Source organism: Opisthorchis viverrini, assembly GCF_000715545.1.
Source record: "Opisthorchis viverrini unplaced genomic scaffold opera_v5_196, whole genome shotgun sequence".
Lineage (NCBI taxonomy): Eukaryota > Metazoa > Platyhelminthes > Trematoda > Opisthorchiida > Opisthorchiidae > Opisthorchis > Opisthorchis viverrini.
In genome coordinates, this window is record NW_008751851.1 from 452,436 (window position 1) to 524,524 (window position 72,089).

At 43.9% G+C, this 72,089-nt stretch overlaps 1 protein-coding gene across 1 annotated transcript; it reads right to left on the reverse strand.

Moving 5' to 3' along the window:
• Positions 1-13,994: 13,994 nt before the first annotated feature.
• T265_14439 (hypothetical protein) lies at positions 13,995-45,034 on the reverse strand (the record flags this gene model as incomplete). The annotated part of the gene is made up of 9 exons (XM_009173637.1): positions 13,995-14,148; positions 20,579-20,862; positions 23,889-24,024; positions 34,359-34,498; positions 38,523-38,650; positions 40,903-41,063; positions 44,366-44,509; positions 44,562-44,767; positions 44,803-45,034. Coding segments are annotated over 9 exons (1,485 nt in total), but the record flags the coding sequence as incomplete, so codon positions are not given.
• Between the last annotated feature and the right edge of the window lie 27,055 nt (positions 45,035-72,089).

Genomic DNA, 72,089 nt, shown 5'->3' on the forward strand with positions numbered 1-72,089 from the left:
TCCAGTCGACTAGTGAAGCCTTGGCTCGAGAACTAACTGCTTATGTGGGCTAAAATGCACACCTCTCCCCGAGAGCTTACACAACGAGCTCCGATTTTCCGTATGAGAATTTTGTGCGAAATTCTGAGAGTAAACACTGATACTCGTAGAAGTTAGTTATCTGGGAGGAGCGATCAGCCAAAGATATTCTGTAGGGCTTCATCAGTATGGAGGCAGAGTCTGGTATGCACACTAAACCAACTTCAAAATGCATACAATCCCGAAGGACCAACATTCAGCGTTTGTCCGTGGTTTTTTATAGAATCCAGGACTGCTTACACTCCTTCGTTGTGAATACACGGCCCATGTTGGTTACTATCATTTTAGCCTTCCCAATCCTGCGAACGAGTTAAATTAATTTGTGACAGCCACTACCCGCGCCTTGACCTTTTTTAATCTAGGAATCTAGTATCTTACCAAAACGAACAATATTGTGGATATGCAGCCGAAGCACCGCATCAGGACTGTTGTACCATCGATTTTTCGGCGCGACAGGTTGCAGTGCACATAAATTGTAAATCCTTATCTACTGCCATAAGGTTCTAGCAATCGAACCCAATCGGTTCTTGTGTTAATCAGCTATCCGACTCATCAGGATGAATACTAGATTCTGTGAACTTTAGCGGCGATAGCTTCCTACCCAGTCTTCGATCCACTTTGAAACATTCGGTCAAGGACTCATCACTCTAAGACATTATCCAGGTGGTCGATAATTCCCCTTGAAAATGTTGGGGACGCAGAATCGAAGTGTTGAATAAAGCCTTCATTCAGTACAGTCAACCCGAGTGGATTTAAAGCATTTGTAAATTGGTCCACATATGAAAGAGAGCTCAAAACGGCAGGAGCATACTGACCGAGAGGTCCATGGTTCTGACCCAACGCCGGCATCTCGATTGCTCCTGCCCAGGCTTGAGCACCATGGAAGTATTTCAACCCTCGTACTTTCTTTTTGGGAAGCACAGCAGGTGTACGGCTGAAGATTTATTCATATATTACACGTATGATGAATTGTCCGAATAAGGGTAGGTGGGAGTCTTCATCGTAAATGATTCAGAAAGCTTATGCTGCAGTTATTACCAGTGAGACCTATTGTTGGTCTCAGCAGTTCAGCCGCTATCACATGAGTCAACTGTTGTGGTCCATCAGCTTCACATGTTATTGCTTTTGGGGCTGCCTCTTGTCCACTCTGCGGTCTTATTTTCTGGAGACTAAGCCAAGCTATAAACATCCAGCTGGTTGCGCAAGCCTCCATAGTCCAACTTGTCCCTTGCAGTGTTCAACTAGCATATTTCGATCCATGGGAAATCCAAAAGCGTTACTAGTACACCATGCTGGTTAGTGTACTGATAAGAATTTAAAAGACGCAGGAGGGTTTCCAATCAATTAGAAAAAGTTTGGAACCGATTGTGAAATCATTGTCTCAAAAGAACTTGGTAAACAGTCAGTAGTTTTTATTTGTTTACCAAGTTCTTTTGAAACAGAAACGGCGCAGGAGGGTATTTGGAGGCAGAACAATTATCTACTTTCCTGCAAGCCCAGTCTATCACCAGTGAGGTCAATGGATCAAGACGAACAGCAGATTAGAGGCCCAATGACACTGCGGTAACAAATTGTAAAAGTTTGGAGTGTTTAAATGTGGCTTGGTCTGACGAACCGAAGTCGATATTCTTCATAAAGCATTTCTTTGATGTGTTTGTGGCTGTGACACGGGCTGAGACATTGTAGGGTAACCTCATACGGAAGAGAATGAACTCGGTCGTTATTGAACGGAGAAAGTCCATTTACGATTAGTCTGAAAATCTTGGGGTTTTGCGGGATAGGTATATCGTTCATAGTCACGCCACTCTCTTTTTAACGGTCCTGTTCCCGTTCTGGCGTAATTACTCCGGTGGGTCCACACCAAATGGAAGCACTGGACTCGAGTTTCGCTCTTATTAGAGCTCATCAGCAGTGCATCTCCAATGGCCGTGCCGGGATTTGAACCCCGGACATCTGACATGCGAGGCGAGCGTGTAACCACTACCTCCAGCAACCACGTTGGACGCATTTGAATTTTCACGTCTGAAAATGGTATGACTGGATCAGATTTTTAATCGTGATCGGTCTCATTTAACTGCAGCAATGGACCAGCGGTGTTGGTGTTCGAACCAACTTATTGGGTTACCTGGTTGTTTATTGACTTCAGGTGCAATGGCTTTTGCCATTTCCGTTTCCGGGATCATCCCTTCTTCATAACAAGCCTTTATCTGATGATCCGTCTGGTTTTGTTGTGATCGTCTTCCTAACGTGCTTGCCATCGATAATCTGAGGGTAATCAGCTCTTTCCTTGAGCGTTAGTGTGCTATAAATTTCGTCACACGCTCCCAATGTGTTTTGCTTAGTTCGCTACTACAAATCAACCCTCTCGCAAATCCGCGAACCCGGTTCACTTGGATAATGCGCCCATGGACCCGTTGCTTGCTCACAGTGGGCTCTTCCGTTTTGCCGTTGAACTCACCTACTAACATCTGATGAGTAGTAGAATGAAATTGTCAAGAAAAGCAAGCTGGATCGTCCCGGGCGTCCGAAGCGCTTTCCCTCAGAACATTCTTTTTATGGAGCCGAACTGACTGTCGCGTCAGACAAGACGGCACCTGTTTTCGCCTTGATTCACACAGACAACTGAGGATTTGTACTACATCACGAGGATAAAGTTTTCCTTGGAAATATAGAAATCTGACTGCAACAACGAAAAGTTTGACGTTTCAATTCTTACTCAGGTGACATCGCTGTCTCGGGTCACTTGCATGATCTTGTTAATAATGAAGTGGCGAGGGATTTACGTCTTCAGTTTTATATATCTCACTTGGTCTGTGCATCCGGCTTGTTATTATTCAGGTCGAAGATAGTAATGAAAAAAAAGGAAAAAATAGTAGCGCTGCCTTTGGGAACGCGTCGGGTTCAGTGAGCATCAGCTGTTAATGCAGTACAGATTTTGCCAGATGTTTGAATTTAGTAAGATAGAAATATAACTATCTCAAGTAGGTCGGTGTGAAGCAGAACTTTGCGCATTTGTATAGGTAGTGTTAACGGGTGTTTGCTCAGTGGACGTACATGTCGTTACGATAGCGAAAAATCATACGGAAGTAGAGTTACATTATTGGCCAAATGCTCATTAATCAACGCTGTAAAAAGTGTGCTATGTGAGGAGGATATACCGCGTTTTTTCGAATATTGTTGAAGCGTCAGGCGGCCCTTGTGCGGCGCATTCGGTTCAAGGATATCATGGATGAGGGTTCGGCTGAGTCTGTTATCCAACAGCAATGTAATTTACAAATATGTGTTTGGACAGTTGAATACAATTTGACGTTCAGGTAGAACAAGTTTGGTGAAAACGAATTCTACGCCTACTTAATGATCCCCGAGAAGGGCAAAGCCGTTGGGGGGTATCAAAGGGTCTCCAGCCAACCAACCGCTATCACGTTTTATCTAGGCGATATGCAGAATATTGCGGAGTGTCGTCGCGATTCACTTCACTCTGTCCTAATATGCTATCTATTGATGCTAGTCTACAGCTCTCATGTTTTCAAGCGAAATTTATCGAAGTAACGCAGGTGAGGCCATCGTGAAATTTTACGGATTTGAAACTTCACCGTCAGATCATTAGTTTTACTCGCGAGCAGTGTTGTTTTCCTCAACATACAAGGCAGATCATATCAATCTTTTCATCGAAGAACGTTGGCCCTATTGCTCCACGACTTCTGGATTCCACGTCTTGGTGGCTCACTGTACCAGAAGACAAAAATGACTTCCGTTTCATCTAACCTTATGTTTGAGGAATAGCATTTCATGGAGATACACCATAAAAGCAATAATGCCTAATGCCTGTAGTGCAGCGAGTCTGACAAATATGCATTGGTCGCAACCATAGTCACTGAAATATTGCCACAGAGCTTGCATGTTTTGCAAAGACAGTATGACATCACAAATTGCCGGGGATCGCGAGGTTCAGTTGAGGTGAAGAACATTGGGTGTTATAGGTTTAAGTAGTTAGTTTTCTGCTGTTCGACTAATAAGTAGTAAATTGATGAAATACGTGTTTCCACCTAATCTAGGCGGTTCCGCGTTTCCTTTCAGGGATGGAGCTTCTATTGTGTTGTCCATATCAGTTAAATTGGAATGAAATCTTCGAATCGATACTAAGAACTGCTCTCTCGGCGGATATGTTTGGACTCCGCGTTTCTCTGCCTTTGCGATTCATGGACCAGGGTTACTGATAACGCTTTGCTCCGGAAGTCCTTCATATTTTTTGCTAGTCGTTTTCATGCAATTTGTAAGAGTTTAAATGCGGAAGCAATAGGCCTCACTATCTGCCGTGCGGTGGTGGGGAACCGCCCCTACACTGCACAGGGTTGTTCTAGTGGAGGGCAAACGACCTATCCTTAGTCATTGTGCGCCAAAAAGCACGATTTTCGCACAACAGTTTTGTTGTTCCCTGTCATCCCAATTTCAAAGTATCTGCTTATAAAGTAAGATAACCGGATGTGTGAAGTGGAAAGCGATAATAACGGGAGAACATCATTGGGAACGGTGTGACTTTGGTCCCATTTTCCGGTTTTAATACATCGACTATTGCATTGTTTTCATGGTGAGCCTGTGCATACGGTTTTCCTCAAGACAGAATTTCCTGAGTTTCAATGATAGACTGTTCCGGATTCCATCCAACACGGTAGTAATCGTTCATTTGTAGTATTTTTCCTGTGTCCAGCTGACATGCAGTCCGAAGACTCAAGATGACTGAGGTGTTGCTTGGCCGGCTAGGCTCACGTATGTGCGTGCGTTCGTGAGGCAGGCTGACACTATGCTTGTACAGGATTCGTTAGCTTAAGTCGACAATGTCCAAACGTGAAATGTGTTCATTTACACACCAATTTTGTTTTAACGGGAGACAGCTGAATCCAAGTTGAGTTCTTTGTTTATGATATTCCTCGGCCAAATGTGCTGCACAAGGACCGACTCATGTTTCAGTCAGGACGATTTTCGAGAAATCGCAGTGCTTGGTCTGGATGGAACGCAATATGCATAGGGTCCGTGAAAACTCGTCAATAGCCCATGACTTTCTCACCCTCCTTGGGACTCGTCAGACAGGCAAATGAGTGTATTTTGTGAATCGTATGCAACTTGGGTTTAAATAGATCATGAGATTGATGGGGACTCGGGGGCTGCTCGTACCTACTTAACCCCAAGAATAAGGTAACCAGTTGTTGGATATGGAACAGTTTTCAACATGCTTAAGATTAGTATGTTCCGTTTAGTTATTGTACGGTTGTTTTGTGTTGAGCTCAACTCTGGGAGATATGATATGCTCGGGGAGCAGAATTACCTGTCCACAAAGATACAACGTGGAACGTTTCGAAGGTTCTGGCCAGCAATTCATCGCTCAAATGTTTTTGGGTGCAAAACAGACTTCAGCTGATTTCAATAACCTCTTAATTTATTTCCATACCTTCCACCGCAAACTACTGCCTACCTTTTGCTGAGTCCCTGCAGTAAGCTTATGGCACTGAGGGACTGCTTATGTGTGAAGCTGTTAGATTTTGGTGTCATCATACATTCAATCTAATTATCAACCACATAAAAAAAAACAAATTATAGCTAACAACAGGATATGTATTATGGACTGGAAGCTTACATATATGGGAAGATAAATACTGGGAGAATCGGATGCAAATTTTTCCGACGTCACTTGAAGCTAGTAAACCATAAATTTGTATTCTATCTCGTGTTGACATTTTGGTAATTTGGATGGCATAAATACGTAAATGGAGACCGAAGCGATCCTGCGCATATTTCATGCGAAACTGGTGACTTCTCTGTTAATATATTCTCATATTTGGTGGGCGCTTGATGGAGTTTTCCTGATTTTCCCAAAAGGTCACTTCATTTCAATTTATTGGAATCATCACCAAAGACAGACGGACAGACTTCATGCTCTGTGGTGACCTGAGCACACGAATACAAACAAATCCGATAGCAGAAAAAGACGAGGTGTATACATCCTGAGATAGTTATATTCGTGTTGTCTATCTTGCGTCCGTCTGAGTTGGTCATTACATCTGATAACTTGGAAACTCACTTCAAAACCAGGAATGTGCGACCGCAGTTGCACGTAAGACCATCTGCTAGTGAAAGGAAGAAGACCTTCGCTACGGAGTTATTCACTAGAAAACGCCGATAGGAGAGAAAAACTCTCATATGCATCTTGTTAACAGAACTGAATATCCCTATTCTGCTTGAACGCGCCTTCCTGAACTTTCCTGGATATTGATTGACTGTTACTCAAATGCAAGCAAATGCTACAAAGCGATTCCACAAACTCCGTAATAGATCTCACTCTTCAAGAGGCATGAAGCGGATTTACGAGAAAACATACTACTCGCCCACATCAGTAGTACCCACCGTTGCACTAGGATGTCCGAAAGAGTGCTGTGCTAGGTGAACTACGCAAGTTTTCATTCACGGAGCTGTACTTAAGGGCCTATGTTAACCTATCGAGTTGGGCTACTTTTCAGGACCTGTAAGTATCAAAAGTTGTCCAATCTCACCCATGGCTATTACAAACCGAAAATCTCTAAACAACCAGAAAACTTACGTTTGTGAACGCCTCATGATCCTTTCCACTTTCTAATTCCTCCAGGATTCTGGTTTTAACAGGAGATTTGGTTGCTTGCGTGGGACGACCGAGTGGACTGTTCGAATTTGGCCAGGGTGTATCAAATGAACCTTGTTATGTCAGGTTTTGGGGATGCAAACGTTCGTCATTCGGTACTGCCAATGTGCATACGATATGAAAAAGTAGTTACACCTGGCCTGGCTGATGATTCATCTGTACCCAATTCCGACCTAAACGTCTCACTCATTTTTGAGAGTACAACACAGACAGGCTTCAAATGCGTTTTGGCCAATAGAATAGGTCTACAGTTACCTTGGTGGAGAAGGCACACTGAGGCATGCAACGGGCTTGTCTTGTTACACTCTGCCTACTTTCATTTAAATGGTGTTACAGGGTCGAATTAGGCTCCCTAGGTTGCTTATTGATGGCTCTTCTGAAAGGTACGGCAGTGAAGCGAGGCTTCGCAGCCGTTATCGGCACACTGTTTTAACCATTCGTTAAAAATCGCTTATGCAATCGAAAGCGCCGTGTCATGAAGTGAGAGAGCCGGACGAGTGTGCCAAACTTCTGTGTTGATGGATTGTCCGCTAAGAGATGTGCCTGAATTTCCTGACTGTACGCAAACAGGCAACACCGGGCAGTCCGTACATATTCACAATAGGCTCGCATCCACCGGTAATATGCTTTGACCCCATGTCCTTGCTAAATTAGCTTGTCGCTTGAGACTGTACGGTACACACTGTTAAAATATAGGGTAAAACAGGATACGCTGCACATTAGAGGAAGCATATTATATGGTACGTACTCTCATATTTGCCAAACTATGTGCAGTAGTCGGAATTTCACACTGACGATGTGTGCAATTTCACATCAGACAACACCACTATCGATTGTCCTGATCGTTATATGCGTCTCAAATCTTTTTCCCGCACCGGCGGAATAACGACCTCAAACACACGGTCGTACCATTCCAGCAGGCAGAAAAACCAACCCTCAATCCACTGTGCACTTTTTGCATAATATAAGCTCACCAACACCATCCCCAGCAATCCACATTCCTGTCAGTTCTAGTACAATTTCGCAATTATACCCGCTTTCTCAGTACCTAGTGTGGCAGTTTAATGGAAATCTCCAATCTAGTAAAACAGTCAGCTGATTTCTGACCAAGTCCTCACGCTGGTTGACAGAAGTCCAGTCTGCGAAATCCATGTACTGTAAAATGACAGTAGCACTGAACTATGTAGGCCTATGGTTGGAAATGAGGTGTGGTATATTGAGTCGGTCGTCGGTCAGTTCCTTGTGATGACTTCACTGGCCTTCGATGCATCAAGTTTCCACGTGATAAACACTGGTGGAGAAAATTGGAATGGTATCCTGATCTACTAGAGTTCTGGCACGGAACTTCCTTTGTCTTATGGGAATTCCAACCTTGAGGATAATTCGAGAAAGTGAAGTCCAAATATCTGGGATGTTTCGCATTGCTTGATTTACGGATAAGCAACCGCAACTGGTGACCATCATCACGGTCACTTAAGACTCTTCGAACAACACTTGTGAAACGGTAAGTGGGGAATGAAGTCAGTCGTGAGATCAAACTTAACTCATGTGGTTGGTACAAAACGTTGCGCATTAGGTAGTCCGAGGGATTTTAGCTTACATCTGCCAAGGAAAATGCATGCACTGAGAAATATAATCATATCAGGTGAATTCAGAAAGCAAAGACGAATCAGACGTCGAATTTTGTAACACCAAAACGGACAATAAATATGAATCCTAGGTCACGTTTCTTGGAGTAAGTGACCTTCACATGGAACTCTTGGGAAACACCACCTGCCTAATCTTTAGCCTGGGCTTCCAAGGGTATCGATCAGCCACGCTGGCCAGACGTACAGTTAAAAGTGGCCAACCCTAGCTACGCTGCAGGTTTAATGAAGCTCAGTTCACTGACCATCAGTTTATTAGGTTTTTAGCTAAATGAACCCCGAACCTAGACCGGAGCAGTCGAGATGCATAGGTTGGGTTCGAACTACGGACCTTCCGGTCAGCAACTTTGCGCTTTAATCGCCGAGACAACTCAAGTTCCGGGAGACATTCGGAACAAATCAGTGTTGTTTTTTTGGATAAAACAAAGAACAACATTGGTTTTTCTGAATGGGACAAAAAGTATATTTATTTACTGTGCCGAAAGGTCAGCAAAATTGGGACAAATCTGATGCATCATCCACGACAGAGATCCCAGAGTGTGTGCGCAACAACATCCATGAAAAACGGTCCGGACGAATGCTCTGTGAAGACATATTAATTTATTGTTGTGAACGCGAGGAATCGATCGAATGATTAGCACACAGCAGAAAGGTCGAATTGCTTCGCTCTTCAATCCATCTATCTTTGGTTTATCAACCGTCATCATCAATCCATTTTTAAGAACTGGATATGATCTTTGAAGCATTAATTTTCCAAAGCTCTCAAACTTATTGCAGTAAAACTTCGGGCTGCAGTAAATTCACTATGTGCAATATGTGAGGATTGTAGATACCCAAAAAAGTTTAATTAGTTGATAAACCACGGAAATGGTCGTTAACAAACTGAAAGTTCGATGAACTGGAGTTTATTGAAAAAATGGTCCGTTGAATGGAACGCAAGTGAATTGAACCCAATAACTTAATTAGGGATAATTGAATAGGGCCAGTAGAAGTACATAGTTCCATTGAAGTGGAAGGGTAAAATACACATGGGCACACAATTTCCTAGCTGAACTCGCGTCACAACCATTCACCAACTTCCGGTATTTCAACACCTAGGTCACCGGTTTCTACACGTATATCACAACTTTTGACGCCTGCTGCCATTGGGGAAGACGAAGTAAAAACCAATTGAGCTAACAGAGCCGAACCTCGTTGAACCAGAACGTGTGAACTTCTGAATGGATCTAAGGAATTGGCTCTAATTATCTTTTGTCTACATAATTTTCTGTCTATCCAGATTAGGCATATGCTAGTACTGCTTAAAATCGATGGCCGCTTAGGTCAGTTTGTGGTCACCGATTTCGAATAGAAAAATTCCTTCTGAGGAATAACCTTGAGGAACACAAGGTGTCGTATTTTGAGGTTAATCTTTACTGTTAATGCTCGCCGGTTCTTCAGAGTAAGCTTCAAAAGTTGCAGACACTCGTGTAGTCCTGTAGACGGGTGTGCAAAAGATTGGTCCGTCTGGGTGTGTGTGCCCGTCTCACACCGTTGGAACTGTTATAAGCTAAGATAATCGGATGCCACTTCAGTATTTCTGTGGTAGCAACGTGGTGCACCGTTGTGGTGACAGTATGTACATATGCGTCCGTCTTTGAAAGTGAAAAGATGTACGGGTGGAACACTCACCAGCTCTGGTTCGAATTCAAGCCACGGATACCTTTTTTATTGCGATACTATTATCCCTTCTGAATAAAAGGGATGATTGAGGTGGAGGTCTTGAAGCAGTCCAACTGCATCGGCTTTATTTTTGTTTAGTTAGGGATAAGTGATGTTCGTTTCCCCAACTGCATAGAATTTCCAACAATAAAAGTTATATATTCTCCGTTCTATACTTATGCCTTGGACCCACCCAGAACGAATCGAGTATGTATGACTGAGGTTCTCAAGAATTGGTCACATATGTCCTAATAACACTCGATTGCCAAATTCTTTCACAAGTTTGTTCATGAATTCTTTGGGGATCTGACTTTCTGAGATCAGAAAAACAGTTGCTTCCGAAATTTCAGCAGTGACGTGGCGCCACAAGGGTGTTGGTCACAAGATTACGAGTGGTAACCATGATGAAGATAAGGCCTATTACAAATTTTCACCCTGGCACCCGAATGTGTAAGTCACTCACACTGCTGACCAACTGTCCTCACCGGTTCAACTACTAACCAAAACGTCGCGGTTTCGAATCTCCGTTATATATCATTATCTCCACAAGCCTATCCTACGGTGACTTCGTAAACAACCAGTTGGTGCTTTCCTTACCCAAGTGCGACCATCTGACAGGTAATTTGAGCACCAACGTCACTAGCAATGTGGTAAGTGGTTCGGAGGTGATACGTACCTCACTCTGCTGTCCGGCAAATCTAGCTTCCCAACCGGTGGGAACCTTACATGTCTCACAACTCACACTCCTTGTTCGGGAACGCTGCTCCTCCACCTACCAAACAAACTCGAATGAACACAAAACACTGAAATACTACCACCGTCCTCTTAACATCCTTCCCCCACTGAAGCGCAGGTTTTCAGCATTAATAGCCGCATAAATCTATTTCCAGGTGATCCCTATAATATTGCCACCATGTGGTTTGACTACGCTTCCTCAAATGGTTCTCATTCGTTTCGACTCCATATTGTCATCTTTTAACTTAAAACCTATTTTCTCGGTCACTTAATTGCAACGAAACCGCTCATCTCTTGTCCTTATTTAGTAACAATCAACCCATCCTGCAGTCCGACCTCATTACTGAATCTTGTATCCCTAGGGATTCCGACCGCCACAAACCGGACTAGCCAGTTTCCGTCTAACATGCAGACACCAACCATCATGAGGAAGAACGCTTTGCAACTATGAAATGTTTATTCCAAATCGCTTCCTCTTGTACCCAATTCAGCGTTTCGACGATGGGGAACCACAAACACAGGATTGTTTCTCGTCAATTTCTGTCAAATAGTTCGCCCTCATTGAATTTTCTCAACACACACGTCCCCATAAACACATCCGCGTTTTCCGCGCCAATCATTTGTTAATATGGATGAAATGCGACGAATTTCAACAACCATCTGGAGGAAGTTGACAATTCCAATGACCCCACGACTTCCCTGTGTCCTCAGTGATCCCATGATCTGACGTGTCTAATTCCTAGAATAATTTGATTGTTGTACATCCTCTGGTTATTGGACTCAAGCGGTATTCAAGAACAACAAAATTTCTTACCCCGTCCTTTCTTCTTGTCCACATCATGCTGTTCTGCTCAACTCCTCTACTACCATCAACTGGGCCAAAAATAAGTTTGTCTATTGCAAGTTTGGCTTGCTGTCCACTTCGCCTATCTGAAGCAGCTTATTTTCCAGTTGTGTAAAAGCAGGTAGTCAGAAGTTTCTCTTCTTCTGTTCTCCTTTTTCAAGCGGAAAACGAGTTGTTTGTCCAGCTGTTTGATGTAACTTTTTCCACTTACCACTAAACTAGGGCTTGCGACCCCAAGCTTTTTCCAATACACATCATATCAACTAGTGTTTTTCGTCAATGTCTGCTGCCGTTAAACGTTTTTACACGTTGTGAATGGTATTCTGCCCTGTATCTGTGCTCTAGAACCAAACTTAGGCATCTTGCATGCTATTTATACGCTTGGAACACCACTAATCCTTACTTTTCATCCGAATCAAAACGTCATATCAAAGTTCTGTCGTAAATTTTAGTCGGACATCTTTCGAGTGATACGAAAAACAATCTTCCCAAAGGACATCAGTATGTATTTAAATGACGTCACTCATATAAACTAAGAAAACACCTCAGAGTTGCTGTAACTCCGTCCCGTCTTGTGACATCAGGTCTGTTGTGGCCTTCTCAGAGCAGTCCACAGGACGCGTTATTTGTGCAGGCCGAATTCCGATTCAGCGTTCTTGCGCGCAAAGTGTTCGCTCCATTCGCAATCACCCAACTACAAACCGGTCTGTACACAGCCAAGCTTATCTTACGTGTGTCTTATATTCTTATATTGGACGAGCTACAGAGGTCAGAGTAGCGTATCTAATCCCGTGACCCACTGTGGTCAGTGGTTTATGGAGTCAAGTGGCGCAATGCGCAGATGAACAATGCTGACGTCAGATGTCCAACAAACACATTAGGTCTCAGTGAATTAGGTTATTTGCCCCCTACCAGTAACAGAGTACAATGTAATTTCCGAGTGGAAAACACTAACTCAACAGTTATGGGTGCTGGTGGTGTTCACGGAGAAAAAGCGACGACAGGCTCTATAGGTTGTTTGTACAGCACTGCGCGTCGTCCTTATCAGCCCGATAGTAGTAGATAACATATCTATTACCAATACTCCTGGTGTCTGCATATACAGCCTACGAATTCGGATTGGCGTGCTGACAGGCATTAACTGTAAGCCTGGGCAGAATAAGCTAGCTATCGTCTTTCGTAGACGCGTTCGACCCGTTTGTACCGAAATGACTCGAAAGACCTAACAAGCCAGGTCACGTATCAGATACATTTCAAATAACGAGGTCCGTTCATGCAGATTCTAAATGAGTCACAGAGATGGCTCACACTTGGTTTTTCTCAACTGATATGGGACCCAAAGAAGGATAAATGCATGGACACTATCAACAGACAAGTCTAAAGTGCCATGATTGTTTCCCTGTGAATTTTCTTGTAGAAAAGTTGGGGTTACAAGCTCCACTTGGATTTTTTTGCAATCTTCAGTAAGTCGTCGTCCTATTGAAAATAGTGCGTTTTCATCGATAACCAAACTGTACTTTTAGTGTAGCATCGAGTTGACAGACGTTGCGTTTTCATCTAAGAAGGTATCGACTAAACGGGTGAAAGCATCTTTCGAGGATGAAAAAGAGTAGATCGCGGTAACAGCATACGTAACCAACAGACCAATTGGAATACGACGAGTTTGGTTTGATCACTCGGGAAATAGATGAAATTCCAGTTGGCCTTTACGTTAAGTAGTTGGTCCTCCGAGTGGTGTAGTTCTCTTGTACTCAGTGCTATTCGAAGTCCCCTTAAATTATATTTCAACCGAGAAATCTCATTTGTCCTGGGAATAATTGTTTCGCTTCAGTAAAGAGACTCATAATTCGACTGAAGCTCCACTAAGCCACATTCAAGTACGTACTCCTCTTTTGATGTTGTAGCGGTCACCCATAGATGTCATTATTGGGGAGAATATCTGGGTGAAATATGCCCCAATCAAGCTGTGTTCTTCCCTTGTCACGCACGTTTGGGTATACAGGCCGTTGTCGGATGATACTCCACCACTCAGTCATATGGAATCGCGGAGAATCAATAGGCTAGTCACTTATCGTAGGACACAAACTGTGCGAATGGCCATGTACCTCTTGTTATTCTGCCTTTTGAGTGATGACAGCGCTGCAATTCAGTCCAACCAAACCACCAAACTAGGCAGGCTAACTCCATTTTTAACTAAGCTAACTGCTAGGTATGCACACATACTGGATGATATCAGCAGGGCATTTCATTATTTGCTCCCTCTATGCTGCTCAGCCTTATAGGTTTGGTGAGGGGAAAGATATCACATCGATTTCGGTGGCTGGTATATATTGCAAATTTTGCAATTGCACGATTTCAGATAAGACAGCAATGTTATAAGGAAAAACATTATAGGTGGATCTGTGGCGCATCTGTGCTTCTCACTTTCCTCCCTCCAGCTCGTCATCATGGTCGGCTTCCATGTCGTCTAGAGCCTGTTGAAAAATGAAAGCGGATATTAATGTGGAATAGTTTAGCTCAGCTCCTCGATTGATGTACTTTAAGCAGAACAGATATACATGTTCACATCATCATCATTGTCAGCTGAAATTACCGCGTACTCGTCGTACAGTGGTTGTAGCTGCGGCAGTTTCGTTCATCGATGATTTGGGAGGGGGGTAGGTAGCTGCACATTGCAGGCGGGAGATGATAACTTGGTGCATAAATCCAGGACTATCAGTGGGTTGTCAAGTGGTTAGCTACAAATGGTTTTAGATAACTGTGATCCTAATAATTTCATCCACAGGCTTCTCAAGCACAACAAACAAGTCACATGTATCATGTGACTTCACAATGCCACGTCGCCAAGCGACCGGATCGCAAGGGCATGATTTTACAGCCCCAGTTCATTGCTAGCAGTCCAACTCAGACCACAAAGTGGGATGCATACAGCACTACAGGCAGAAAACCCAAACTGATTTAGACACTAGTGTTAACTCAGTCGGCGATTCGATGGTCTCGTATAACTTTATGGCTTGTGATTGATTCACGCTATTTACCTGTTCGAGTCCAACTGATTCTGCTCGGTGCTCAGAAGCTTGACAGCGTAACTAGAGCACCTAAGTAATGTTTGGACCACAATTCTTTCATCTGTCTTATTCGCCTCCGTTATCTAGTTCGAAAAGTAAAGCGAGCAGTGTGCTCAAGGCTGGTGAAGCCATCGAGACTGTGTATACCTTGGTGATCGTACATCATTTCAAGGGAGAATCACACTTTCAGTCCTGGCGAGTCTTTTACTTAGTATATTTACTGTTTTAACTCCGCAGACGATCGTCCATCATGCGAACAAACGGAACTTCTAAGGGATCCTCAATACGACATTTTAAAATATGGCATTTACTGTCGGATTTGAATCAACTCAGAACAACCAACTACTGTTATTGGACGTGTCATTTGGCAGTACTAGGAATGGGTTACCTGTCGGAAAATGAAATACACCGACCCAAAAATCACCAAAAGAGTTGTAACAAAGTTGTATCAAATAGAGGAGAGACATCCTCTGGTGCAGAACGAGTGAGAACCAAAGAAAAACTGTTTATATCGAGTATCTTAGAACGATAAGACCAATTTGTCTCATAAACAGCTGGAAAAAGAAGGCACTTCAACGGCAACAAACACCCAATGACACAGATTAACTTATACCAATACTAACAAAACCAAAACCTCTCCAAACCAAAGCTCTAAAACCAACTACTACACTGAGGAAAGTGGTTTCAATACCAATGGTGGCCTATTTCCTAAAAAAATCTTGAGAGACGGGCGTCCCACGCGCGTGTCACAAACAAATACGCTGAACAGGGAGCTAATCAGCAAACACCGATATCTATCTAGCTGCAGTTCAAGAAAAAACTATACATTAACCGTATCATCAATTTCCATGTCTGTAAACCGAGCACATAGTGTACAAGGCTGCCAAAGTTTTGTTCGCTGAAAAAAATAGCCGATATCGTTAACGCGCGAATCCAGTAGTGAGAGTTGCTCTTTTTGTTGGGGAAATTTGATGGAAAGCTTATGCGCTGAGGGCAATAGCTTCGATGCACTCACGCCATTGAGCGTGTGACTTGGCCGTGTCCGCCAGCGGCTTTAACCATTGATGTGTCCCGTGTCGGGGTCACCATCCAGAGAAACAGCAATCACTAGAGCATCTGAATGTGCTGTCACAAATTATGCACGTTGGTAAGAGGTCCGTTTTGCACGACAATCAATGAGCCAAGGACGACTTTCATTTCAAGAAAGATGACCGTTGTTGATTAACGGAGGCGGTGCGGTTGTTCCAAAATCTGTCGTAAGTTACGTGACCGATGCACCCTCTTGCACAAAGGAACCCAGCTTGGATGTCACGGTTCTGCTTCTCTGTATATGAAGAATTAGATCGGAAAGCATTATCGATACAACAGCTGTCACGCTAGTAGCCGATGGTTTATACACAGTTTTCACGCAACCTTTTGAAGACAGGGATGATTGTTGGTGTGTCACATTCCGCATTTTCTCTTTCGTCACTTGTAAGTTTTTTTCAGGTAAATAGAGATTTTCCGCCTTCGTTGAATGTTGGATACAGACCGTCAGGTCCTGGTCCTTCCTCGCACCTTAGAAAGGATGTCATAATTTATTTATTCTCCTGGCGAACAATCAAGAACTAACTTCCATTTACCCGCATACAGTCTGCAGAGGATGCAGGAAGCTAACTAAAATGTTCCATGAAATGCAGGACCGAACCGTCCGATTGGCACTTTTTGCAAATGAATTACAGAAATCTTTTCACTTATCGTTTCACTTGAGGCTGCTTTCCTTTGGCCAGTCGATCACCTTGAGTTGTATAGGGCTTGGCTATATTCAAGATGCAAAGACATCAACCTCCTGAGCTTTCAAAGTTCACTGGAGTCTTCTCAGATTCTTAACTGTTCGATGTTTGAGGGATTTTCGTGTGGTCTCGTGCTCGCTATCTGTTGGTGTGGAATTCAGCGCATGAGTCAGGACACTGTGCCTCGGAGAAACCCAGTAGTCAGTTGATCTAATCAGAGAGGTCAAACAGAGTTTCGAAAGCCGTCTGCAGTCCACTGTTCATAGTGCGCCGTGTTTCATTAACGTGATTCTTGCAAATACTATGCTGGTTCATTGAGCCAGATCAGATAGATGCTGCCAACTTATGGTATTTCCTCAAAGATGACGGATTTGTTAGACCCTAAAGGAAAGTGAAGTATCAAAGGCGTTTGCACCATGCGATGATCGGAATCAGTCTGTAATTCACGGAAGGGCAGCATTCCTGGCTCTCTATCGATGACTGATTGCTACGTTATCTAACTGTTTTGCACCAAGTGGTTGCCAGGGTACACGATGTAAGTGTTTGAATTGAAAATGCGTACTGGCTAGAAATATTTGACGGCCAGTGCACAGCTATCCGTTGTCCGTGACGGCGAGCATTCACTGGTGGTTCCAAAGGTTTCAGACTACCAGTCTGGGCGATAATGTGATCTACAAGGATGAATGTCAGTTTTTTGCCTGAAAGATGAACCCGGACAAATTTCAATAGAACTTTAGAACTGCAGGTCACTGGGGCATAAGCGGGCACCACAAACAAGTATTAGTGTTTGTACCAACTGGAATTTATCTTGATTGAGCCGGGTGCAAAGGGAACTTTTCACTAGAATCCAATCCGGTAAAGCGCGTTTAGTTCCCGGACTGAGACTTAACCCCACGCTACATATTCCATGGGCTGTCGTTTCAGGAACACTAGACACGTGGATAGTAAAACTGTGAAAAAGTTGGGTTCGTCCTGGACGTTTTAAGGTGTATGAACACGGTTGACTCTTGTATGTATCGACTTTAAGGGAGCATAGGCCCTGTTGAATGAACTGACCACAGTCACACTATCCTTCTATATCTGCTTTCCATCTTCAAAATGCAAAGTTAGGCTTCAGAACATGCAGTCTCTGGACATGTCCTCAGTCATTCAAGGATAAACAATGAAGCTTTAGAAGCATTTTACCTATCCTGGCAGTTGTATTAGCTCCGACGGAAGTGTGCTTGATGAAGTCAGTGCGCGGGTATCAAAGGCCAGGATCACATTTGCTATTTGGTTCACTTGTGGCTGCGGGTATCAAAGGCCAGAATCACATTTGCTATTTGGTTCACTTGTGGCACCAAAACAATACATCCCTTGATCTCATGTATCAGGCTATATAAGGCTATATTGTTGTGACTGCGAGACATGGCCTCTGCGCACAAATGATGTAAAGTGACTCCGATGTCTCAGAAGTGTTGCTGATTACGGATGGCCTCAAAGAATTCTTAACGAGGAAATTAGCAAGTGGGCATCTGGTTGTGCTTCATACGCGGAAAACATCTGGGACCATCAAATGCGGTTTTTCGGTCATGTGCTACGCACTCGGTAACACCATCAACCGAGACAAGTGTTGTTCTCCATTCCTCCTTCAGAATGGCGCAAACTGCGAGGTGAACAATGTATTTATGTGTGAAAGAGATGATCAAGAGTTTGGGTATTGTTAGTGTGCACTCCAGGATTGGATCCTTCTTGTGCTTGGCTAGAGACACTGCATGAAATGGCAGCTGATCGATGTCACTAGCGTTCATGTTGTCAGTTTCTTTCCGGATTGTCTGATTGGGCGCTTAGAGGTGTAGGCTTGCGATCTGCTAGCACCGGGTCACTCTCTCACCCGCGTTCTTCTTTTCACTCCAAGACTTTCAAACTTTGTTGCTGTACGGCGGTGATGAATCAAGGTCAACACTGGCGCTGCTGTCTTTGATAATGCTGATGTACACGACGTTCGATAGGTTGATCGATAACACTTGCAAACCATTTTAAAAATGCATCGTCAGGCTCTACCTGTTGGACACACGCTAGATTGCTAACAAACTCAGCTGTCATAAAAACCAGTGCATTTTTATCTATACCTGGATTCTCTCAGTGTCGCCATGTGTGATAGCAACACTGTGTCGCACTCAGCACTCCAGCTGTGTGATTGAACCCCACAGTTTGGGACACGACCGAATGGGGCAACAACTGCGCAAAACTAATCCGACCTCCGTAAACACAGAGCTTGTATATAGTCCTGTCCTTTTATAGTCGGGTAGCCTAACCTGTACTAGAGTTACTAGCTGGGGGGTTATTATTCGGAAGGGGAATATTGATGTTTCCAACTGGTGTTATAACGCTTCGTCAGTTTTCGAAAAATCCACCAGCCAACAGAGATATCGGTTAAAGAATTTTGCATACTTACAAACTTCCCTTCCAAACCATGGACAAAGTTCTAACATAAGAAACCACTAATAAATGTTCCATAATTGGATATAATGCGATGAGGCGGGACTAAACTTAAAAAATAGGGACCATATTTGACTGAATCCGGTCAGAACACCTTGTCACTGCGTAGCTCTGAAAATGAAGTCGACTCCTTTCGGCAACCTAGTGAAGTATTCTGCCGAGATTCTGGTCGCTTTTCTTGGCCTGATTTCCATTGCAGAGTGATGAGAAACACTCAAAGGTTGCCCTCGTCCGAACTATCCATGCTGATTACGATCTCCTCGATCAACATACTGAGTTAGTCTCGAATCGCCACGTCAATAAGTCGGGTTTCATAAGGCCAAAACTCCTATAATAATCATGCCCGAAGTCAACCGTTGAGAACATCCATTGGGGAGAATTTGCTGTCCCTTCTAGTCTCAAAGTAATCTGATCTATCCAAACATATTTGTTGTCAGCAGTTGATACTTGTCATGAACGATAATTGTCTGGTACCTTATGTTATCCTAGCAAACCAGCGCCTGAATTGTTTGAATATTGCGGCTGGTAACGGTTCTTTGGAGACAGTAATTGGTGGCGTGATCGCATCCAATACACAGGTGGCATATTTATGCATACTGAGAAAGGTTTTCACATCTTCCAGCAATCCCCAGCTGGTACTACGTGATTGGATGAAAGGATTAAGTCCTGCAGAATCTGTATAGTTTATTGCTCAAATAGATTTGGAAGTTTGGTGACACAACGCTTTCAGGATTGGTACATTTCATGGTTCTGTCTGTTTCCACAACATAAAATCAACCGATTAACTGTTTACTCACTGACGGGTGAGCAATTATCAGTGGGAAACGCTGAAGAGGTTAAGGCGTATTCTGAAGACCTTCCCAACTGAAGTGTTGATGAGATAATAGGCCGATTTCTGCACAACGGAGACATCAATTAAGTCCATAACTACACTTGACATTTCGTGGTGCATAGGTAAGCATTAATCACGTATGTGATATTGCAGTGTCCCAAAGAGATACGCGCAGAGTACCGCTGAACTTCAGCTTCGTTTCAGCTTCACACCCATGCGCCAGGTAGAGGCGCACGCCAGGTTGAGTCACCTCGGCCTGTGGCGCCAGAAGACTTCATACGAAAGATGAAAGCGAAGTGTAAAGGAAAATAGAACTCGATAGGAAACCTCACGGATTAATCAGAATGTAGTTGAAGGCTGCAAAATCAAACAGCACGTGAAGACACTGGCCAATAAGACGTGATTTTTGTCGGTGAGCCAGTGCTCTCATCTGGTTTATCACGAAGGGTCATAATACGGAATTTAAAACATGAGATACTCCTTAACGTCGCAGCCGCTTTGGGCGTTTTGTTACCGTTGTTCCTCACAGAATGGTGAGAGAAGGCATTCATCTGGCTATTTGATTAGCAATGGACCTAAGGGCCAAGTAGCCACCGACCGTGCTTGTGCATGCGTTGTAGTTGTCACGATCTTTTCCTACCATCCCCAAAGAAGAGAGGAAGGTTCTAAGGCTGTTATCTTGGTGGGCAAAAACAGTACCATTCATGTCATAATTACATTGAAGGTAAATTTTGAGTGAAACCACACTTACGTCAGTTAGTTGTCCGTTAAACCCGGTGCACCCGGTGGCCGCGCGTGAGACAGCATCGAATTTTATGCCACTTTCTGTTACCAAATCGTGAAGTCGCTCGTTCGAACTGACGTTCCCTTTCAAAAGCAATGCGTTCAGGACCATGGCTGGGCGATGCCTTGTATCGCCCCATTCAGGCAGATCATTGATTTCGAAGCATGTAGCCGCCGAGTCAAACCCAGGTGCTTCAAAGCGTATCCAGTAGCGTCCTGGAGTCAGGAGGCGATAGAAATCGCCTTGGGGCCCTTCATGGGGGAAAATTGGAACAAATAAGAACATGATAAGATGGAGCACTGGTAACCATAAGCACCATAACCATCGACAGCAGTGAACCAGTTATAAACGCCGGTATCTAAATTCCATGCAACCATTGGGGAGGATACCTAATGAAGAGTGGGAAAAACGGAGAAGGATGGGATCTAATGCGAAGTCTTATTTTGATCGAAGATAACATATAAGAACAATGTATCTACTCTTTGGAACAGAAACGAGAAAAAATCATCTGCGCAACCAGACGGATAAAGACACCAAAAATTGGATCGGCCCAACTTACTGGGTATGGACCAACCACACAACGAAACGCTGTCTTTAGATAGGTAGTCCACCTAGGACGTCACAGCAGGCACCCCCCGGGAGACCAGCTACGCGCCACACAAAGTAGGCTTTTCAACCACATGCGACCAGAATCGAGCGGACCCCCACTGGTAAGGTGCCGTGATCCCACAGCACCCATTTAGAAGGTGGTCACCTTTGTTTCACGATACCAGATGATAGCATGTCTCCTCAGAAGGCTTTGGAATGGAAAACGATGTTTTCTTCGGCGGGTTTTCTTCATTTAAAACACGCGGCAGCCACATAAAAGCTCCCATAGAGCAAAGGTACCGGGGATCAAACGTTTGAATCGGTCTAATGACTTCGGATCGAAGAGAACAAGTTTCACAACCACAGAGTAAGGCTACTCCGACGGGTGATGCTCGAGAAAAATCGTTCAGCTGTAGCACCCTTCCGATATCTAGCTACCATGCCACCCAAAGGAAGCACGAGGGTTGGGATACTGCCAGGATGCCCACGCCTAGATAGGGGAATTCGAGAGGCAGAGGTTGGGTTCGAACCACGGAACTCCCGGTCAGTAAAAACACGCCCTAACCACTTGAGCCATCTTGCACCACGGGTGATATTCACAAACTGAAGAAGCATTCTCAGTGAGCAATAAAACCAAAGTAATAAATGGATACTGAATAATTTCCTTCTATCACAAACAGCCACATCAGGACGACCATGGATAAATTATTACACACGTATACAGAAAAAGCAGCATATGATTCAGTTCGCTGTGTTCAACCGGTAAATTACCAACTATGCGGAGTGGGGTGATACGCTTTTGCTCTTCGAATGTTTTGTCAGCACAATAGACACATTCGTTAACGGTAAATATTCCCGTACCTAGGGATGGATTAGGGTCTAGTAGCCATTACTCACTAGTGAACAACACCCATCCGAGAAAACTCGAACGTTGACTGACCCCAATAAGCAGTTGCTTTGCAGTAAAAAAAAAACTGAGCATCTCACTACAAATAGGAATGGATATGTCGGAAACTGACCCGTTCGAACAGTTCTCCATTCTCTAAATAAAGATATATGGCCGGTGAGAAAATCTTGTTCAACACCTTCGCAACGGTGTCTGGGTGGATGTGCCCAGCTGAACCGATCTGGATAATATTGAAATCTTGACTTTGAGCTATACACAAGCAGATTACGATGCATTTGACATCAGCCTTCACTTATTGCGGCAATGCTAATGCGGTAATTAGTCTATTCACCGGAAGACCACCGATGACTTGGCGGAGGAGATGTGGATTGCTGGTCTCGATCTCAATAGTTCATACGCTGGAAAGGCAGTCGCCGGTCGTTGAGGTTTACATGTGTTGCTCCGACAGCCTGCTGGTCAGGAGAGTCAGTTGATAAATAACTGGGCAAGGCTGCGCGATCCATGAGTAATGGTCATGTGATTAAGAAAAACACGTGCGTGAGGACCCATGGGAATGTCACAGATATGCGCAAGTGAACGCAAAAAGGTATGGAAGACATAAGAACTATCAAGTGGTGTCTAGTATCATTTATTGCTCCAAACCGCTTAGGGGTTGCATACTCAAAATGACAGGTTTTGTCCATAGCCTCACTTAGCGAATGGACAAGCTTGAACGAAAGTTTAAGTGAGTGCCGTTTCAGCGTTTAACTGAATTAAATCTCTTACCTTTGATGTCGGCAGCAGTCATCAGGGAATAATTATCAGATAGATATTGTTTTACGGAACTTCAAGGCCGAATTCAAAATGGAGACTAGAAATACACCAGTTTCATAGCACAGAACCAAGAAGGAAGCAAGCACTTTCTTATGAAAAGTATATGAAGACCAGCTGGTGGTGGATACAGGGGATGTTAGATATGCTCTCGCGAACTCAAGACGGGGAAGTCGATAAGATCAACACTGTTGGGTAAGATAAAGATTGAAGAGAACTAGATAAAACCCATCAGTAGAATAGAGTAAAGCCTTGACAGACTTGTCTGGTAAAGAGCACCAAAAGGGATCATTGCACCAGATTTTCAGGGTAGTCCCTGATGGGTTTATTATTCCACGTATGACTTAACAACTTCCGCATTCAAGTCCCCGACCAGTCAGTTGCGACGAGTTACGAAGGATCTTCAAGGTGTTAACAAATGACAACCTCTGCTTGATGGCACTCCCATGCACCTTATAACTGTATTTAATCTCTACCTGATATCCAGGCCCCACTTGTGGTTCCAAGTAGACGTTCATATGTGATAATAGCCATGTGCAAGCGTCCCGCCTCTGTTGGTAGAGAGAATCTTATCAGGATAGCCCAAATATCAAGTTTGGTGCATCTAGCGGATGTAAACAGCTGGGTCCGGAAGACTGAGCTATCAGGTTATATTGATGGTCTAGCCACACAGTCTAGCCTCCTACCTTGCAGAAACTAGTAACTGAAGCTTGACTAACAGACACGTGACACAAAGGAATTACTCGTAAACTATGTTAGAGGAATATCCATTTCATCTGGCTTGAAATCTGCACAAATATCGTCACCTGATAACAAGCGTGTGCAACTGCAGTCCATGATATCCACCTTGCTCATTTAAATCTTCGCGAAAGTTAGTCACAAAAAGGTAATTATGCAGTTAACAAAGGCGTATGGGAAAGCTTCAAGACATATTCTTATTTCGACTCCGATACAAGGATTTTCCCGACTCACCTGACCAAATGTTGTGTGTAATAACCTGGAAATTGTATGGATCGGTGACATTCACCACACGGACGACTGCTTGCGAGACTGGCAGAAGATTCTTACCATCGTAACCGTAGACCAATCCTTTCACTCCCCTATGTACCTGTAAAATCCACGAGCATCATATGATTAGACTAATACAACCATGAGTCTGTAACAAACTTCTAAGTTACGCTGAGAATTACAACATAGTCAGCACACACAAAGAGTACAGAGTTATGGTGGTGAATGATGTACCAAAATTCAGACTGGATGAATTCATTCAATAGTGCAAATATCGTGGGATAGGATATTCGCACTCCAATAAAACGGACGTTCATAGTGAGGCCACGAGAATCCACGCTTGCCATTTCGAACGAAATTTCACAACACTACCGGTGAAAGGAAGAAGGTCTCTGCTGCGGAGTTATTTATTAGAAAATACCAACTGACCAGTTACAGACTATCGGAGAGGGAAGCAAAACTCTCATATGCATCCTACTCACAAAAAACGGAACATCAAAATTCTCTTGAACGCGTCTTCCTGAACTTTCCTGGATATTCATTGACTGTTGCGCAAATCCAAGCAAATGCTACAAAGCGACTCCACAAATTCCGCAGCAGAGCTTCCTTTTCAAGAGACGCAAAGCAAACTTACAAGAATACATACTACTCGCACGTCTCCCCCAGCAGTAGTATCACTGTTACACCGGTAGATCATCTGTGATCCAAAAGACCAACGAAGCAATACGAGTATTCCTATGTTTGCGTACAAAAATTTGGTGGGGTTCGATCCTACAGTTTCCAGTTTTACATATGTCTAACTATGTCACACACGCATGATTTTGTCCCGGTTGTTTCTTCACCTTCCAACCCTCATGTCGTTCTGTTTTCTTGAACGAAACTGGCGCACACTAGTGGTAATCACCCCCAAAATCAAGTTAATCTGTGATGATAAACAAATCACCATACAGCTGTTTCATCCCCGTTACGAAGCATGAACTTATGAGAAAACTCGAATCCTCTAACTTCTGGCTGGTAGGGGAAAACTACACTAATCGAAACCGAGTCGTCAATCATCCCTGTAAATGACTTACAATTGGATGGTAAGTAATATGTGATAACACTGTTCCCATCGCCAAATACACCTGTAATTTTGCAGAGTCTAACTTACTTTCTTTGCCTCCCAATTCGAGAGGAACATGGATGAAATCAATCATCCAATGACTTACAAATGAATGGTAAGTAATATGTGATAACACTGTTCCCATCGCCAAATACACCTGTAATTTTGCAGAGTCTAGTCTACTTTCTTTGCCTCCCAATTCGAGAGGAACATGGATGAAAAAAGATACGGAAGAAAAAGCCAAAATTCAGTACTTTTCAAATGTACTACTTGGAGTCCGTTTGTACGTGTGATAGTATATCCCCGCTAGATTCACGAGAACTGAGCTGTGTGACAGATATTAAGGCCTGTCTGCTCACGTGCAATCCCATTAATCTTTAGCACATGTTGGCTCGGTAGCAGATTTTCTAAGCTTTTATCCACAAACCTGCAAATGAGCATTTCTTTTAAGAGTCGTGAGAGAAGGCAACGAATTCCTACACTGCTTTGCGGTGTTTTCACGCCTGGTTTTATGGGACCGGCTGACCACCCCAGTTATACCCGAAGAATAAGGAAATGTTCTAAAACCTGATTTCGGTGGCTGCAGATGTTTCTTTTAAAGCCCACTATCACGAAACGCTACATTCGACGATGAGTGGACTGAATCCGAGACAACGAATAAGACCTTATCACATAACGCTAAACATTAGTTAGGCTACTTGCCATAAAAACACGGGAAGCGGTGAAGAGTGGTCGTCGAAATAGCATTTTGCATCTGTTTCCAAAAGAATTGTACAAAGGTCCGTCAAAGTCATATCACGGCCAATGTGAACGACGATACCAAATAAAATGTGAAAAAAAGTGAAAATCATCCAACTGTGACATCTTTCCGGTGCCTAGTTGCCATGCCACCCGAAGGAAGCACGATGGCTAGGTTGCCCAAGCCTAGACAGGAGAAGTCGAGAGGCAGAGGTCGGGTTCGAAACACGCACCTTACGGTCAGTAGTTTCGCGATCCCACCAAATGAGCCATAAAAAATGCTCTATCCCCTCCAAACTTCCGATCCTAGTATCACTAATTTTGTACCACTTGCTGTTTTCTAGATATTATTAATAGCATAGTTGTGCTTAATTGGGATGTTGCACAACGTATGGACAACGCAAGGAACATATTACTGCGAAAAGGTTGCCAGAACGAACAAAAAACCTGTGATCTTCTAGTAAAGATCTGAAGTTTCAATTTACGACAACAAATGGCCAAAATGTCAAGGTCTATTCAGAGTCAGTGGGCGAAAAATATTTTCAAAAAGAATTTCAATATTTTCTGATTTGAGTTAACTTCCGAATGAGAAAACTGCTACTCAAAATTAATCGCGATAGATGTTTTACAATGTTTGTTGCAGAAAAGTTCCCTTTTTCTCTCATTATGTGGTATCTGTAACATTTGGGAGACGGAAATTCAGGCGTGTATAAATCTACTCGAAACCGTCATTTTCAAAAATGATACAACGGAGTTTGTGATTTGAAAAAACCTCATACAATTACTTCCCAAAGTGTTTGGTTACAAATATGGAACTGGTGAGGAACTGGTGAAATAAGTTCGTCGTAGTATTTGGCACTTTCAGACCTTTGGCTCGAAATTTTTGTCTCGTTCACGAACTTGCGAACTGTTTATAACTACGGGTCTCATGAGTGAAGGTTCAAGTTCGTCCAGTGCATATCTACAATGTCTGGCACACTAACCGAAAAGTTCCCCAGAGTAGGTAGGCTTGATATTCCACAGCTGAAGGTGGTTTGTAGAAGGAAGCGACTTGACTGAAACAAGTTTTTGTGGTCACACGTTCTTTGCACAAGGAAAACAACTTCGTACAGTCACTTGGATGAAGAGGATTCCTTGTTAAAAAGCCGTTTTACTGAAAAATTAGCCATCAGGTGGAGAATTTTCTTCCATAAGAGGACAAACTCATGGAGCAATTCACATAAGGAAATCTCCCAAAATTAGCATAAACACCTGGTCGAAATCGAGGGACAAGACAAAACCCTCAATCCTCTTTCACAGCGTAGAAGTTTGAAGGTATGTGCTGGTCTTCGTTAGTATACGTCAGATTATCCCTAAAGTATTTTAGTGTGACCACTCACTTGACAGAAAAGTAACATTCTGTGTACAAATTAGATCCGGCTGAACTGTATTGATGCCTTTAGCAACTCTCGATTAACTGGTATTCGGGTTTCATATTGTCACTCCATTGCTGAAACCCCATCCAGTAGGGCCGAAGGCAAATAGGTCTCAGGAATGGACCCTACAGGAAGGAACCACTTGTACAAAGCGTTGGGAACTTGCGCTGAAGGGTTCCATGATGCACCAGCGGGTATCGGGGCTCAGCTATACAGTCTTTTTATTCCTGAGATGACAGTACAACATATAGTATACAGATAGCGAGTCAAGGCGACCGATCACGGAGATTTATTAACCCCATTATTCGCAATCCCAAATGCATTGAATGGTAGTCATTTCGCAAAAGCCCCAATCAGTTCAAACAATAACCATCACATTCTTGAGTAGTATGGTTGTGCCAAGACGGTGGACGATTTGAAAAATGATCTCCCAACTAGTTTTTGAAATCATGTAAACTGAATCAATCGCTTAATTTAATTCAGCTGTATTTCTGTAGTGCCACAGTCTTCTCCAACTTCATAGCACAAGAAATCAACAGCATACCTGCTTAAACAAATATTCACTCATTCGATTTTGTTTGCATTGATTTTCCATCCACCCGCCACATTCATAGTCGATGGTGCAAATGAATGTTCATAGGGTAAAAACCACGACCTCATAGACAGATAGTTTGGAGAGTGAAGAAGCGACTGGTTCAAGGAAATGCACACGCATATTTGCTCAGGTATGTGGTGGACACATCACAATTTTCCTAGACGATAACCCAATGTTGCCATCGCCCTTATTGTCGGCATCTTCGCAAATTACAAGCGTGACATTATGCATCAGCCAACTTTTTAAACAGCCAAGGTTTCCTACACTGACGATGAAGTGGTCCACACGAATGCTCAAGGTGTAAGCATACCAGTTGAACTAGGGCAGATATTTCAACATGCTATTGTGTCCCCACATAATCGGAATGGGTAGTCAACCCACCTACTTGCTTGTAGCGAAGTATTCATGTTTCTTTTCAAACTTAGGCAAGATAGTTCAGTGTTTAGAGCGTGTTTGTACTGACCGGAAGGTCCGTGGTTCGAATCCGACCCCTCCCTCTCGACTTCTCCTATCTAGTCTTGGGTGACCTGGCAGTATCCCAACCCTCATATTTCCTTCCGGTGGCATGGCAGCTAGGCACTGAAAGGGTGCTACAACTGAACGGTTAACTTTTTATTTATTTCTGGGAAATGTCTATTCCATCAAAGGTGGACTGCTACATGAACGAGCTTTTCGGGTTGTTTAGACAAAGCAAATCGGACGAAGTATCTGATCTATTTCAAATTTAGTATTCCCGAACCTAATGAATTAGCTGTTAAGCAGAATGAACTATTGCAAGGAGCGTTTCATATTGATCTGATTTTTAAAACCACTTATGGTTGTATTAAGGTTTATCTCTAAATACATGAAAAATTATGCAGCACAGGGGCATCATGTACAGAGCGTACTCGCGTAGCACACTGAAGTGTCCATAATCTATGTTAGGGGGTTAACTAAAGGGTGCGTTTGAACGAATCAAGCTGAGTCGCGTACAAGCTAGTGGATACAGAACTCCATGAATTAGATCCACCCAGCTAAATACGCTGGAAATTGTGGCTTAAACAAGATACGGTACTGAAACGCGCATGATAGTATTTCCAAGTGCACCTGAATTTTAAGTAAACTTGCGAAGATTGTGTTGGCATGATTACTGGTTTCCTCCGTGATCATGTTGGTGAAAAACCACACTGTACACTCGCCTATGGATTTTAGACCATTTTACGATCAAGGCGTATTACCAGTTGCTTAGATGTAGATCAGTTAATGGCACTTTAACCGTTGGGTTAATTCTTTTGTACATTTAAGTTTACATTTCTACACGAAAAGGAAATATCAGATGTTGCCATTGGAGTAGGCTGTTTGGTACACGATCTAATCAACAACATAATCCAAGAAAGAGATATGAATATGGTGTACTGCGGTATAATTAGAGCTAAGGTTCAAAACATAACGATACATAAGTTCGATAATGCGGTGTGCAGTGGAGTGAACAAATTACTTACAAATTATCAATTAGGCTACATCTAATTAGGATCGGCTTGTCCTATACTCAACAAAGTAACTACTGTCTTGCCTTTGTTCTATTAGTGCATTTTGTTTTAAGTAACACGATGTCTTTGGGTGAACAGACAAAATCATAAAACCCCATCCATCAAGGCTTTTGCAAGGGTCTTCCGAATACCCAGACGGTCCCTCCGAAACTACGTGCAAACGTGACTACAGAACAAGAATCCTTACTCACTAGTTCTGAACAAACAAAATCAGTCAACTGGGAATTTTATTAGTATTTGATTGAAGAACCATAAACTTCTATTTGAGGTGCATCCGAGCTCCGATACTTGGCCTACCACATATTCGGAGTGATGATACAATTAGTGTTTGTAAGAACGTTCCCCAAAGTTTGCTTACTTCATATTTACACGACAATATTTAGAACCACGTTCAAATACATAAAGATCCTGATAGAAAGAAAAAGCGTGCAGTACGTGTAAATTCTAACCTGATTTCATTTATGAAAAACACTCCAATCCTTTCCATTGTGCTATGATAAATAATGCCCTGACAAAGGCTAGGCACTTTAAATCCAGACACCAATCGCTAAACCATCATCAACATCTTCAGAAGTAAATATTGTACATGTACAATAGCTTGAGCTGTCACAATTTCGGTTACTGATAATCGGGATGAGATGACTGAGTAGTTTGAGCGCGAATTTACTGACCGCAAGGCCTGTGGTTTGAATACGACCTCTGCTGCCCGACTTCCCCCTTCTAGGTGTTGAATCGTGGGTGGCCATCTATTGGTTATGCCTGAAGTGAGCCTGCCAGAGTACGTCATAAGGAGAGGACAGAGCACCCGGGACACTGTTGTATTGTCAGAACAAACATACAGACCTCCTGAGTAAATAGATAGGATGACTAAAGGGCTAAATATAGTCGTTCACTTGTTCATCCCGTACAGCCATGATCAGCTTCATACCCACTCCGTTGGACACATGCTGCTAAGCTGCGTTTGGCAATCAAAGGTGTCCCTTCCAAATTTCTCTCCCTTATGAAGGCACTGTATGCGAACTCCCGTGGGCGTGTACGAGTTTACGGGAAGCTCTCGCCTCAGTTCACCACGTTCAGTGGTGTACTAACAAAGTTGTCCTCTTTCCGTTTTTTCTTTAACCTTGTTAATGATATGTTGCTTGAATTTCCTCTGCCTGTCTCTGAAACCTCGGGAGTCGAAATGCTCTCAGGACATTCCCTCACAGATTTTGAGTACTCAACGATATTACTCTTCTTGTTTCAGATCCTTCCCAAACAAAAATGATTTTCAGTAAACTAGATGACTGCCTCACGGTTTGACATGCGCTTCACACCTGCAAGGTATAAAGTGCTGCTACAAGACTGGGTGGAATCAAACACACACCTCATGCTTGCAGGTGAGCCAGTCGACGTGGTAGATAAACTTCTTGACCTGGAAAGCTGCATATGTTCCGGAAGACTGGCTGGAGATGAGATTATTTCTCGAATCTCATCTCGAAAATCAGGGTAGCTTTTGCCAACCTCCGGCGCTTATGGCGCCAACGTGACGTGAGCTTGTCCGTCAAGGTAAGAGTTTACACTGCGGTGGTGCGATCCATACTACTTTATTGATCAGAGGACATACGGTAGATGTCAGTATGTGATCATCGGTGTCTCCGCAGCATTGTTCAGGTCTGATGGAAATATCGGGTTAGTAATTTTGAGGTACACCAGATGGTCCTAGGAAGAAGGAACTCTCCCATGCTAGATGAATTACTCACGCTTCCCTGGTTGCGCTGGTTGGAACATGTACTCCACATGCCAGTAGACCGTCTGCCGCACAGCGCTCTTTTTTCCCAGCCCTGTGCTCAGTGGAAGCAACCGAGAGGTAAACAGTGTATGACCTGGCAACGAAGAATGAAGACGCTAACCAGTAAACTGAGTCGGGTGGGCAACTGGATGGCGAACCCGAGACTCAAATCACCAGTGGATAATGACATTGGCGAAAATGGTCGTGCAGTCAGTGACGCTCGTGCATTAAAGCCATTGTCTTCAATGCGTAGCCGATCAATTTCCGAACAAACTGAACATACCTTCGCCTCCAAGGCTTGGTTCTGTGTTCCACTTTCCCGTTTCCCGGAGATCGAGACTGTAGCACCTGGAACCAATGTGTCTATGGCACACGGTTTATAGCTCCGCCAACGCATCTGCCATCTCGTGCGTGTGGAACCGGTGATGACCCTGGGGACGCGTCGTTCTCTGTACATGTACTTTTCTCATGTCTGGGCGCGACCCGACACTAGGTTTGGGCAACCTGGCGGTATCCCATGCTTCATGCTTCACTTCTGATGCAAGAAAAGTAGTCACCGAAAGGGTGCTACAGCTGAACGCTGTTTATCGATGGTCTGGGAAGGTAAGGACGGATAACTGCACATTGAAGACAGTAGCTGATCCCATTGACTTCTGCATCCAGAAGTGACAGTGCACGTACGTAATACCAACTGAGTCAGTCAAGTAACGATGGTTTGCAAGAAGAGGATAGGCTTGGTGTGTTATGTGTTAGAAGGTGAAAGACATGTAAGGTGGACAAACGTCAGTGGATAAATTTGGCTTGCGGCTTCTCCTTAGATGTTTAACTGAGAGGATGTATTCAGCCCCTGAGCGTTGGGTTGGTGCTAGTTTCTTCAGAACGTACAACGAAATAAGGGCGAAGTGGACCGCGGAATAGAGAATTTTTAGAATTGTGTATGTGCGATCTTGGAAAAACGTCAAATAATCGGATTGAAAGCGGTTCAGGAAAACCGAAAATGCGGTAGTTGTAAATCTTTTACAAATGGATTTTTCAGCTTGTGCGATCTGCGCGAATTTACCGATCAGAAATTCTATGGTTCGAGGCCAATCTCCAGATCTCGATTGCTTCTCTTTAGGCTTAGGCAACCCGGCGGTATCTACGCCCTCGTGCTTCCTCCGGTGGCAGCTGCGCACCGAAAGGTTGCTACAGGTGAACGATTGTTTATCTTTCATTTATTACAAGAAAACTCAAATTTCTTATAGAATAGCACACTCACTAAGTAATTCAATAATGGTTTCCCTTGAACCCAGTTTGTTTAATGAACCATTTGCATTTTTTCCTAATCTCCACGTATAGCGGTGATGGAATATAGTCACCGGAATACGTCAGTGGCTATCAAGAATGGGAACCGGCTGTGTTCCAGTTAAAATGTTCAACTGTAAATTATGTCTCAAAATTGTTAAAGTTGCATTTCGAGTAGATGATTAAGCGGTTTGCCATAAACAATGATCGATATCGCACCTTTAAGCCTGGGGAGTTTCGTACTAGGAAGAATCACGCGTGAGGATACGTTCTCTGTGTTACATTACCCAACGTGACTGGACATGGAACATACATTCAGTTAAATTGTAAATGTCTGCAAAATGTTACAGTGATTGTGTTTCGCTATGCCACAAAAAATCTATGTTTTACATACAACGTCTCCAAAAATGTCGTTCGGAAAGAAGAACCAGATAATGACGTCGTACGTCCACGGTTTCATACATATGATTTTTAAGTAAGTGGACAATACTTCCAAGGAATTAAATAAAATGGCTTTTGCCTGTAGGAGTGAGGTTACCATGTGCTTCGTGAGACATAATCAACACTACCTAGAATACATCATAGAGTCTAATAGTTCTTCTAGATACTGGAGTTAGTTAGTAATAATTCCGTTAGAGACTTGAAGCCAATCTATGTTGAGAACATGAGAAGCGCTGAGCGGTCCCATTTGAATCATCAGCAAGCGTCTATGACACCTTGGGTGATTCGAACCCATGACTTATAAGTTAGTAGCTAAGTACTGACTGCCTGGTCAGCAGAACGACTAACTGGCATGTAAACAGGATATAGGTTCATCAGCCATCAACCATCCAGTCCATGTCACGTGAGTTTTTGTAGACTCGCTCAAAAAAGGGTAAACCTCACAATTCTTACTGCCTTTCTTCTGAGGTGGTAGTTAGAGAAATAAGCCGAGTAAAATAGAGCGCAGCTACAAAGAGGCGGGTTTGAAACGCCCTGGGGATTAACAAGGTGTGTACTGCTAACAATTGTACACAAGAATGTAAGGACCATGTAGCACTTTAAAGGTCCTCAACTTTGATAGCCTCTGCTCTCAAAACAAAAGATCTATATAAAGTCGGCTTCATTGAGCTTTGTTGGTTGGTTTGACTCCATGATTCGATTTTCGAGTTCGCGGTTACGTAAATCACTCCTGGAGATATGGGCGCAATCTCTTTCGCTGAAAAAAAGCTAGGATTCCAGAAGGATAAGCCAGTAAACGTGGACTGTGTGGACACAAGCGCTTTGTCATTACTATGTTTGAAATGGTGTCCAGGTATCTATAGCTTCCGAAGATTAACAGTAAGTTAATCGATGATAAACCAACTGGAAAACTGGAAAGTATCTTAGTGTACAAGCCGCACGACTTGAAGTTCATGACAAATGTTCTACCGATACTTTACCGAAAAGCAAAGCGGAGATAGGATTACTATGCACACCATCATCTGCATTTTCCAGGTTCTAGGTAGATATGTCTTGATTAGGTATACTTAATGGAGATATCTTCAGCAATGTGAGAAGTTTTTTTGGGACTGAAAAATGACATATATCCACACTCACGGTGCATCACTTTGTATGGGTCATCAGCGCAGAGAAAAGATTAGTTATCGATGCATATTTGTACACATCGTGATTTTCAAGGGCTGCGTTGAGATAACTTACTGTCTACAGACATCAACTTTTAAGTCCAAGAAATCAACCTACAGAAGGTAGAAGTACGTACAATTTCGCATTTTGGTAAGAGTGATCTGAGCTGACTAAAACAACCACTGCATTCGACCTTACGATTTATTCATCCCATCATATTATTGAGGGAAAAGTGATTTCTGATGCTTCACCGTTCATCCATTTCCTAGGTTGGCTACAAAAATCTCGTCAATTACGTAAGCCAAATGCTAGTTTAGATGGATCAACCTAGGACAGTCAGCTGGAAAGCGGGGCTTTTGCCTCGACTAGTTCAATGCCAGGCATCAAAATTAACTTACCTGAAACATGAAATTCATCAGCGCGTCCTTATTTTCGTTCCAGAGGCCCGGAAGTTCACTATTTGGAGGGAATTTCTTGCAACCCAACTCAATCGTAACTTCGAATGCGTTTGTGGCTAGATAGTTGTAGTCTTGCATACCTGAAAAAAGGAAATATTCACCTAAGTATGGCACACCCAACGAAAAGCCACGTATTTTCAACACACTAGAGTATAGTTCTATGAAACAAGGGTTAGGTGTCATGAAGAGTTAAACACGAAATTCATCGCCTTTTACTTTTTGTTGCAGAAACCATTTTGGGGTCCTGGGACTTTATAGATCTCCGAGAGAAACGGTTCCAAAATAGCTCTTTTCACAATTTGCGCAGAGCACTGGCCCCCTGTGGACTGGCAAATGTCAGTCAGACCTGCACTTATGTAAAGTATGATGTCAGCCGATGACCTCGTGTACTAAAGGGTCACAAGTCTGTTTTGGTGCTCTGTAGGTCACGGTGCTTGAACAAAAGTATAAAGTGTCAGCGCCAAACTACTCATTGAGTAACTGAATTCTTCTATAATGACGTCTTTCTGGAAACCTCAAGAGATGCGTTCTGCTAACAGTTGATTGTATTTCCTCGGTTCCCAAAATAATCTCACTCGCTCCACTGATTAGCTACAAAAGTTTAGCCCGCACTCACGCGTCTTTTCCAAGAGTTCATCTGTCGACAACAAGATTTAGTTTGCAATACATCCCTTCAAGATTCCCCAGAGGCCATTTTCGGAATAATCTTCAACAGTTACTTAAGGACGATATTGCTGTACATAAAAGGCCCTGGTAATTGGGTTACCAGATAATAGATAGCAACCCATTCGAAGTATATCATGACAAGCCAGGCCATATCATGTTGGGTGCGAAAATGCTGGAATACATTGGATACTGTCCATGTTAACGAAACCAATAAACATGTTTACTCAAATCCCACGTTTATCTTCTGATATGGCACACAAGACCTTCCTACCTACCTTCCGGGGAAATTTCCATCAATTTTTTAACTAGGAGTAAAGATTCGAGAAACTCCCCTATTTTTAGTCCGATTCGGGTTTAACGGAAGATTCACCTAAATTCTCAGCCTCAGCTGGGATGGAGTTCACTCACCAGTGAAAAACGAACTGTTATGCAAATTCGAGAAGCTCAGGAATTTCGTACAATTTGAGTTCAATTAGAAACTAAGATTGACAGAAACTCGGGAACTGCGCCTACCTGACGAGCCCCCAGAAGAGTGAAACCGGTCAGTGGGCTGCCGAAGAGTCTCCAGCAACTATGTGAGTAGTTTCCTTCGAAAGAAGAGCAAACATTCCATGCCTATTAGTTCACCGTTCCTGGACAACACCGGGAGACTTGGATTCGCGAATCTTACAGAACAGTCTAGGCACACACTTCAGATCAAAACATGGAATGGGGAGAAATATCACAACGTGACGTTTCGACCACGAACCCAGTGGCCATTTTGTTCCGCAAGGCTATGAAAAGACTGCATAAAACATGCAAAAAATGTACTCATGAACTTTTATACAACACCACGTTTTAGCTTCGACTTTCTCACACTTGAGGAATACTACTGTGTTCAAGTTCAGTTGCGTAGGGCGGGTTAACTGATTGTTAGATATTTTTGGTTATTTTCGTCATCAAAATGTTGTTATCCAAATTATGTCCATGCTTTACACACACAGAAACTAAGCTCAAAACACACCTACAGTGATGTGGGTGGCAAACGTGACATATCTACCCACGCAACGACCATATGTGCGTGGGTGTCTGCATCCCAAGGCAGCTTCCCTATTCCGGTCACTCGCTTCTCTCACCAAATAGTGGAAGGAATGAGAACTGACGATCAATAGGATGCAGGTATTGCGCTCAATAGGAAGCGTGACCTGAGAGAAAAGTTGTAGGGAGCGAAAGCCCTGCAGAAAGTCGTGTCCTTGTTGTTAAGGTCGTATTGTTTGAGGACGTGGAGTTAGCCGAAACGGAGAACTGCAGCAAACTAGTTGTTCACAGCATCACATGTCAAGATTTACTCGAAATCGAAAAGTATGCAGATAGTCGCGATCACATGACAGCACAACAAAGGGCTTGGGAATAAGCTTATTAATCTACCCTAACAAGGGACTAGTTTGTTTCACTTCCGCCCTGGTAGACTTGGCAAACTACAAAGAGTCGCTAATTGAACAAGTTTCAACATACACTGCGCTGAAATGCAAATCTTCTGCACGTGTCTGCCATCAGAAGATGAAAACAACACACCAGGTTGTGTTCTCATATCAGATACTGCTGGAAGTTTCCTCATTGATAGACATAACAACTCAGGCCATGTTGTGATCTGACGCATAAGTCGGCTGCCAAATCGCTTGTAGCACAGTTCGTTCTGTAGAACCGCCGTCCAGAAGCAACTTAGCGATAAATAGCTATCTTCAGCGTCTGTCACTATGATCATGGACGGTTCTGAGAAACGTCTTAGTCCCTTCCCAGCATTCTCAATAACTCTTTCATAGGAATGAAATCCTAAAGGTTGAAAATCTCTAACTGAGTATGTTCTGAGAATGCTAGCACTGCACGACATGACAAACAGAACTTTATAGCTCAACGTTCTGAGTGTGGTAGTGTCACATGGATCTCTTAATTCGGGTGGGCATGGACGACGTAGCTGTAAATTTCCGTGCTCACAAGAATGAAGTATTCTTTTACGTTCACCACACTCTGTGGTGTGTGAATCATGTTTATCAGATTATTCTTCTGGTTAGCTTGAGAGAACCGTGCCTCAAAGCATCTGGTCCATCATCGGGAGAAGATCCTGAGTTTGGAAACGCCCGCCCAAGTCATTTAGTTCGGTCAAGTCATCTCGAGAGCGAGGTGATTGTCCTCAGAAGACCATTCTGATCTGATTGTAACAAACTCCCTACACAATTCGTCGCAGGAGGATCTTGTTATTATGAAAACGTCCATTTAAATTTGTCACAGCAAGCTGACATAATTGAAGTTGGATAAGCACACCTTAAAAGTTCGCTAACTTGCATAAGCGGACATCGTGACCTGTCCACACTCCCCTTTGCCTGATTGGAACCCCTCAACCCCCAGCTTAATGGTACTGGGTATATTTATCTGCCTGTAGTGATGTTGAAAACCTCATGCGGTTACGCGTTGTTCTATGCTGATGCGATCTGATGAAACTTGTAACTTCAACAGCTCTCCTATTCGGAACCACGATGACCCTGTATGTACCTTTTATTGGTAAATGTTGCGCGTGATCAGAATGCATCCATCTGCGCAACGACGATATCTCCTGGTATGTTGATGAAACGTTTGCAAACCATTTGCCAAACTAGATAAACAGACCAACCGCCACCTGATCAGTAGTCAACAACCTAGCTTCACTTTTTCCTGGGCTGAATGACCCGCGACATTATAGATTCCCCTGGTCATTGGTCATATCCACATGGACACGGCTCAGTGTTAAACCACTGATCTTGCTCCCAATAACCGTTCTGCTGATTTGTGTGATCCCTGGAGTTTGAAAACAATATTGCCATGCTTCCAAAACGCCGATCTTCATACATTGTTCTGAGAAGCGAGCGATAATGTGATTAAACACAGGTCCAATCTGTGTTATCTCCCAAAATGTATAGATAAAGCTTAGAAGGACAATAGGGCTTGGATACGAACCTTGTGTCAAAAGTATATTGAGTTCATCAGGAATGCTGGAGAGCTAACTGTCGAATGTGGCAAATTCTAACCAAGTGTTACGCCAGCGAAGCATCAGTATTTGTGATGTCGATGGAGATGATGAAGAAGAAGCAAACTTAAATGCTAAAGACCTCAAATGCCATACTACCGGTTCTTCTTCCATAAGAGAAATCCTCCGTAGATTCGTAAGACGAAACGTGCGACAGTGAAACACTTTCTAGACCCCAGGGTCGATGCTTTCCACTCTTCTTCACTCAGTTCACGGTCAACGAACAGCTAGCAGTGACTGCCAGTAGGACTCTTCTGTTCCTCTTTGTTGTGCAAGAAATATGATAGTGTTCTGTCTTAGTGTTTTCGCTGTGAGAATGACCCACTTTAGATGGACTAGACCATCGAATTCTATCAATGTACAAACTCAACAACATCTACGCATAGTGGTTTACTTACTGCCATTGATAGGATACCACTGAGCTCCGTTCACGATACCACGATCGAAGTCTATATCCCCATCATCACACAGGACCTCACCCGATCGCATTTTTGGTGATCGATCCGCATAGGAACGTGCGAGGTCACTGAGTAACATCATGGTCAGCGGATAAGAGAAGATGAAGGGTTGTTAAATGACAGTTAACAGATGACATTCATGCAAAAGGAACAAGTCACAGTAAAAACCTAAGTCAGCAAATACCACAGACGGTGGAACAAGTCTCCTAGTGCTATTGGAGCTCACATGAGCGGTCGTCTTTCCTGTGTTATTGGCATCCAGGCGATAAACGATCTGTGACATTTCGTGACCTCACAGTAGCAAATGATCTGAGTAGACCAAAGATTTCTACCACTTTAGGGTGTCCATGATATGCAACCAGTTTTTCGGAACATAGCGCGAAATACCCTCGAATTAGCACTTGTCTGCCCATACTGCTCAATATCTAGTTTTGACCACGAAGTTTGACCAAGCTACTGATTCAATAGTGTAAAGTAAGCGTACCACGTAGATAGCTGTCTGACTGGAACTCAATGTGATCTGCAGAGCAGAACCTAAACGGATTATTCGTGTGGCCTAGTGAAGTGACTCCTGTCAGGTGGCCTGGGAAACGAAACCAACCAAACAAGCCAATCGAGGCTGTTGGCTAACAGTCGCGGATTTATTCAACAATTCGTGGACACCAAATGTTTAGTCGGTTCGGTGACTGACAATCACAGAATTGTCTGGCATGGTGCGAGATAGTAAAAGTGATGTAAACACAACCTTATTGTGTTATTTGAGAGGATGCAGGGCAGTCTATCCACTTGAACTGCCAAACGCGTTTGTTCGGGCCTTTGGCTTAGAAGCCCAACCGCAAAGCAGCCGTGTTTGGCAGCCTACATTTTCAAGGAGCAGATAGTCCTAGCCTGGAGGTGTTATTCTGATCTCCAACCATTGATCAACCTGCTCATTAACGGCTCAGCCCTGGTTGAGGATTGTCGGGAAAGCACTGCCTTAGGTTGCAACCTTTCACTCATAGAAAATGATCACGCACCGCGGCACTTTATAAATTTGTGCTCAATAAAGCATATGAAAATTGAGTCAGCTTTGGGAACCACGTCAGATTGATGTGCCTTCAACAAAACGGAGTCTCCATCAACCTTCCCTTATTACATAATAGCAAAAATAATACCACTGATGTTAATGGCGGAGTATCAAGTCAATCTCACGGTTATAATGATCGCGATCTGAATGTGTTGCAAAATGACCGGGTTTATGATTCATGTGGCACGATTTTTGAGGTACCGAGGCATGTTTCCCGATACAACACTGTGTACGAATTCGATGACAATCCACTGCCCGTTTCACTTTTCTTGAGCCCATCGGGTGGGCGTAGTCCACAAGTTTTTTCCAGCTGGAAAGCTGAGTGTTCGCAAGCGAAGCTGTAAACTCAATTGCAAATTGATTTTGGGTTAACTTGTTGCTAAAGTGAAAAATGAAACCCGCGACAAAGGAATAAGTGTGAACCTTCCGCTAGATGTGCAGTGGTAGAAACACGAAGAGATTGTTGGAGTTCGCATCTCTTCAAGTTTGAGGAGACATAGTTCTGTTGAATCCAATCCAGTTTGAACGTCTTTCTTTCTGACGAAACAAGAATACTGGTACGAGGACCGAAGGCTCGTTCAAGTGCTTGACGCAGAGTGCAATTCTAAAGCGTCTTTATAGATTCTCTATAGATTCGCCTGTCTTCCAACATCGTTTCACGTCTTGTTTTTCAATGTTTTGAAATAGAGACTCTAAACTATTTATCTGATTATAATTCAAATTGTATGGTAATTGACCAGGTGGCTTTTGATCTGTTCGCCGAGCTTGGCAGTTTGGTTTGCAAACGTTTCGTCACCATTCGAGGAGGCATCTTCAGTGCGCTGTTTTTTAAGCTTAAATTTAAATTGTAGTTTGGGGCAGGATGTAGTGTCGTTCAGAAAGCGCTACGAAAATCTTCCGGCGTTTTTTTTTAAAAAAAAACATTCAAGGCACAAATATTCCCATTTTTAAATTAGTCGGCAAGCGGGAATTTCCGAAAGGTAATTCACATCCTAACATTTTGTCTGTTATTTTTATTCCTTGTCCAGAACTTTTGAGTGCATGCTACTGACCACAGTCGAGAGGAACAAAATATCTTTTATTCTTTACAACTGACGGATATTGTTCTGGCACACCTTTTATTAGGCTTTGCTAAATCTTTCACCTCGGTGTCCTTTTTCAAAAAAAGAAAGACCAACTTTTTACTAGGATAGAAAAATAACTTGGCAACTGCAAAAACCTTCTCAATTCCCGCGAAAATCAGTGGTTTCTTACACAAAAATCGCATGATCAGGTGTCCGCTGAATTTCCGTTTTTCCATCCGACGAGCTATCGTAAGGAAAGTTGACAACAAGGGCTCCGCCGTGCAGGTTGGCGGATAGAACAAAATTGATTTGACTGAGCCAGTGCATAATCATAGAGGTTTCTCTTTCAAACTGAAAAGTAGAAAAAAAGGTCGATGGGCTTAAATGAATGACCTCTCACCATATTCATTAATTACAGACTGTATGATGCTCTGAACGGTCTGTTTCAGCTTCATCCTAAAAAATATGCACTAAGTATGATTTAAAAAGCTTTGACTGTCCTAGAGATTCCAAAAAAGAAATCCTAACTAATTCGGACGTTCCCAGAAGTACTCCTGTGGCATTTGTATGACCAAGCTTGAAAAAGATCTGTAGGACCGAGTCATTCTGCGAAGGAGTGAATGAAAAGCCATTTCTTAGAACCCCAAACGAGACAGGATGGTCGCAGTTCGTTACCAGTTGCCACAAGGTGTTTATGACATTATCCTTTCTCTTATCAGAAAACCCTAAATGAGAAAGCATTCCAAGTAGAACTAGCTGCAACCCAACGGCAAAAAACACACGATGGAAATGTTGAAGGCAGCCCAGTTATCATCTGGCAATCCACTGGGTCACCGCGGATCATTTGCATACGTGCAAAGCGACAGTACCTTTGTCAAATTCAGCTATTTGCTGTCCAAACGAGTCTACCTTTCTGATTATATTTTTATTTTGGCTGCCTATTCTAACAGGGTTGTTACGTGTTGGTCACAGAGCTATTATGATGATGCAACGTTTTTAGTGTGTGGGGTGAATCAGCAAGGTTGGTAATGCATTCAAGACTTTCCAAACCATGCTGTTGGGGAATGCATTTGACCTGCACTGGTGGCACGAAGGTACAAAATGGTCTGCATCCGTGAAACCTCACTACCATAAGCTTCAACATAGTTGAATATGTACTTATCCTATGTAGTACAGATTCGTTCGCACAGAAATATCGCTCTCCAGCAGGATTGTCATCTTGGTGTTCTTGAACATAAGACTATGTGAATTGGATGTCTAGCGCTGTGAGCACCGCTGAACCCTTCTTCTCAAAAGTCAATGAAAGCTGGTGAAATGTCTATGTACAATATAAGAATAGTCGTTAGTATCACGTCGAGAACACAGCCCAAAAACGGCGGTTTTGCAGTGCCTTAAATTCAAAACTTCGGATTCCACAAAACACAATCATAGGGTTAGATATGACATGTTAAAATCAATTGCTACTTGAAACCGAATCAAAACGTTCAGTCGCTTCGTGCACGTGTACAAATCCCAGAGGATTGTTTAGTATGGTGGCATAACTTCTGAAGCCTCACATTCGGATGTGAGCTTTATCAGTTCCAACATCTACCGGCTAATCAAATGCATAATAAGGAACAGTTAGTTTGCACAGACAGTTCTGCATCTTTGCGTCTAGTTGTTCTAGCCGTAAGAACCAGCTTTAATGCGTGACCGTAAAGCAAACTAGATTCAATCATCAACGCACAGACCTCGGATAGGTCGAATGTATGTATCTCTAGACAATTTTTGTGTGATGAGAGAACATACGACAAACAACACGTCACCCTGAATCAGTTAGATTCTCTAGCACTAGACTAGGACTCAGGCAATAGCGCTGACCCTTCCGGTTTGTACTGCGGACAGTCGGTGTCAGAGTGATCTAGAATAAATGAACACAGACCTTGTTTTTAACCCAAGACAGGTTTAACACGTTGAAAAAATCGATTGACTGCTAAGTACTTTATTGATCCAGTGCTTATTTCAAAGGCCACGAATTGTTTACATAGGTCTCACCTGTGATCTGGCACATGGTACCGGTAAACAATCGTCTTTCCGAAGGTGAAGATGGAGGTAACTTTTGGAGTTGCAAACAGCGTAAACACACAAGCATATGTTCAAACCGATCCAGTTGAATCACAGGTGGTAATTTTTAAAGTATATAAATTTTAGAACAAAAACAGATGTCTTACCGTACTGCTAACTATCCGTTTCGGATAGCCAAACAAAAATGAATTGTAGTCTGTTCTGATGTACTCCAACCTAGGCTATGCGTCCGCCTTGACAAAACGTGCTCTCTTCTCGGAATGACTAAATCGTACCGTAGGCTAGTGTTCTTAGACAACTAGATTTGTGGAAAAAAATTTAAACTTATGGAAGCCCAAGAGACTGAAACGGCTATGCATTCTATTCAAACTCTCTCCACTGGTCACCCTCAACCGGGTGAACTAGGATATTGCATCAAGTGGGCACGGCTGTGAACAGCACTCAGCCAGACCATAACCAAGCCACATCTGACGTCTGAATTCCAGATTCAGACACCTTGTCACTAAAAGATTCACCCCTTTAGTAATCAGGGCCTGGGGTTGTTCAGGAAGTAAGCTCCCACTTTAGAAGCGAAAGTGGACATCGCTCACAGAGTGCAAGGTGTCAAAGCTTTCTGTCCACAGGGACCATCCATCGCAACACAATACAATACAGCCTTTACTGTAGCCAGATACATACCACCGATGGAACCAGGTGATATGTCTTCGTAACGCTGCGAGGGGCGCAACTTCAAGATTCGTGCACTAACCATATCAGGCATACTTTTGTCAAATATGATACAACTAGTAAGTTATGTGGAAGTCCACAATCTCCAGTGTTTCTTCTTGAATAGCAAAATATATGTTCGAAGACTGTATGTCATGAACCAGGGCTCCACAATTCGTTGGTACAAGGCACACGCTCAAAGGCTGAATAATGTTGATCAGTTAACTTAACCGATCTCTGCTTTGTTTTCTTCAAACAATGGGACAATGTGGTCTGTGTGATTTTGTTATTAACATAAGCGACTTGGACACCGGGGTTCGAAGACAGCCCAGTGTTTGTCTAAGTATTTCGTTGAAATTAGCGAAGTAGATGCTCGCATCAATATACACAATTTTTTTAGAAAAAAAGCATCTAGAGAGATCCTTTGGCATGTCCAGATTTAAAAAGATATGGAGATGGGCTTAAGTTTATGAAACTTTGTTGTGTCTTCTGTTGAACAAGCACGGTTTGAAGCCCAAATTGAGTGATAAAATTGAACGCACACCTGAAATCGAGTGAATTCGAATTTGCGGGTCGTCTTTACATGTCGCTGCCCCAGCATTTGGTGGGGAGGTTAAGATATAGTTAATTTGGCGGCCGTGTGGCCATAATCGCGCTTGACATTCATGAATTAGTTTCATTTCTCGTCTTAGGAAAATTACCGATCAATCATTGACCGCAATTAAGACCGGAATTCTTCGCAAGATTGACCTGGCAATATCTCCGTAGGCAATATAGAAAAGAAAGTCCAGTGCTATCAAGAACAACATTCCTACCCAATTCCGTGACCCAGTACGTTTTTATCTTTTGTGTAAACCCAATAATACAATGAGTAAATGACTAACCTGACTACCAATTAATGGACCATCGTAAAGGTGATCGATTGGTTTATCTTGATCCTTCATATTGCGGAAAACCACTTTATCCAAATCAGGGAAATTTCGATTGAGATCCACACCGTTCCCGTTTAGCCGTCCAACCATCCCTTCCTGCAATTCGGTTAGAATGGAAGTATACTATAATGCGAGATAATGACCCAACCTTGTCCGGTGCTTTCACGCTGATATCATATCCATCTGGATTCATTGTGGGAAGGATGTGAATACGTGTATTGTTCACCAGCCAGCGTACTGCCCAGTTTCCATCTTGATACTTTTCACACAGATAAAATGCGAGGCGTAACAACAGCTCCCTGCCCACCGGCTCGTTTCCATGCATATTAGCAATATACTTGAATTCGGGGATACCTGAAAATAGGTGAATTTTTTGTTTCCTACTTTACCTGGCCTGTGAGTTCCCGGTTGGTTTGTAAACTCAATCACAGTTAAAACATTCCCGCCAATTGTTTTGGTTGACTCACTCGAACTTAGCTGATAAACGCGTGTTATTTGGGGACACTGTTTATGAACGGATTCCAAAATGTCATTCAGTTCACTATTGGAGTGATAACGATCCCATTGAAACTCCTGCTGCTGGTGAAACTGATTCTGCAGTTGCGGTTGATCTTCTTGCTCCTGACGTCCGTGCACAAGTGCGGTAAAAATCAAGATGAAAAACCACAGGATTTGAGAAGAATAGTTCCACATTCTGCCACTTTGGTGCCCAGGCTGGGTTGGTATATCACAGAGCACACAAGGGGCTCAGTTGGGAATCATTTAAAATGCTGTGGAGGGAAACGCAATAAATTAACGGTTGTCATATTACAAATCATATGACTAGAACCAGGGGTTATAGATAAGGTAAACAGAAAAACAGCGAAATCAGATGGAAGAACAAAGAAGGTCGCACACGCTTGGCTGATTATCAACAACGACCAAATTCCCTTTACTCTTTCAATACCTAAACAAACCTTAGATTGGCGAAACACACTCATTTGTAAACTAATTTGGTTTTGCGAGAGACACACCCGGAACCCAGCTAAGTCTCTCGGTTTTGATGCTTCCAAGCAACGGAAACTCGGAGACTGCACCTACCTGATGAGCCCCAAGAGGGGCGAAACCAGTCGTGGGCTGTCAAGGAGTTTTTAGCAACCTTATGAGTAGTGCAGTACAAAAATCTTAGATTGTTTCCTAGGTTTAGGTTTAAAATGAGAGGTGAACACACCATTGAATACAACCTTAAAACAGTGCCTGAGAGATAGAACGAACCAAGATAGCACTGTCCAAAACCATATGTACTGTAACACATAAAGAATTGGCACTAAAAGCACAATCACTTGCTTGCTGAAAAACGTACTCACTACGAATGTGCCAGCTTCCAATGAAAAAAGCATCAAAGCTTGAATGTAATGGGAGAAAATAGTGAGAACGCAACTATTCCTGTCATACAAGGCCATCAAGACAATAGAATTGTGGTTGCTGACGTTCGTCAGAGATATTCCGGTCCATGAAGTGCTGTTTGATATCCAGCATTAATCGCGTTTTATTTTGTCCTTCGAACGTACATGAAATCTGCGGTGTCGTAGAATGTTGGCGCTTAGTAAGTATGTTGGAAACAAGGAGTACTGAACTGGGTGCAGTTTCATCGTCCTGTTCACTGGTCAGCTTTCAGAATTTGAATAACAAAGTTGAGCAATTTCTCACTTTCAATTTCAACTTTGATGCAGAGAGTACCGGGTTCGAAAAACTACAGCGGGTTCTCCCTACAAAAGAGGCTCACAGAGTTGTCGCGTAAAAAACACAACTTGATTAGTAGCCGGTAGCATTAATAGCGAAAAAATTCAGGTAAACAGGGTAGCATTACGAAAAAATTCAGGTCAACAGAACTGTCACTTCAGCGACTGAATCTGAGAGCTCATGGTGTCATGAAAAACTTGAAGGGTGGGTCAGCACAACAAACAAACTTCGACTAACCAAACGCCCACACCGACTCCACCTTGCATCCCATATATTTGTCAGATTTCCGTCCTGTGATAAACAAGACCTAAAGTCGTTATTGCCAACTACCAGTAGTTATACCACTGTTCAGGAAAAAGCCAAATTGCCTTCACAAGATGCACTCGTTTGCATAATTACTTAGTCATAACGGGAGACCCACCTGGAACCCAGCTTAATCTGTCATCAAAAACTTGAAGATTGGGTCAGCACAAACAAACTTCGACTAACCAAACGCTCACACCGACTCCATCTTGCATGCCATATATTTGTCAGATTTCTATCCTGTGATAAACAAGACCTAAAGCCGTTATTGCCAGCCACCAGTAGTTATACCACTGTTCAGGAAAAAGCCAAATTGCCTTCACAAGATGCACTCGTTTGCATAATTACTTAGTCATAACGGGAGACCCACCTGGAACCCAGCTTAATCTCGCTTTTACGATGTTTTCAACCAACTGAAGTTACTGCATCAGACAGCGTCATGTTTTAGTTGGTATGATATTCGAAATATCGTGATACATTTCATAGGCGTAGTACACTGCTCATAAGGTGATTGAGAACATTTCGACAGCCCGTGACCTGTTTAGCCCTTCTTAGGGCTCACTAAGCGGGCACAGTCCCCATTAATCTTATGTTCTACTTGAACCCAAATTGCACGAAATATAACTTATACACTCATGTGCACACCAGTTTGGTTTTGACGAGAGACTCGCTTGAAACCCAGCTAAATAGCACAAACGAGAGATTCAGATGGGTTCTGTCTAAGTCTCCCATGAAATCCCAGCTGGTATGCAAATGAGCGAACTTCGGCAATTTTGTGCAATTTGGATTCAAGTAGAACATAGGATTGACGGGGACTGTGCCTACCTGGTGAGTCCTAAGTAGGGCTAAACCGATCATGGGCTATCGAAATGTTTTCAACAGCCTTGTGAGTAATTCATTACATCTATATATATTACCATAATTTTGTTACACTATTGTTGCCTATTTTGTTTTATGCAAGTAACTCGAACCTCATTTACTCACTTATTTTGGTCACATCCACTGATGTTATACTCGACATTTTCTATCCTCAGGCGGGGCACGTGAATCCCCAAGGGAGTGTGCTTTCAGAACCCGCGCGATTCTTTCCGAGCGTCAACTTTGGGGGAAAAAGCGACGCATCCGTCATTCAACTGCTAGAACTTATACACCTAACGGCAGCGATGCATCAGTGTCGAACACTGATATTACGCTCTCGATGATAGTGATGCCCAACAAATCTGTTCCCAATGCCCACTGCTCTGTGGCAAATCCTCCGCAAGCATTCTGTCGCGTGGAGATAGCTTTTTTCTGAAACCTCATATGATAGCCAGCTAAGCTCAGGTGAAGAAAAATGGCTCTTAACAAGGAATGCACAACCGAAAATGCCTTGCACCCGGCCCCATGTGAGACCATCTTGAGACTGTGGAATAAAACGTAACCAAAATGGGGGAGTAAGATAAAGGAATTAGTCTTAAATCAGTCAGCAGGTTTTATTTATTGTCCAGGAGGCGTAGCAAAACAGCTGGAACAGCTGGTCGAAAAACTTTCCGTTGTTGTTGGCCTTTCCATCAGTGATTGCCTTCATGTACCCTTGAGGCGGTGTTGCGTAACACAGAAATGCTTGACCATACACGCGGACATGCTTTCTTCATGTTTTTATCCACAATATGAATTCTCCGCTCTCTCAGTGGAGCTAACTCGTAAGGATTCCGGCCTCTGACCACCTCGAGAGTATTTCCGATTACAGTGTTCACCGATTTTAATCGGTTAGTATCCGTAAGCTGCTCGCTCAGACTTTTCAACATATTGAGTTGGATATAAACTGTCTTTTACCTGTCCCAGTTACTCAAAAATTCCTCGTTCTCGTGCACACACAATACACAGTCTTTCCTCAGCTGCTATTTGCATTTTCGTCTACAGCCAAAGACCACAAATATTTGTAGCCACCTTTTCTCCAAAAAAGACCTCTACTGGTTTCTTTTCTGAAACTGGTTCTGAATGAAATTCATAACTCACTCGCAAGGTTTTCGCTACCAATCTCAACTATTTTGGTACATACACAGGAGCTTTTCCTTGTGGCCTGCATGCTTTCTATAACCATAGTTCAGCATGCCTTCAAACTATTAATGAGAAGGAGTGAGTTTGACTTCATTTAATCAAGAGTTTTTTCGAACACAGGCTGAACAGTGTCGGCGCCACCACTACTGAATTACAGGTATTCTAGATTCGCCTCGTTCACTCCAACACAGAAGAAGAAGGTCCAAACCTATTTTAAAATGCAGTTAAGAAACTTTTTCATAGAAGAAACCAGAAAGAACAGTGTAATCGAAAAACCTGAACACCCAACTGAAATTTGTGCATTCAAGATCTGTTCCTGTCATCGGCCCTCTAGCCCACGCTTCTCTAGTCAGCAGCACGTTGTCTGATCAACCAGTGATGTCGGGGAATCATAACAGCATTAACCTTTGTGTAGATGGTGGTTGTTCACCCATATCTCCATGGTTTTTGCAGCAGCCCGACCAGACTCATCAATTAATAGTTTCTTGCGCTTTCCTTGGCACCTCCACGGTAAAAAGGTACTACTACGGCTTGCCTCGTGCCCGGAGTACTAGATTTGTCTCCATTAGACGGTTACATGGATTTAAAGGCGATACGTATGTTATCTAAGCTATATTTTGGAGTATTATTGGTTTCTTATAACCGCTAATTAACGCAACAATAATACACCTTTGCACATACAAATCAAAACAGCCAGTTGTTCACTGTCAGTCTGTCACCAACAGAAATCTCGGACCCAGGTTACACCATATATGGGCCAGTTGGAGACCCCCGACGACGATCAACCCATCGACATTCATAAAAATAGGCCATTCGTCATAACGTCACTTATGTAACAGTGTACTCTCTTGGGTTCTGTTCTAGCCCGTACAGTCGGTTTGGCTCAATCTATCTTCGGTGTCCACTTTAGTGATTATGATGCTATATTTTGAGTATTATTGGTTTCTTATAACCGCTAATTAACGCAACAATAATACACCTTTGCACATACAAATCAAAACAGCCAGTTGTTCACTGTCAGTCTGTCACCAACAGAAATCTCGGACCCAGGTTACACCATATATGGGCCAGTTGGAGACCCCCGACGACGATCAACCCATCGACATTCATAAAAATAGGCCATTCGTCATAACGTCACTTATGTAACAGTGTACTCTCTTGGGTTCTGTTCTAGCCCGTACAGTCGGTTTGGCTCAATCTATCTTCGGTGTCCACTTTAGTGATTATGATGAGGAAGATGATCATTTGTTAAGCTTAATTTCCACCATCCGTCGCTTTTGTTTGATACGTGTCTAAGCCTCCCAAATTATCAGCTTTTGTTCTTACGAGTACAAGAAGTTGCTGAAGTGCTCCCACTTGTGCCATAAAAAATCAGGATCCTATTGCTAACTGAGTACCAGTGTATAATCTTTCAAGTCTCAGTGACTCTTCATTAGTGCTGGCGGAAAACAAGGTGTACACCATACTTCTTTACGGGTTGAAAGCACATTTCGAACGCATGAGAATACTCATTCACGAGAATAAGTCAAAAATTCCGATTGGATTAAGTCTGGTTCTTCTCACATTGCTATTTTTATGTACAGTTATCCTTCCAGTTCGTAACTAACCTCTGAAGTTTCACCAGTGTTAGTTTTTCTTAACTTGACACCATGCCCAATTGCAGACAGTGAGTGAAGGAAAGAAGGAATAAGATGGTAAGCGCCATTCAGCTGTTCAGCTGTAGCATCCTTTCGGTTCCTAACTGTCATTTGACCCGAAGGTTGTACTGAAAAGTTGCTGGGATACTGCCAGGTTGCCTAAGCCTAGACAGGGGGGTCAAGAGGCAGAGGTCGGGTTCGAACCACGGACCTTTTGGTCAGTACATTCGATCTCCAACCACTTGGGTCATCTCGACTCCGATAATGCGTATTGGCAAATTGCTGTTCCAAGTTTTGAGAGCTTGTTGGAATTTCTCAGCCGCGGACTCCTTATACAAATCAGCCAGCGCATTGCTTCCTTGTCCTTTTCGGAAGTAAAATTATTGGAATTCTTCAATCCCGTGTATTCTATCTCGTACTTGTGTACCCCGCCAGGGCCTATACGTTCAGGTAAAACTGTGGACACGCCGTTGGTTTCTTTTTTACCTCAAAATGTGTTTTAACTAAAATCAGTTATTCGGTACTCGGACGTACACATAGGCATCTAAAAATGCGTGATTTACGATCATGAATCACCAAGGTTGATGTTGTGCGATTTTTTGCGGCTAATAAAATTCGGAGTTAGTGCTTTGTAGATAATTGATGGATGCATAGACATACTCATCAACTATGACGGAATTCTTTACTCAAAACACAAATAAACACCAGGGGGTGAAGAAAAAATGCCTACTTCTTCTGGAAACTAGGACCGCGTGACGCATAGGCTCCATGTTAAATTGATTTCACTCCCAAACCAACATCAAATAATGCATCCTAGATTGCTAGCAAATATGGCCGGCTGCTGACCAGAAACCGGTCAAATCCCTGGTTAGAATCAAAGTAAAGTCTTGACTCAGGACAGGCAGGATGGCAGTGCACGTTGTGGCGAAGCGCGTTACATCATCCCCGCTTTGAGGCGCACAACGTTCCCGCATCAAAGGTCTGCTGAGCCACTAACTGACGTGGCAGGTATTTGCCACGTTAAATTCCTTCGGCACTCCAGTGATGGTCAAGAATGGATGCCGGAGACGTCCATCTGGATAAAAGGCAATTTCTTTTAGATGTTCAGAAGTTTTCTCAAAACACGTTTCATGCCGATGATCTAAAGATTATATTGACACATCGATTTCAATGACGGTGATCATGCAGCACCAACTAGCTATAGGCCTTCAATCTCGTGAGAATACCATGAAAAACGACGGAACCTGCCTCTCATTGTAGTTTCAGTGGCTTATCCAGCCGATAGAGCGTTTCAGGTCCAGGATCAGGTAAAATTTGGTTGGGGCAGGACACACCTGGGCTTTTGTCAGCTTATCGTCGTGAGCACGCCTGACCATAGCTATCCGTTGAGGTAAATTGTTCTCAGAATTCGAGGGCTCTCTAGGTTTTGGTTGAGACCTCCGAGTTTCTAAACCGTACCAAGAGTGTTTTTCTGGTGCACTTTTGAAAACTGAGACGGTGTGACTGCACCCGCCGTTCATTTGTTTCCACACCGGAGCGCAAAACCGAAGGCTTGTGCGCCGCAACGGTGACTACTCCAGTTTGAAGAGGACACTCTTGCTGCTTCGTTTTTTTAGACTTCAAGACTCGTTTTTAGCTTGGGGTGCAGCCTTTTATGGAAAGCGCTGAAGATAAAAATCAGATTCAGACACACTCCCTATACTCAGGGTTGTAAAGGTTCATACACAAAAATAGGCTATTGGAGATGAGGCTATGTAGTTCTCGTATCATCCCCGTTGATAACTTCTGTAATGTGCCTTAGCTATAGACTCTCCATTTTAAGCGCAGAAAAGAACGTTGAAGCGCCATAAGTCAGAACCTGCATTACGAAAGTTCAAAACATTCTGGGCACAGTATAAGTTGTCCAGTATGTAGCGCTACATCTCAGCGCCCAAAACACACGGTAACCTTTCGCGATCAGACACGTGATATGGTCATGAGCTTTCACATCTTCAGAGATCAAAACTCCGAAACCTTGGATCGTAATCTGTGTACCTGGAGTCTATCAAATATGCAGATCTATTGGGTCTTGAAGGTGGCAGCTACAACCACTGCACGATAATTCGCGATTTTTACAGGTACTTATGATAATGGTAATGAATCTTAGTACTTGTTTCGGTTAAATTTAAAACGGCATAGTCTCCAGATGTAACTAGAGTTGGAGGGTGTTCGTAGAAGCGAAAACTTAAGGTCAAAACTTGTAATCACTTGCAAGCATCAGGCATGGTTAGCTAAATAACGGGAGTATCTTATTAATGTGCAGAATAAATGGCATCTGACCGAGAACCTCTTCTGTGTGACTCCACTTCGCAGTATAACTGATAGTAAATTAAATTCGTTTATCTTCACGTTGAAGCACCTCCTTCCACGAGAATCCGTAAATCAGGTCATCAAAACCACTGAATAGTTTCACTTTGAAACCAAGCGGCGAAGTAATACGTTTCAGAAAATTTTGTTCTAAACGCTGTAATAAGGCCTACTATTCTTGTTTATCGTACTAAGCAGCATACATATCGGAAGCTCTGGTGAAAGAGAATGCGGGAGTGCTAACATGGTTGTCCCCCTCAACAGTTTTACTTATCTAGTCAGTGGCTCTTGGTAGCCTGTACGACAGTCAAAGGCGACAACTGATGTCTTTATAAACTCCTCCCGATTCTCTGTAAGCACGTTATATTAAAGCTGCTTCACATCCATGGGTTTATCTTTAAAGAGGGAGTTGGATTTTTGGCTGGTTTTCTCGTTTGTACCGCAGTCAGTCACCGTCGTCTGCATTGGACGGTAAAGTAACCTGAGGTTGTAAATTACAGTCTAAAAATTGTGTTTCGAGGATGTTTGTGGCTTCTAGTTTTAGGATGACAGATTTCTTGCATATTGTATTTATTCACTATTTATGATCACTCCACTGACCGATAGAGGCAGTTTTAGGGTTACTGAGTGGTCCATGGTTTGAAAACGCGAGAAGTCCGCCGCACATTACTTGTGATCGTATACCGTTTTTGCGGACTATTTGTAATACGAAAAAGGACTGTATTTAGAATTTGTTGCGTGGTCATGTAAATTTTGCAAATTTTGATCCGCCAAAAAATCCAATATCTGTAATAAACTCGGCATCCCGTATTGGCCACTCAGATGAGGCATGACAAGACTTACATCCGATAGTCGCTGATCTGATCGACCTGGGACGATTCAGCTACCATCCGGCGTCTGTAAGTCTCTGCCTACCAGTACAAACCTATTTTTGTATGCACAATAGTGATCATCGGAAACCGTCAAACACGAAGTATGACTGGAACAAAGTCTTGAAAACGCTGTTGCAGTGCATATAAGCCAAATTAAGGTTCTATTTATCATTAAAATCCTTCGTGGCCTTTCATGAACTCCTCATAGGTCACAAAAATGAAGAATCAAAAAGTTGTGGTGATAGTGCTTGCTGCTGGCTACAGTGAACATAAACCAACATAAGGTTAAATGAATTTTTATTAAAATCCTACAGGAACTTCCATGAACAAGAATGAAAAATTGAAGGGTTGCGGTAATAGTGATATTCCTCGGCTTGAGGCGATCCTATCCAGTTTCCGGTATGAACAGAAGTGAAACCGGGTCGTCTGCTACGGTCACCTATTTTGGGTTGGGCACACTTTATTATACCATTGTGTTCGAGTTAGATCTGCTTAAGACAAAACTTACTTCTTCGAGGGGGGTTAGAAAATTACCGGCAAAACGCTCACACTACCGGTAATAATCCTTTTACGAACTCATGAGGTCCTTCAAAGGTATTGAAAGTGTGCGCCGTTGCTGTGGCCTCAGTAACTACGCACAGTCAACTAGTCCAAACTAAGCGGACACATTCTGGTTCCCGGACTAGAACAGGTTTATGCCTGTGAATTACCATTTGTTCGTGCCGATGTATCCAGCGTTCATCCAAGTTGCTAGATTGTTGTCTCCAGGGTACACTATTAACCCCCGATAGGACGGCTGCATTGAGTTGATTTAGTGGAAGTTCGCCAAATTTGTTGTTCTTCGTTAATTTCGTGAACTAGTTCTCTAAGAGTAGCGCGATCTGGCATGCGCACTATTGCACTAGGCAGTTCTGAAAAATGTTTCTCACCACAACTCAGCAATAGTGGAAATTCCTTAAAGGCCTCCGTAGGATGACAATTTCAAAAACTAAATTGAAGCGCTTTCTAGTACTTTTACAGACAACTACCAGGATTTCTGTTATTCCGCACACGAACGGGTTTCTGAGTGTTTCTTCTGGATACACGGCCTGAATGACACTGAGGGCGTGTCGTCCTATCGCTCGTCTTGGGGTGCGCAAAAGTCGACCAGAGGCTGGAGATATTCGAACTGTCCCTAAATGAATGAAGTTCAGAATGGAGCAACCTCTGAAAAATGCTTTGTTCGTTTGCAGTGCGTTCCATCTCAAATGCTGTGCAATGCCAAATGATTAGCGTTGGTGAACACCGCGGTTGCGCAGACCCATTTTTGGAGGTTTGCAACACTGACACCGATCACAAATGTGACAAAATAATAAGCAATAATACAAACCATGGGAGATAGTATAACCAAGGCCGGCGACATAAGATGCAAAAAGCAGGAGACACTTAACGCATCGGGTGAGCTAAAGGAGAGCGAGCCAGGTCAAGAATGTGGGGGTATATAAAAGCAGCTGGCACCATAGAAGTTCGTCCGGCTGGGGGAGCTCAGAATCGGACTCGTTTTTCAGAGAAATCCCGGGTGATTTCGTAACTAGTCAAACAATTTAAATTAATAAAGAATATGCCACATATGACACATCGGGTTCGGAAACAACAGGTAGTTTGTTGGAAGTATAAGGATATTTGTGTTTCGGTGGAGATTGCGTGCTGTAAGTGAAGACAATCTCTTCTGAAAGGCTGAGAACCTGTGTGCAGATGTTCCATCTTTATTAGGAATCATCAGCTGTGCGTTGTTCAAGAAACTCTGGATACTCCTGAACCCGCGACCTCCTGGGTTGTAGTTTGAACGCTTAACCGTTCGGCCACGAGCGGCTGATCAGCAGTGTGGTGAACCCACACCCAGACAGGATATAGCGCCGCTCATCTTCCAATCACGGGATCCACATCACGTGGGCACCCGCACTGACTGATTTCTCGGGCAACGACTTCTCAGATGGAAGTTTCACCCATCGAGTGAAGTTCATTCTTCCACTGAGCTACTTGTAGGTTGTTGGTAGTGTGGGGAGAATATCACGAGCAGGAGTATCACGGATGGCCTGATTAATAGACCACCAACCTCCATGCTCAATAACTTTTGCTGGTGAATCCGCCAAGCAGCTCGATTACAGCAGGCCAAGGAAAATAACTAACTGTACCTGTAAAATGCTAGGTTGCTGAGCGATTGCTTAGGGCAGACTACAGTTGACTTTCAATTCACGAGGCTCTCCGAAAGTGTCACTCGAGAGCTAAGGGGTCTTCAATGGGCGACAACACAGAACCGACCAAACATGAGTTCGGTAGTCTCCCAATGAACAATGGCTATGTTGACTCAGACCTTTAAAAGCAACAACGGTGGACTGAAGCTTTTGAATACGGTTAATTTTTCGGCTAGTCCTCAAACTTCAACAGCCACTGACCTTGTGGCCCACACCTTAGAGGAAAGGACAGATGGAAGCTCAAAACGGACCAACTTCTGAGGCAAATAACAGTCCGCCAAGCAGCTCGATTACAGCAGGCCAAGGAAAATAACTGGACTTACCTGTAAAATGCTAGGTTGCTGAGCGATTGCTTAGGGCAGACTACAGTTGACTTTCAATTCACGAGGCTCTCCGAAAGTGTCACTCGAGAGCTAAGGGGTCTTCAATGGGCGACAACACAGAACCGACCAAACATGAGTTCGGTAGTCTCCCAATGAACAATGGCTATGTTGACTCAGACCTTTAAAAGCAACAACGGTGGACTGAAGCTTTTGAATACGGTTAATTTTTCGGCTAGTCCTCAAACTTCAACAGCCACTGACCTTGTGGCCCACACCTTAGAGGAAAGGACAGATGGAAGCTCAAAACGGACCAACTTCTGAGGCAAATAACAGAGTTGAAATACATGCTTTGCTCATTAAACGCATCCGTGTGTAATTAATATCAAGGTAACATGATTAACCCAGGAAACACGGAACACCGAAGTCGCTGCAGGGTGTCGCGGAATCCACAGATGTGGTCACTCTGGCAATAGCTATGAAAGTGCCGCGTAAATGAAGCATCCGCAGCAATCCATATAGTCTAATGCTCTATGATGTGTTTTGTATTATTATTAGCTAGAGTCGCCTGCGGTATCGCGACTATCGTATGCGGCCATCGCAACTAGCGTCGGTGACAATAGTGGAGGAAGAACCTGGGTGGGATGGTCGCACCTTCGTGTTTTTCAATAGAGTTTTTTGAGCGAACAGGGCTGCAGCGAAAAGATGACGAATTCTGTGCATTCTGGAGCGCTCCTTTCAGATATAAGAGGTTCAGGAAATCGGAGTCGCTTTGAGTTGCCGAGGCTATGTGACGAATGACTCACTTAAATTCCCAGGATCAAAATGGACTTTGTGTAATAAAACTGGGAGAAAAGCCTTAAGTTGTTGTTTCATCTGAGCGCCACACATTTTTAGAGCGTAACAGCCATGAGGCCAGAGTTTGTCAGCACCTCCAGAAAAGCGCTATCCCAAACAAATGCAAGTCACGTCCAACAAAATAGAAACAACAGGTGTCAAAGTAACATGTGAGGATGAGTCTTTGCTGACGGCGAAATGCGTACAGGAAATTACCCGTGATTCCGTCAGCCACAAAGAAAGGCGAGAGCCAATCTCCAGCATTGGCAAACATGAATGACAGGATTTTTGTCATTGACCAGGATCCGGCTAGTTTATCTTCACAACTCTTCAGTGAAATACAATACGGCTAAGGAGCCTTTGATGTCCAAGCGGACAGCCTTGAGCGAGATTGCGTTCATGTTGGACCAATAGCAGTTTCACAGATGTGGAACTTTTGCCTCAGATCAAAACATGTTTAAGCCATTCGGACATGTGCTACTATTTCCTATAGTTGAAGCATTCCTGATACCTGTTTACTGCGAGCTATTTCAAACAAGTGTTACATACAGGCTCCACCGACTAATGGCCCGTCTTTCCAAATAAGCGGATTCAAATTCGGCTTACCAGTAGTGATATCTAAAACGATGTGAAAATTTTTCTATCCGTGTAAGGAAAGCTCCTTCTGGTTTGAATGGCCTGTAAAGTAATACAGGGCAGGCCGACTAATAGCCCACGAGGCCCGGTGTTTGACAAGAATAAAAATGCGTCTCATATGACGGTAAATGTCTCGAATGCTGATTCGCGCACGTAAGTTTCACTTGAGGTTTAACTGTGCTTCAAGGGCTTGGAACCAGCAACCCGCTGGATTTGACGTGGATGGTGAACCGGCGGTAAATTCTCGAAACAAAAGGTAGGGAGAAGCCATGAAGTGAACCAGGACGCCTCATAAGTACCGGCCATTTATTCGCCTCTGCTTGAATTACCCGATACTCGCGGACTGTAGGGTATGTAAGGCCTGGCGAATGTGATTACAAACATGTGGTTCAAAAACAGCTTATCGGACCAGGGCGACAAAAAGTCGGGAGCATAATCCTATGCGGCGATCGCAGGTCTGATATTCGATACACCGGACGAGATCCCGCAATGTCCTGAAGGCCAGGTACTACGGGGTCTCAAATTGCACATAAATCGCACAAGCGAAAACGAAACAAGGGCAATAAATCAAATTGCGGTTTCAGACTCTTGGAGTCAAAGTTCCCTGAACGCCCGAGAATTTCTATGCCGTGTGACCCATTAAAAATTGGTACTCTCAAACATTTCTCTGGCTAGTAGTGGTTATGAGAAGCGAATGACAGCCGGCTGACAATGTCCTGTTTGTGTTCGGGATTAGGTAAGCAAACTTTGGAGGAAACTTGGCCAGCGTCATTCGAGCCCCATGAATTCACTGCAAAAGTAAAGGTCTCAGAAATGATGCAGTTGTTGATACCGTCTGTTTCATGAATTAACCGTAAGGATGTATTTCCATGTCGCCTGGCGAGCTCGAACAACTCCAGTAGAAGATAGCCTGCCAAAAGTATGCTCCCGTTTCCAACCCCAAGTGACAGCCAATCCCCATATTTATTCCCCTTGACCAGGTGAACTGAAACCTCCTTGTTTTACTGAACTATTTTTATAACTCTTACGGACTTTGGTCGGACATTGTGATTTTGCGGTTGCTCGCCGTCGATATCTGTTTGGTTGTGACGATATCGATTTTGAGGCGTAGTGATCTGCGCTTTATCCTTAGGCTGGTAATTGTACCGCCTTATTTTTGTAACCCTACGGTATCTGCAGAGGAGAATCCGTTGAGGTTTGTTGAATATGTATATTATCATATTCGCAATAGTACCGTGATTCCAGAATTCGGATTTCTTGGTCGTTTTCCTGGATTGGCACGCGTTACTCAAACTCAGAAAGCAGATAGGCGTAACAGTCTTCAACGGACTCAGTATTCAACGGAGACTACGGAGGCAGTACTCAACGGTTCCAGTGCCCAACGGTCTACGGATGCAGTACTGAGCGACTTACGACCTCGGAGAAGATGGGGAAAGCCCCGTCAATGGAGTTCTATCTTCCGGGGGAATCGAGACAAGTCGGCCGTTCTGGCAATCCTTTAGCTATTGGTTCACCTCCTGGCTCTGGCTCATCTAAGCATAAAAAATTAGTTAGCTGCGTTATTGCGAGCGCAGATTAAGGCAGAGGAAATGGAGAAAGAATTGCAGCTTATGCGGGCGCGTAATGAGGTGCGTCTAGCGGAGTTAGAGCTGGATTCGGACGATGATTCCGTCGTTGACGTGTAGGTTGACCCGCAGGGTAAGGTAAAGGATTACGTAGCCGGGAGTGTAAGTAGCACACCCATATGTGAGGCACCAGCGGTTCAACCGACTTCTCGCGTGGTTAAGTCAGACCTACCTAGAGTAGACTTAGAGGCTTTCGACGGCAACCCAAGGTGCTATTGGAGATTTATTCAACAGTTCAAATACTACATAGAGGGTAGAGTGCAAGATAATGGACAGCGGATGCTACGTTTGATTCATTACTGCAGAGGTCCTGTGAAGGAAGCCGTGACTGAATGCGTAATGTTGTCTCCGAGGGTTGCTTACGGTAGAGCGAGGGATCTCTTTGGGAGAGAACATACGGTGGCCAGAGCCATACTGCACGATCTGTTCAAGAAATTGAAACCGTTGCATGACGATGCAGATTCACTGTCTCGTTTGTCGATAAATCTTGAAAACTATCACGTTGCTCTGAGTCAGATGAATCGTACTAGTGACATGAATTCGGTCTCGACCATAGAGCGCATTCTCCGCACATTATCGAAGGATTCTCGTTGAAACTGGGCAAGGTTGGCTGACTCTATGGACAACCTTGGAAAACAGATAGGTTTCTCTGACCTATGCAACTTTGTTGCTCAAGAGACCCGCATTGCTCGCAGCCGCTATGGTACGCATAGCATAGTCTTAGAACACCGTCGTCCTCAACCGCAGCATCATCGGGTAGGCAATGAAAGGCGCCATAATACATTTTCCGTTCAGAAGGGAACCGATGACCCGTGCCTTTTTTGCGACGAAAGACATGGACTGGCGCAATGTCGTAGGTTCACTGACTTGCCAATGCAAGCAAGATGGCGTGTGGTGAGGAGGAAGCGGTTATGTTTTGTATGTCTAAAACCAGGCCATGCCATTGACGAGTGCGATTCTCCTAAGAAGTGTGGTATAGAGAGCTGCTTGGGGTCTCCCCATCATCTGTTGCATGTAGTGCCAGATGCCAAAAAACCACACTGGTTGGTTTGTGCAACTCGACGTCTCAGACGGAAGCAGGAACCTGCCTTGGCGTCGCACCGGTTCGTGTGAATGGTCCGCAAGGCAGCGTTCTCACGTACGCATTGTTGGACAGTGGGTCGGACGTAACATTGGTAACGAAAGACTTACTTGATGAGGTTGGTCTGACTGGCACTCCAACAACTTTGAATTTATCTACAGTGAGTGCGACCTCCACTGTGGAGGCTGTAAGTCTCGGAATCGAGTTTGAAACGGCAGATTCTGGTGAGACCGTAGCGGCTGAACAAGCCTTTGCAATACGCTCTCGGCCCATCAGCTGACCTTTCATCAGCCCAACGGAGATAGCTAGTCCATATAATCACTTGAAGGATACTACCTTTGTGGAGCTTCCAGATAATTATGTGGGAATATTGATAGGAGAAGACGTTCCAGAGGCACATTGGCCTATGGGGAAAAGGTTGGGCAAGCAAAAGGAAACTTACGCTGTTAAGACACCTCTGGGTTGGGTTCTACTTGGTCCGTTGCCTATGGGACATGGAGTCTGGAGGCATGTGCACCATGTAAGTACGAAAGATGATGACATCGCTGCTCACCTAAAGGCTCTGTATGAGGCTGATTTCAATGATTTAGAGACTCCGGGCGTACGCCAAACTGTCGAAGACAAAGAGGCTCTTCGAATCGTTGAAGAGTCTTCAGTGTTCAAGGATGGCCATTACGAAGTACCGTTACTGTGGAGAACGGCTGAAAGACTTCCCGATAATTATCATCTAGCCCGTTCTCAGTTGCAATATATAAGAAGGCGTTTTGCAAAGTATCTGACTTTGTTGCAGAGAACGCATGAACGATAACATCATTAAGGGCTACCTTGAACCTGTATCAACTCATCAATCTAAATCAGGGAACGAAAGGAAGTGGTATTTACCTAATCACCCCATTCTGAGCCCGAAGAAACCAGAAAAGCTGTGAGTTGTCTTAGATTGCGCGGCCGAATTTAAGGGTATATCCCTGAACGATACATTGTATCAAGGTCCCGACACTACTGCGATTTTGTTGGGAGTTCTCTCGCGCTTCCTGAGTGAGTACCTTGCTGTGGCTGCAGACATTTCCAAAATGTTCATGCAAGTAAAGGTTCCCGAAGCCGCAAGGGTGGCGGAAGAACTGAGGAAAGGAGGAGGATTTGCGTTCACAAGAACAACCTACAGGACGGATTCAACTATAGTGCTTCACCATATGCGGTGCACTGCCACCCGCTATAGTATCTTCATGGCAAACAGAATCTCCACGATTCATCAGTTGTCGCCGCCCGGTGATTGGCATCGCTTAATTAGTGAAAATCCGGCAGACTTAGCCTCTAGAGGAGTAAGTTCTCTGACTGCTCTTCACTGCTGGTTCAAGAGACCGGCCATTTTGGAAGCGTCCGGGGCCCAGTGGCCACACTACAAACCACATTTCATAACAGAAGGAATATAATTGAAGACGAAGCACATTTCGGATAACGTGACCGCTGCTTCGGAACCAACTGGGTTGCATCTTCTGATGGAAAGGTGTTCAGATCGGTCTAAACTTCTACGATCTGTGGTATGGTTGGCAAGGTTTAATGCACACCCGAGAATAATGGCAAACGGCTCAACTGAATCCTCACTGAACACTGGAGGGTTGAAACTCACAGAAGTGAGGCAAGCTGAGCGTGATACTATTCGCATGGTTCAGAAGACGATATACCCAGCAGTCATGCTGAAATTATAACGCGCCGGTAAGGTTGATGAACGAAGTGTACGCAACCACAAACTAATACGCCTATGCTCGATGTTGATAGATGGCTTGCTATGTGTAGGAGGTGGGTTGGATAACATTTTGTGGCCGCATGTTGCTAAAAATTCTATCATACTACCCCCGAAGCATAACGTCACCAGGTTGATAGTTTGGAACGCACACGCGCTGAATGGGCACTGTGGACTACCGCATACGTTAGCCAAACCGTACAAAATATATTGGGTCGTCCAAGGGGTATCGATGACTAAGCGGGTGCTCCACGGTGGCTGGACGTGTCGAAGTTACCTTACAACGGCTTCATGACAAGCTATAGCGCCACTGACGGTCGACAGGATCCAACCAGGCTGGCATCCCTTCAAGATAGTTGGGTGTGAGTATTTTGGACCACTGACAGTGAAGAATGGAAGAAAGACTAAGAAAAGGTATGGATGTTTGTTTGCCTGCTTACAGATGAGGGCAGTGCACCTTGAAATGGCCTATTCATTATCTTCCGACTCCTTCATTAGGGCGTTGATGCGTTTTATAGCACGAAGGGGAGCCTCAGAAAAGATTATCAGTGACAACGGTTCTAATTTCGTTGGGGCGGAGATGGAATTGAAACGCGCCATAGATCGACTTTCACATTCCCGTATCAGCACTGAACTAATGCGGTCTAACTTCCAGTGGCAGTTCACTCTACCGTTGAGCAGCCACAGTGGCGGAGTATGGGAACGTCTCATACATTCCATAAGACGGATACTAAGGTCGACAGTAAATTAGCAGAATGTGAACGACGAAGAACTAGTAACGTTTCTTACGAAAGCAGAGCGAGTAGTGAATGGACGCTCCATTGTATTCAACCAAACCAACTTTTTCGACAAGCCGGCATTGACACCGAATGACCTGCTCATTCTCAACAACAGGGTACACGGAGTCGTGCCGGAAAGTATAACAGAAAGGTGTACGAGAGGTTGGCAGCAGGTGATCTCCTTGATTCAAGTATTTTGGAAGCGCTGGGTAAAGGAGTACGTGCCTCTGCTTCAAGAGCGGACTGAGTGACAGAAACCTCAAAGGAACTTCGGGAAAGGGATGTAGTCCTGGTGAAATCAGGTGTGTTCTCTCGGGAACAATGGTCTGTAGGCGTGGTTGATGAATGTGAAACGTCAGGTGACGGTTTAGTTAGGACCGTAGTCGTACGCACACGAGAGGGTAGGTTAAGGAGGGATGTACGTAAGATCGGTCTGATAGAGGATTGTGAGTAGGGGGTGGTGGAAGGAGATGGGAACCGCGCGCTCAACTCTCCACAGGTGGGAGATGGGCTTTCGAACTTGTCCACGGCAGTTTGGCCAAACAAGGCAAAATGAACACACAGATGAACACACACACGGAAGAGACAATGTTCATCGGGAATGCTGTTAGATGTCTGAAGACGTGAGCAGAAAATGCAATATATTTCTCAATCTATCGCCGCCTGGTCTGGTGTAGACGACAGCTTGCCAACAGTATGCTCCCGTTTCCAACCCCAAGTGACAGCCAATCCCCATATTTATTCCCCTTGACCAGGTGAACTGAAACCTCCGTGTTTTACTGAACTATTTTTATAACTCTTACGGACTTTGGTCGGACACATGATTCTACCAGGTTCACACCCTGGATTATGTGGCTAATTCCGGCCCGTAAATTGAAGATTTTTCGATCACATTTGCTTTGATTGCCACCGTGGTTTTTCACGCTGGACGTATTCGCATGTGAAAATCCTCAACATCGCACCATTCTATCGATAAATGACCGTGACCAGACAGTCTGAAGGCTTGTTGGAGCTGTGATAAGCTGTTTACTTATGTCGGCAGTGTGATCATGCACCGTCACTATCCGCATCTTAACTGCAACAGACACGAGGAGTAAAAATCCTAGCTTATCAGCTGGTGGACTCTCGTGCAGCGCCTCAGTGCGCGTAGCCCAACTGACATATTCAAGTGTATGCCTGGCCATGGCTCCTCTGAGTGCATTACTGAAACATTTCCTGCGTCAACTTTGAAGGATGTATGGACATTTAGAGGGATTGACTCTTACTTCTTTTAGACGTCCGGCTGAATTTTCTTCCGGGACGAAAGTTGCGTCACCTGCTGGCATTACCTGAGCAACCACTAAAATGCTTCCACACTACTAAGTCTAGTTGAAAAGTACGCGTACATTCACAAGCTTTTCGTCGAAATTTTGTGGAGAACCGTTCAGGGCTCTTGGATGTCAGAAGCTGGTGGGGCCAAAACGAGCACAAAATGATCGCTGTGTCTCGGGGGACTACTTATCAGATGGTTAACAGGCGACCCTAACCACTAATGATCAGATCCGGAGGATGTGGGAATTGGCTTGTGTCATATCTAGTAAGTGCTGTGGCTTGTTTAGTTCAAGAGTTCCGTTTCATAACGCAAGCCACCACTGACGCAAAATGCCTAACAGCTACGGCATGCTGGTCATCCATCCAGAATGCTTTTGAAAAAGGTTTTGCAAATTCTACGAGACGTAAACGAGCTCTGAACGTAGAAAAGTGTATACGCATTGTACGCTTTTTGACACCGTGGCTAGCTAACAATGATCGAGTGCTTCGTTGTGGCTTGGCCCTAAACGTCAAATAGCGCATGAAGCCCGCTAAACATAACCTTCACAAAGTGGGTTCACCCGTCGTTTGAAGTTCGTAAAATTTAGTGCTCAAGAATAAGTAGCATTGAAAATCGCTCTTTTTTGAACACCGGTGTATTGGGCAGGCAAAATATGAGGGGTAACTTTCCTCTTTTAATAGGGCCGTCAAATTTGCGGCTGGACGTTTTTTATGGCAATTTCCCGTTCTTTTGCATATTGCCATTTCAGGTAAATGCGGGCTCTTATATGGTAAATGGTCATCAACAAAAATTATTATAAATAGGTATATTTAAAGGCATTACCTTCCTATTTTCCTATTTTCGCATATGCATCCGATTTTCGTGTCATTTATAGCCTGATTTCACCATCTCCATCTCGTAAGAGTTTCACGTCTTAAAAATCTAAAAAGCAAACAACTTTTTTATCACAGTGTCCACGAAAAGAGGTGAGTCTAGGGTGCTCAATGTTGCGCTTGCATTGCCAACAATTTTTGGAACCACGGCCATAACAATCACCTGACTCACTGGGTCTTTTCTCCACTTTTCCTAGTTAAGTAGGGCACCCAATGTGCAAATTCGTAATCCTAGAGGATACTGTTGCTGAACCCAAAAACAATAAAAACAACTCATTTCCAAAGCCTGCCGGATGATGTGCTGAATGACCTGGGCAGAGAAGAGAACATGATGTTGTCAGTTATGAGCAGCATAATGGAACGAGCGCCATGAACACATTGCTGGCGGTGCCTGTGTCACCAGCCTTAATTGCATCCAACTTGACGGCGGCCAGTTGATCGCATTTTAATCGCCAGTTAGAAATGACCCAGAAGCAGCCATGAGCATGTCTTCTGGTGAGTCTTCGTGGGGCTTCCGCAAACGTGAGCTCAAGGTCATGTACCAGCAAGTAAAAAGTTTCCTTAACTACAATGCACAAGAATGAAAAATCAAAAAGCTTCTTAAGAAGAATTAAAAAGTATCTCTGTCCGGACCAAGTTGCGTGCTACAAGGTTCGTTAAATGATAGGACACTTCGACCACTACGCTTTCATAATACGTGACAGCAGTCCGCAATCACCGAGCCACTGCGTGTTCATCACCACCAAACTGAATTCTGTTTCTGAGAAAACGATGGGGTATCAAAAAGCAGAATTCTCCCACATGCCCAAGGAGCCCAGGAACAGTACCTGGTTGACTTATATAGTTCCAAAACCTAACCTTAAAGACAACCAACCAATGAGTCAGTAAGTAGCGGTAAAATGTTACTGCTTATATATTACCATCATCATCTTCATCGACGGCATGACATCGGTGTCCAGCATCGGTGCTTCGCCTTCGTACGGTCAGGATTTATTTGACAGCCTCATAGTGAAGATAGTCAAGGCAGATAATAATAATATTAATAACAAAGGAAGATAAAAAAGGCACTTAGCGCTACCTTGTTACAATCGTACCGAGTGCCCACACCACACACACTTAAAAACTCTGGAAAAATCTGACGAAAACGCACCACTGACTTTGGTTAGCAGCCATATCTCGGAGCGTCTCCAGCCAGAAAATGCAGTGATCGCGTGGTTACCATCCTGGAGGATGAGCGGAACCTTTCTCCCCTCATCGTTTTGTGGTTAACTTCATACCTCTATGACAGGCCAAGGGTTGCCCACCTCCCTGTCTGTAGGTGTCACATTCACTACCAGCCCTTGCTTGAAAGTGGGCACTAATTGACCTTCCCCAGTTATCTCGATCAGGCCCTTTTTCTCAGTGCAATCAAGCGGAGCAGACAAGCATTGACTAAGGAACTGAAACCCATCCTTGAACAATGCGGGTGGGAGGTCAACCGGGGTCATAAGTCTCGGATTCCATAGGCGGTTTCATGTCCACCAACCAGAGTTCAACGTCACCCGTGGGCTTCAAACCAGCGGAAGCTGGTGGCCAATATATTTATTGTTCAAAGTATACCGCCCACTCACTGAGGTGCTATCTTTTATTCGAAATGGCTCCTCGTTTCCTGTCCTTTCATCCACAGGAGGCTTCCGGGCTTGGTCGCACGGACCAACAGAAATAGTCCTCAAAAATTACCGCCTTCCTTTTTAGTTTCCTTGACATTCTGTGGCACCATAATTCACGGTCTGCTGGAAAGCTCACTCCTCTGAATATCTGCTAATTCGTTGTATGAAGATGTGTTAAAGGCCAGCCGGGGTATTTCTCCGAGGTTTAAGATGGGTCTAATAGGTCTAACTCCCAGTGCTTCGGTGGACTGGTTATGCCGCGTCACAGGAAAACTCCCAGCTACCTGAAAGGAGGTGCCAATCTCGTCCCAGTATAAGTTCACATCTGATTGTGGAGCGTTTGCAAAAAGCTCTAGAAGTCAATTATTATAAGTTCGTTCTACATACCAGTATGCCAGTCTCTCAGTTGCCAAGCGATTCGTCTGCATATTACACTGTCCTGAAAAATGAAGAGAGAATTGACTCCGGACGAGGGCGTGTTAGGAATTCACAGTTGCGTTCCAATCGACCGGCAGTCTGTTATCGATCAACGCCATCTTCAACTGATGGAAATGTGGTCCATTTGAGTTCGTGGCCGGCACGCCGTTGGAGGACGCTGTGTGGCCAGACGACTTCGGCTGTTTCGGAAGCCGCAAAGAAACAACCTGCGGTCAGCACATAGCTGAAGCAATCGTTCAAAATTGTCTGTACGTGTGGAGTCCGATCTATGTTGGACTCCTAATTGAGTCCCAGATAAGCCAAGCCTTCCCACCTGTGCATTCGTACCGCCAAAAACCACACTGATGTCGCGGCTTTTCGCTCGCTGTAACAGCACGTACCGGGCGTGAAATTTGTCTTTGATGATGTCAGGGCTGCAGTCAATTAACGTAAACAGACATGATAAACAATCATTGATCAACTCTTCGCCTAAGAGATTTCTCAGACGTTGCCAGACGAAGCGCACAAAGGTGGCTTTTAAAAGGTACCCAGTCAGGCGAGAACACTTCTAAATGGTGAGTGATGGGACGGTCAGCTCAGCCATTGTAATTGTATCTTTAATTATTGTTTCTGACACACAGCATACATCAATGCCAAGCGTCTCCAGTGTGAGTGCAAGAGCAGCTTGTTACCCCGCTTGCTTCAGATCACGGACACTAAATGCAGCCAGACAGGATGAGCGTCGAGGCTTGAAGATTTATGTGAAACTACCGTTGGATGTCGGCGCCGTGTGATGACCAGATGTTGCACGCAAGGCCGATGCAATAGGAACGGATTCATCATTTCGAAGTAGTTGGCCCACAAGGAGAGATTTATCAATGGAGTGGTTAGATGGGGAACAAAAGTGTGTGAAAGAGAAAGAAGGGAGACGCCATCAGTAGTCTGTTTTCTTGTACCCGCCCTTCTGTATGCAGCGAGTAGAAAGAACCGGTTGATGGCCCCACGTGACGGCCAATGTGACATGAGATATTTTCCAGACGAAATAATCATGGTTGTGCACAGGCTGGGACACTGTCAGGGCGCCCACAAGTGGATAAGAGCACGTTCAGGTTCTTCAACCAAAGCCTTTGCTCCATAAGCCTAACCGAAATGGAGCGGTGTTTAGCGGGAAATGCAAATACATTACCAATTTTGTGGAACAGGCTGCCACATGTGCAATCCCCACCCTAGAGGACCAGGCGACTGTGTTCGTCAGACATCTAACCACTGACCGACCTGGTATGAGAGATTTGTGTGTTGTGAGGACACTCTCTAGTGTAGCTCAATGGGTCCTGAAGTGCGCATACATTCACACAACGGTAAGGACATATCTTCTACATGCCAATGCGCGTGCTTTAATTGTGTTGAGCTTCCTCTCTTCCCTCCTGACTTCTGATACAATACTTGGTCACCATTTCTCCAATATTTGCGTGGGAGTTGGGGTAATATTCAAAGGAGTTTTAGACAAGTGCCACCGTGCTTTACAACGATCATTATTTGGGACTCTTCCGCGTTTTGTGAACGCATTTTAGCTACCAAACGATTCTTGTCAAATCACAACTCTGATAGGTAAAACTCTTCCCAATTAAAGGCCTAAAAGATTTTGAGGGATAGCGCCGTCGACTGGGTTTAATTTCACGGGAGATTTCAGGTCTTAGCCACAAAAAAGGACAAAAGAAGCGGACCTTAGGAAAACGATAAATAAAAAACCTTTGAAGGCGCACACTCTATCAACTGTGAACAGCAATCATATGATTTTAAGCCACTCTGCCCTGAATTCCGCCTGCTTTTCAGAGTGGTTAATATCAAATTTAGACCGTGGTTTTGTTGCTTTCGAAGATACCAAAATATGTATCAATCCTTCTGCATTTTCAGCGACATAATGACGATTCTTTGATTCCCTGGTCCCCATAAGCTTTGTTCAAGCTAGAAGAGGTTATGCTGGAAGGATTCACCCAGGGATAAGTGCTCTATTTTTCAGCTGGTGTCCTTGATCGAGTTCAGGATTATCGCTTCACTGCACATGTATATGCATCATCACACGTCCATACGAAGGCTTACAGAGAAAATGTTCAAGCCATCCATTTGTGCATCCTAGACCCAGTTCACCCTCGCTAATTTATAAACAGAACTCAAGAAATTTTCTGGGGAAATATAACATCAAATACGCCAGGATATTACGGGTCTTTTGTCCTTGAACTCTTCAACTATCTGATTGGTTGAGCACGAAGACAAAGCGAATGCTGGAGTTTGGAAACTGACCGATTGCCCCCGTTTGGCAGCTCGGATATCCAGGTCGGACCAGGCCTTTGGAACGGAGACTTGTGAAGTTGTGGTAACTGTTCTTTCAATGGAATTCGGTCAATATATTCATTTTTGCTGGTTTGTTCGCTTATTTGCCGGTATCTGAAGTTCTTGACAGTGCCGGTTACCAAGAACGAAAGCAGGTCCCAACTATTTTTCAACAAGTTGACTACGGAGAGACAGAAAATGATTTGGTATTTCGTAGAACACAGAGCCGCTGTAAATCAGAAATCGCCAATGGAACATACGAAGACAAGACACCATTCTAGACCTCACCCGGAGAGACAGAAATGGGCTATTTAAATACATGAAACCCCTGCAGAAGTACGCCAACCGCATTCTCCCTAAGGACAGGAACTCGGAACCCACGAGTGGACCACTAGTGGTATTAATTCTACAGAAAACACTCTACAGACCTCTGTTCAGCCCTAGCACCCTCGTCACATCCAATCTTGCCGAGGCGTAACTACGAGCAACCCTTAACCGATTTGGTTTTCACAGAGGAGGACATTCTTCAACTCTTGTAAAAATCAAGCCAGGCGACCTCCATCCAAGAATCCTGAAGGAAACTACACTGACAACATTTTACCGGTGTTTTGCGTGTCGCTTGACGAAGGTCACCTTCCCTCTGCTTGGAAGGAAGCGATTGTCACGCCAATCTACAAAACTGTTTTACCGACTATCACCCAGCAGTTACAGGCCTGTTAGCCCCACTAGCTTGCCATTAAAGGCGATGAAACGCATTCTGAAACGAGCCATCCTAGATCACCTTACCGCCAACAACTTGATATCTCCAGTTCAACACAGATTTCTCCCAGACTGTTCCTGCGTGACAAACATGCTGGTATTTATGGACAGCTTAGCTCAAGTCAGGAACGAGGAAGTCATATCGGACGCCGCATTTTTCGACTCAAAAGCATTTGATTGAGTCCCACACGTTCCGCTGCTCCACAAGCTCCTGTCTTACGGAATTCAAGGGAAAATTCTACACTGGATTAAGTTGCTCTTATCAGACAAAACATTCCACCTGAGACACCTGAAGTAGGCTCGACCCACTCTTCCCGAGCGCCGGTCCCCATTGTAGTTCCTCAAGGCTCCGTTTTGGGACCACTGGTGTTTCTGATCTACGCTAACGACCTCCCATATGTTTCAAGTCCATGTCTACTTTTTGCGAACGACTTAGAATCCTGGAATTCTAATACCTGTGTCCCTAAATGGATTTAGACGCTGCAAAGCAGTGGTCGTAGTTAACTTCCTCTGAACGACGAAAAGTGCGTCAATATATCATTCAAAGGGGATTCAGCCAACGCCTTCGTCTTGAATGGTGAGAATAGATCACGAAAGCTGAATGTTGCTGAATGTACATCAAGAGGATGGACGCCGAAAAGGATTTGGGTGTCTGGCTCTCTTCATGCATGTACTTCTCACAACACCGTAAGAAACCGGCTTTAAGAACTTCGCCGTTCTACCGGTGATTGAACGGACCTTCCACAACAATTATTTGCACGGGTTTCCATTTGCTCTATGGGACCCACATCAGACCTCTTGAATCTGCCAACCCAATTGTCTACTCAGGACACAAAGGACGCAACCCTTGTTGCTCGTGCCCAGCGAGCTGCTGCGATAGTGTTTGCCGGTCTCAAATCCGTGGACAATGAAGCAAGTCCCCTGGAGTATCGTCGCCCCACCGAGGCGAACTTATTCTTACTTATGCCCCGTTTGGGCAAATTTGGCCAACAGATTTTTCACCGTTAACCACGGAGACACATGATGGTGACGTGGTAAGAAGATTTTTAAGCTCAGAGTGCATTCTTTCATTAGGCAAAATTTTTTCTCATTTCGGGTAGTAGCTGCGTGGAATAACCTTCCTCCGACTGGTGTCTACGCTCCTAGAACCCAGTTCAAAACACTTAGACACCCATTTTTGCGAGTCTCCGCGCTGAGAACTTAAAGAGCATCCCTACACCTTTTTTACTTGTGTCTTTCAAGTAAATGACAGCCGCTGAACGGCAAGAACAAAACCAACCCGGGAGATTTAGGCGAAAGCCTCGATCCTGTGTATCAACCCGTGATTTCGTGCATCTGTCAATCAGACCATCTTTCGTCGGCTTGGCGATCTACTGTGGTACAGCTTTGCCGAAAATGCATTTGTTAGCCACCCATTAAAACGCTCTTGAAAAGACCTGCGCTGTGGGGTTGGGTGCACTCGTTTGAGTCTACTTGACAAATTGAAATTATTTATTCCAACTTGCTGCTTATCCATTTTAGTCCATCCCTGGGCAGTACTGTTGTGTCAGATGCATCCAACGGTTGCGTTGAGGTGGTCACTTTTTGCACCTTTTCTGCTAGGAATGAGAAAGCGTGGTAGTATTTTGAGCATTGCCAAGGTTACATCGTGAGGGAATCCCAGATAAATATGACCGCTATCAGAAAGCTTCGGAAAATGCTCTTTTTATGCCGGTCCGCTGTCACCGCAGATTTTGTTCGTGTTGTCAGATAAAGAAGCATCCCGGAAATCGTGGTTGGCGGCGTCTGCAAACCAAAATTAGTTTGAAGCCAAGGGGCTGCTCCTCTCTGGCTTGGACCAAACGGCGGTTGAAGCTCAACTGATTAGTGTCGTCTTTTTTGGGAGCGGCGAAGACATTGTAGATCGCGTGACCAACTTTCTTTCCGAATATTCAGAACGACCCGCTCTCAGAGACCAGATCTCCATTCTCCGGCTACTACACGGCTCTCAGGCTGGAATTGCGGCTTATTTACATTAGTAGGCCAGAAAGTTTGAGGTGATAGTAGTACGGCAAGATGGCTCAAGCGCGAATTTACTGACCGGAAGGTCCGTGGTTCGAAACCGACCTCTGCATCTCGATTTTCCCTGTCTAGGGTTAAAGAACTTGGCGGTATCCCAGCCTT